The sequence below is a fragment of the Notolabrus celidotus genome, chromosome 6 (genome assembly GCF_009762535.1).
Source record: "Notolabrus celidotus isolate fNotCel1 chromosome 6, fNotCel1.pri, whole genome shotgun sequence".
In the NCBI taxonomy this organism is placed as follows: Eukaryota; Metazoa; Chordata; class Actinopteri; order Labriformes; family Labridae; genus Notolabrus; species Notolabrus celidotus.
The window spans coordinates 35,277,967-35,350,055 of NC_048277.1; the positions used below are offsets into that span (position 1 = coordinate 35,277,967).

Consider the following 72,089-nt stretch of genomic DNA (forward strand, 5'->3'; position numbering starts at 1 on the left):
TGTTCCATTTGATCATACACGGGCGATGTAACCTGGCAGAGCTCAGCCTGCTGAACTCTTTTCAGCAGGGGGCGGAGGACAAGGCAGAGACCACATTGTTCAGGCTTTAATGTGCTTGCCATTTTGAGTGCTGATGATCAAATCTAAATCGTACACTGTGAGAGGATTCTGAACAAAACCATGTGTCAGGCTAAGTGAACACATGCCAGTGAAGAGCCAGGAAATAAAAAAAAAAAGGAGTAGTTGCAAACGCAGAGTGAACCTGTGCTTTCTGCAGCGCTGCATTCGAATACACACAACATGACCTCTCGTTTCAATAGGAATCAAGGTGCAAGCCTGTTTACCGGGTTGACCTTGCACCCCCAAGCTGCATTTAAGCTCCTTAAACAAAACTGAAATGTGACATCTTTTAAAAAACCTGGAATGCGCCGCCATCACCGGTAGCACAAAACAAAGCTTGTAATCATGTTGTTGAAGAGGGATCCCAAAAGATGTGCCAAAACTGAATTTGAAAGGTTCCCCCGAAAGTTGAAGGATAGAAAGAGAGAAACAGAAACCGCATTGTGAGACAGTGAAGGACGCAAAGTTTTAGTGAAATGAAGCATTATTCCGGCGAATTAACAAACGAGAGGAAGAAGAAAAGGGTGTCGGGGATTCATCGCCGCACAGTTTTGAATGTGAGTGTTTATTTCTGAAGGAGACCTCACTTAACGAAGCATTCAGCTGCTTATTGATCACCTCGTCTCATTTTAACTCACTGAGGGGGGTGAGGAGGGGAAGAAAGAAAAAAAAAAGCAGAGGTACTTGTCAAGTCTTCATATGTGGGTTACATTAGGCTCCAAATGAACTGCGTTAACACAGCGCTGCATGAAAGACGTTTTTTGACAATGCTTCTTCAAGGACTGCAGTAATCATGAGCATTCACAAGGCCCAGAGAGAGAGAGAGAGAGATATTATTCATGCTAACAGAGTATGATTCAATCCCACTGGTTATGTTTATCTTGTTTGTTTTTTTCCCTCAGCTAAGTGTTTGCAGCGTGATCAATGCAACCAGTCCTCTGGGATAGCAGCTACGCTAATTAGTGGAGGTAGGAATCGATGCTAGGCTGGTTTCTTACTTTCCTTTTTGCTCCATTGGACATTAAAAGATCCTCTCCTTTAAAAACGACAAACTCAAACCCACAACACACACTAAGAACCCAGTGAAGTTTGAGAAATCTCATGGCGTTAATAACACCCTGGAAACTGAGATCGTCCGAAAGTCTGACAATAAGGAAGAGGAGGACTCACATCCTTATTGTGGAAGGCTTTCTGCTCTACACTTTTGAGCCTTTGATCGACATGTTGAACCAACTTAGAGTAGGCTTAAAACTTTCCTTTTTGACAAAGCTTATAGTTAGAGCTGGATCAGGCTTGGACCAGCTGCTATAGGCCTAGACTGCTGGGGGAACTGGCACACTGACACACTGGGATCCTAGCTCCCCCCCTTCCCCTCAACCCCTTCATCACTTACTTTAACTCTGCCTGTCCCATTAAAGTTACTAACCACCTTTCTGGAGTCCCTGAGCTCCCTTGTCTCGTAGATTCCTCTGAGCTGCCGTAGACGTCCTCCTGCTGCGGACGATCTGGACTCCAGCTGATACGGACGTATCTCATCGTCTCATCACTATCACCTCTCTCTCTTACTCCCCTCTATCTGTCTTTCCAGACCCAACTCGGTCGAGGCATGATGGCTGTCTAACATGAGTCTGGTCCTGCTGGAGATTTCTGCCTGTTAAAAGGAAGTTTGTCCTCGCTGCTGTAACTAGCTAAATACTGCGATGTGCAATGCTCATGATGGATTAAGGTGGGGTCAGACTGAGTCTTACCCTGTCTTGAAGTTGGGTCTCTGTTCATAATTTGACATTGAGTGGTCTAGACCTCCTATGTTTGTAAAAGCGTCTTGAGATAACGTTTGTTGTGATTTGGCGCTATACAAATAAAGATTGATTGATTGACCAACGCTACTTTATTTCCATCCCGTACGAAGAATGCAAAAAGAGGAGGTGCTCAAGGAACTACTCGGTGCCACCCCCCCCCCCCCCCCCCCCCCCCCCCCCCCCCCCCCGCCCTGTTTGATGGTCATGTCTGGCCCATGTATTTGCAGTATGAGGCCATTTCAACTAAAGTCTGATCCATGACGGAGGTTGCCCAGAGACCTGATGCCTTTTCACCTGAGGTCTGACACCTGACTCTGAGACCTCAGGGTGTCCCTATCATGTAGGCTACCTTATAGGAGTCTTAGGCTACATTACATGTTTATCCTTTGTAGAAATATCTCTTTATTATTTCAATCTCATCTTCCATTCCTTCAAACTCTTTAAAATTCATGCAGGGACTCAGCTGAGTAGTGGTAACAGAAACAGGAAATGACGTTGAGCTGTCGGCTTCTGTCCAATCAGAAACAAGAAGTGTGCTCCCCTACCTTTTCCGTTTTGTGAAATGTCGTCATGTTTTGTCCTTCAGGGACACCATAGCTTCCTCACAGGAGCTTTAGATATTTAGAAAGAATGTCCGTTGATGATATTTATGATGAAATTCACAAGAATGTAACTTTATGTCTTTATGTTTCTTAAAGCATTCAGAAAAAATGAAGCGGTAGAGTTACTTCTATATGCACTAAACTCTGCAGCAAGTTAAGAGTCTGATGCACATTTAAAAGATTTACTGTCTTTAGAAAATGACATGTTTATGCATTGAACTGCATTAAACTTCACAGTAAGATAAAATATTCCTGTTCCAGTAGGTGACCTGAGAATTAATTTACAAAACTAGAAAAACCTCAGAGAATAAAAAAAGGTTTCTTTCTTTAAAGCTGCACAGGAACAAGCTGCAGTTATCATCTTTAACATGCTTTGCTGTTATAAGACTGGAAATAGAAACAGGTTTTAAATACGTCGGGCTGAAGAGATGGGAGAGAAGAAACCAACACACGAGATGAAAAAAGAAGACACACTTGAAGTTGTCCCCCAGCATTTCTTTCCACTCTCGTCCCCTTTGATTTGACAGGAGGATGTCATAACACTTTTGAACACACACACACTCACACACACTCACACAAGTCTTTCCTTTCAATCCCGTTTCCGTACAGTAGATAAGAGGCAGAGCTTCCTATCTTTCAACTAGAGAGACACTGTGTGCTGTGTTTGGCCTCTGGCTGTCCCACTCTGGCCCACTTTACACTTTACTGTATCAATAACAAAGTAAATGAGAGAGATCAAGCGCTCCTCTGATATCATCATGATTACTATGTGCACATAACAGTTAAGAGGGGTGTTAGATGTTTCAGATCTGGCGTGCTGTGGGGTGGGAAGGGGCGAGCCGAGGCATGCTGGGAGACCTGAGCAACACTTTCCTGTGTTGGAGGTGCAGATCAGAGGAGAAAGGGAAACCTGTGTTTTCACTGATTGATATTGTGATCTAACGAGCGAGGGATCTGTCGGTTGTAATTTTAGATGTTCAAAGATCTCCCGGAGAGGAAGTGTTCAGAAAGGGAAAACAAAATAGAGGGATGCTGCTTTTTTTTAAGTGATTGTAAAGAGAACAGGAGCCGGAGCTGCAATCTGTCCATCACATGTGGAAGAATAATAAAAAGAAATCTACAACGTGACAAACTTTTTAAAAGTTATTATAAAGCAGAAATATGCTCTTTATTGGTTTTTATTACCCGGCTTCTTACTGATCTTCCGGTTGTGTAAGATGCTTGATGCTGATTGGACAAAAACAAACCTTGACAATGGTTATTAACTTTCACTAACATGAGTAACACCGAACTGATCACACATCATGTCAAATAAATCTGCAGAAATGAGTTCAGGTACATTTAGCTTCTGCTTGTTGACACCATAGACTGTAAGGTGAGGTGAAACCGTTACCTTCCGTTAGCATCAAAACAGTGTGGCTAAATTGCTAGTTGCAGTTAGCAGTATGCTAATGCGACAGGCTAAACAACACGGACATTTTCAAATTGGATTCTGTCCAGCAATCCTTCAAGGTTGACAAGACTATTTCTCATAACCACTTGCTAGCCATTTCACTTATAATTCATGCTAGGGCTTCAAAACATGAATATCAAGGGATCACTTTTCTCAGCCTTGGGATCCAGACCCCAACATGAGTCATGAGATCATTTCTGGTTGTATGGTGGACAGTCTTGGATTTAAAAAAAAAGGCATTTTAAGTATTACATTTTTGAAGTAGTGATGAAATTTATTTTCAATTCTTAGAACAATTAACTGGGTGTGACCACAGACTGTATGAGTAACGTAGTATCCGTGACGTCACCAATCTGTTCCTGAGCGCTGTTTTGAGGCCAATCGTCGGCGGGAGCCATATTGGGAATGCTGAACTCCACATAACTTAGTCTGGCACCCTTACACAGCAGCTTTGGACCTGTCCTAAACTTCACTCATTTTGGACTTCAGTGTTTGATTTTTATTCCAAAGCATTCAACAAGAAATGGCTGCCCGACCCTCTGGTGGCCATTCTGGGATGGGAGCTACTAGTGACACCACTCTGAACTCTGGCAGTGACAAGTGGGCTGTATATCTTGGTACTACTCTGGCTAAAAAACTTATTTTAAGATTGTGGAAGTCCGATGCTGTTCCTTCATTAGAGATGTGGCTGAGGGAGCTGGGCGAGACCCTGCATATGGAAAAGCTTAGATTCAAGAATGCAGGAAGGATGAGAGTATTTGATAGGGCATGGGGACCAGTGCTGAGACACTTGAGGGGTCTGGGGGAGAATGTGGGTGGTATGAGAGAGTAGGAATAACCTTGTGGCACTGATGGCTATGTGTTATACCTGTATTGATCTGTCATTTAATGACTTGAATTTTGTTTCTATTTGTTCTTGCCCCCTAACGTGAGTTTCGATTTTACAATTATTATTATTATTATTATTTTTTTCTCTTTTTCTCCTGCCCATCACTTTGTACAAAATCCGCTAAATAATATTCATCACTATTTACTATGACTGTATGTTCTTTGAGGCCGCTGTTGTGTTGTTATAAGAAAATGGAAGAATACGATTGCTTCTATTTGTCACCTATGAACTGCATACAATGATAATGCGCAATAAAAAAAAGTTAAAAAAAAAAAAAAAAAAACTTAGTCTGAGGAAAAGGGGCGGGGTTTGAGCCTCCTAGCCAACAGCTATGTGTTCCCGCCTGTCAGTCAAGTCAGTCATGTCCTTATTTGGGCAAAAACTCTGGTACTTCCGGCGCCAGCATCAAGTGGACACTCGATGAACTGCAGTTTTTAGCCGCTTGGTCGTGACTCAAGAAGGTTGAGAATCACTGCTCCGGCTTCTGGTTTTAATGTCTCGATAAGCAAAGGATGAAGAGTGCAAAAGTGCCAAGACTAAAACAAAAACAGGACCTTTATTCAGGTCCAGTTTGAAAACGATAGTCAGTGTTGTCACTTTAAAGCTCCCGTGAGGAACTTGTGGATTTTGGCGCCTCCTGTGGAAAGACTGGGACAATTCATATCTTTACTGATCTCGTTCGGTGAATGTGTGAGTTTGTTCTGCAACAAAAAACCTCATCCTTCTTTTTCTTGTATGTTTAATATGAAACTCAGAATGGACAGAACATAACAAGGCTGTTCTGGCAGTATCCTTGTCTGACGCCTGCCCCATGTCAGGAGTGACAGGCTTTAAAAATAACTATACAGAAATAATCAACGTGCTTTTGACGGTCTTGTTTGCTTTTGTAGGTCAAAGACAGGCATCAGGATTCATTTCATTATCAGCTAAAACTTCCCCACAGAAGCTTTAACTGTGAGTGAATTCATATCTGATCAGTGGCTTCAGTAGTTTGAAGATTTATTGATTCTTCTACTTTTCTGTTAGCACATAACAACCTGATGACAGGCACGCTGTTGACAGTCAGACGAGCCCTGTTCTCGTCGCTCTGCCGTCTTTGTTGTAGGTCCAACATCAGTTCAATAATGGATTTCAGCTGCACTCCAGACATTTTCAAACAGCTGCAGCAGTCATTTTAGCTGCAAACGAGGACAAAGAGCTCTCCAAGCAAACACTGAACAATCATCCTTTTAAAACCGATATGACAACTGCTCTCTTATGTTCCTGTTGCACAATAAGTTACACAACCACGATGTATAAAAATAACGTAGGTATTAATTTCAAAACTGTCTCCTGCTCCTTGAGGAGAATCCAAGCTGGTTTCTTTGAGCAGAAAATAAGCTCATGAAAAGCATCCTCTCAAAGCTCCACTAGATAAACCATTCACAACGACCAAGTCTGCCTCTCATGGATCTTGTAAAGCCAGGTTCTGGAGAGACCAGACACGCTTTAACCCAAGAGCAGTCACTCACCGTCTTGCTCCGTCTTGGTCAGCTCCACTAGTTTCTTCTGTTTCAGTGTGTCCACCACGTCCGCCAGGCTTCCTTTGCGGCGCTCCGGCGTCCCAAAGGTGAGGCCGATCATGGGCTCGCCGCGATCCCTGGAGCACTCCTCTGGCTTGGTTGGAGAGGTAGAGTTAGTCCGGTAGGAGTAGACCGAGCAGCCTTTACTGCTTTCGTTGTCCTGGGAGGAGAGACACAAAATAAGTCAAATTGATTCCAAAAGCATGCAACGTCCAAGGCAAAAAAAATGAAGGCAACCAGGAAGTGCCAAAAACTGCAATTCCCAGATTGGCCACAAGAGGCTGGCTCCATAAGAGAGTCAGTCTCCATTAAGCCCCATATTAAAATCACTTTTAGCCTTGTACAAAGAAATGAAATACATTTTGGGTCTCTATGACTCACTTCCTTTTTTCCTATGAGGGGTACATCTTTATAGGACATGAAATAAAGGTTTAGTGCAAAGATTAATTATGGGAGCAGCTGATTTGAGTGACAGGTGAACACTGTTTCTTGTCTGCTAGGGGTCCGTCCTTGTATCATTCAATCAATCAATCAATCAGACTTTATTTATAAAGCACTTTTCATACAATGACATTGTAACACAAAGTGTTGTACATAAAAAACAGCTTAGAATAGAATTTAAAAATATATATATATAAAAATAAAAAGACCCTCCCATCCTAATCCCAACCCCAACCCCAACCCTGACCCACAATCCTAAGGTTAATAACACAATATATGCAAAAATAATAATAATAAATAAAATAAATATATAAATAAATAAAAAATAAGTTGCTGAACTGAGAAAACGCTCTCATGATATCATCATGAGGAAACACTGGAGGTAAAATAAGATGTTAAAACTCAACACAGGAAACTAAACTCACCAAAATAAAATACATTACTAAGATAATAAAACTCTAAAATATTAAACCGATAAAAGAAAATAAGATGCTATACTTAAAAAATAATTAATTAATTAATTAATTTAATTTAATTTAATTTAATTTAATTAAAGCTGCTGTGAGGAACTTTTGTTTTGTATCAATTCTGGCGCCCCCCTTGTGGACAAAGTGATACCTCTTATCTCTTGTCCTATACATGCAAAAGTAGTGTTTTCAACAAAAGCCTCATCCTGTTGTGTTCAACAGTCAACTTTATCAGGCAATGTTATTATTTTCCATGAAAACAGTCAAATAAAGGCTGTTTCTGAAGCGAGATGTCCATCATCTGGTCTGGCACCTACCCACCCAGGGTGGTTTCAGGCATCAAAAATTACAACAGAGAAGGTGTCAGTGTTGCTGCTGATGGACTTGTTTGCTATTGAAGGTTATAAAGAGGCATCAGTATCATTTTCAGTCTGTTTCTCAGCCAGTTCAAAACTCCTCACAGGGCCTTTAAAGGCTTCTTGTAAGGTGAGGTCAAACCGTTACCTTCCATTAGCATCAAAGCAGTGTGGCTAAAACGCTAGTTACAGTTAGCAGTATGCTAATGCAACAGGCTAAACAACACGGACATTTTCAAATTGGATTCTGTCCAGAAATCCTTCAAGGTTGACAAGACTATTTCTCATAACCACTTGCTAGCCATACATTATCCCTATGGCTTACATGATTCACTGTTTTCCCTTTTCTGTTGCGCCATGTCATTTTTAATTCATGCTAGTGCTTCAAAACATGAATATCAAGGGATCACTTTTCTCAGCCTTGGGATGCAGACCCCAACATAAGTCTCAAGATAATTTCTGATGGTATGCTGGACAGTCTTGGATTAAAAAAAGACATTTTAAGTATTACATTTTTGAAGTTGCAATGAATTAATAAGTAATGGACGTAGTATCCGTGAATTCACCCATCTGTTCCTGAGCGCTGTTTTGAGGCCAATCGTCTAATTAATTTAATTTAATTTAATTTAATTAAAAGTGACAAAAATTTGAATTAGATACTAAATAAATAAATAAAGTAAGGTGAAATAAAACTGTTAAGAATCAAACTCAGTTTTTAAAGTGAGACTAAAAAGGTCGGTCTTGAGTTTGCTTTTAAAAATGTCTGTGCTCTGTTCAGCCCTCAGATCTTCAGGTAGGGTGTTCCACAGGCGTGGGCCGTGATAATAAAAGGCTGCCTCACCGTGAGTCTTTGTTCTAGCCTTTGGTACAATTTAAAGTCCACTCCCTGAAGACCTGAGGGCTCTGACTGGCTCATATGATGAAAGCAAATCTGCTAAATAAGAAGGAGCAAGACCATTAAGAGATTTAAAAACCAATAAAAGAATCTTAAAATCTATTCATCGATGCCTCGTGGAGAGTTTTCCGTGCAAATAGCGGATACAAACCTTGCTTAATAGCTCAATGTACTAAGAGGAAGTCCAAAAAGTTTTAAAAAAAAGGGAGAAAAAGTTGCAAAAGTCACAAAAAATGTCAAAAAACAATATGGTGGTGGCCGTAATGCTGAACTTGAGGCTAACTCAACAAACAAAAGGTGATGTCATGTTGTAAAAGTCTGTTATTTATACAGTTTTTAATGCAAAGCTGAAATTTTAATTCACTTTGAATTTGTTTTTTTGAACAAATACACCCGACAGCTCCCATGGATCAAAAACAGAAAACTCTGTAATCTCAGGAATTAAAAATCAAAGTTATGTGGGATTAGGAGAACTGGAAACATGTGCATTCAGCATGGACACCTGCTGTGACAAGACTTTAGAACAGGGGTGTCCAAAGTACGGCCCGGGGGCCAATCACGGCCCAAGGTCCATTTATTTATGGCCCCAAGCTTCCATCTTAAAATGTGTTATATATAGCATTAATTAATAGCATTAGTAATTAATCACATTCTGAATCATCTGCACATTTGCTGTTTCTTTCAAGCGCACTTACAAAACTAAAGTCAATCCAGAAACGTCTCAAAAATATATATTCATATGGACTACTTGTATAAAAGCCAAAGCTCTGGGAATTCTGGAAGACGGCAGTAAAGAAGAAACACAAGAACTCTTAAAGCTGACAGGTTTTCAAATTAATGTTTGTGTCATGATGTGAAAATGTTCTTGATGAACACTAAAAGTTCAGAAGACACAAAAGAGGACACAAGACAAAATCAAAACGATGAAATTGTGCAGAAAAGGCAAAATTTGGTGCATAAAAATTGTTCAGAATGCAGGAAAATAATTATTGTGTTTTTAAAATGTTGTCTGCTGGTCAGAAAAGTCTTAAAAACAACCTGAAAAAGAAGTGATGAAATCCAGATCGTGATCCTGCCATAGAAAAATAATGAGACAATATTTTTCCCACATTACCCAACCATTTTCCTCCAGAAGAAGATAAAGTTTGCTAATGTTTACATGGCTTGTGGAGAACTGAGGACTACCTAGTTACTGATTTATTGAGAGAATGTTTAAAATATTTTTTATTAAATAGAGATTTCATCCATAACTTTTATGATTCCTAAGTCTCGGTAGGAGTCACTGGCCCTGAGGTATTCTGACAACATCAAATGTGGCCCTCTTTGAAAAAAGTTTGGACACCACTGCTTTAGAACATGCAACACTTATTATTACTTCTGTCTTTTGTCTTATTGTCTCAGTAGAATTAAGAAATCAAAGGCAGGGGAGGAGAGTTTTCCAAAGTTTGAACTTGTACTAACTCCAACAAGCCAGGAGACAACCTTCATACATGTGCAGTTTAACCAGCTTACCTCCTGTGTGACATTTAGAGTCAGTTGTCCACTTAACTGGTCAGGAGTGCAAAGAGGATAACTGATGCAGAGGTCAGAAGTTATAAAGTTTCTTAGCATACAAAGATGTTCCCCTCACTTTAAATGGATGCATTTAATTCACAGTGCTCAGACGTGGTGACTTCAGACTCGTTCAAAGCTCATCAAAGAAATGAAACAGGCCTTTTAATGTCTCACTGTCCGACTGCGGTGCTTCTGTCCCCCTGCTGTTTGCTCTGCAGGGTTATAAGTTAAGCAAAAGGCACAAGGATCTATATTTACAGAGAAGATAAGCCCCTCAAGACGACCACATTGTCCCACACAACAGACACTTCAGCACAGGTGTTCATACACCGGGGCTATTTCTGGATGCTTTCTCCTCCCCTTACAGAGTGGGGGGATCTCCGAGAACTTTAGGAGGCTTATGTTTCAAAGACAAGGGGCTTTGGCTAACAGCGGGATCTTAAGACGCCCTTGAAATGGCTCCAGGAGGCCCTGTTGTGCACTTTGTCTCTAAGCGGAAGATGCCTCCGTAATGAGGATTAGGAGATAGTGTGTCACTTGGATTGTTAAGGTGTGTTGTTTTGGCTCTGTATAATGCCGCTCAGGAGTTATACAAGCAGTGTGATGCAGGCAGGAAGGCCTGATGTCCAGATCATATTATAAACCCAAAGGTCACACATTCATCATTCAGGAGACAATGAGCGTCCGTGACTTTCTCAGAGAGGACGTAAGCTGTCCTTGAGCAAGGCAGGGACACGGATCGGGTCACTCTGGATATAAAAGCATCACGCTTAGAGATCATAACAAAAACAATGACAGCTATTTTGACTCAGGGTTTTAAAAGTGAGAATGAATTTTACAGAAAGTCATTTTCAAAAAGCTTTCCTCAAACAATGATGATGATGGGACCAGGATTAAGACTTTCTGTGGGGAACTTTCAGCTTGTGAGAACTCTGGCGCCCCCTGTGGACAAAGGGATACCTCTTACATTTTATGCTTATTTTGTCCTGCACACGAAAAAACTGTGTTTTCTGACAATAAATATATTCTTTTTTTTTTTAAAGCATCACTCATCACAAATATTTGAGTCGCCTACCCCCCCCCCTTTTTTAATCCCATCTTATTTCCTTTAATCGCTTTACTCTCCTAATTCCTCATTTACCGCCTTTACTGCTTTTATTCCCTTTATTACTTTATTTATTTTACTGGTTTTATCTCTTTTTTATGTCTTTACCAAGCAGTTACCTCCAGTCTTAAAATATGAAGCCCATGCGGAAGTGCTTAAACAAACTGCAGTTCATTGAGCGTCCACTAGAGGCTGGCTGCAGAAACACTGTAAACCACATACACACCCTCTGAATAGTTCATTTATAACTCAGTATTTTTGAAGATATTAAACTTGTGAGTTTTGCCCAAATAAGGGCGTGCCTGACTTGATTTAAAGGCGGGCACCATAGACTGTAAAAAATATGGACGTAGTATCCGTGACGTCACCCATCTGTTTCTGAAGAGCTGTTTTGAGACCAATCGGCAGCGGCAGCCATATTGCTTCTGTCGAGCCAGTGTGACGTAAAGAGGCGGGCTTTGAGCCTCCTAGCCAACAGCTGCAGTGTTCCCACAGGCAGCTGAGCCTCTCATTGGAAGACTGGTAATCTCAATATCTTCGAAATTGCCGAATTAGAAAAGAATTCACCCCCCTCACAGTGAGAGGACATCGAGAAATTAGCTATTCAGACTACACTCATCTTTTGTACCAGGCTGTAAACATGTTTATTAATGCTGCAAAGATCGTCTTTTCCCCATTCATGTGTATGTGACTTCAGGTACTTCCGGAGCCAGCCTCAAGCGGATCCTCGATGAACTGCAGCTTTTAACACTTCCGCATTGACTCATAATTTTAGACTGGAGGTTGCCGCTTGGCGGGCACCCTGTAGCTGTTAGGCTAAAGGCTAAAGGCCCTTTGTCTCACACTAGCTTGACAGAAGTTAGGTTGAGTTCAGCATTTCCAATATGGCACCCGCCAACGATGGGCTTCAAAACAGTGCTTCAGGAAGAGATGGGTGACGTCACGGATACTACGTCTGTATTATTTTGTTTTAATTTCTTTTATGGCTTTTATCTTTAAAAGCTTTATCTATATTGAAAATGATATCTCTCAAACCTCTCTTCCAGTGCTTTATTCCCTTTTTACTGCTTGTATTGTTTCTTTTCTTTTAATTCTCTTGGTCCCTTTGGTCTCAGTTCATATCGTTGGCTTCTTGCTATAACGGGTTAAACTTTTCAGAATCAGAATCAGAATCAGAATCAGCTTTATTCGCCAAGTATGCTTGAACACACAAGGAATTTGACTTCAGTAAACTGTGCTCTCTTTGTACAAGGCATAAGAATAGGAATAAGAATAAGAACTACAATAAAAATAAAAATAAAAATATAATAACAATAACCTTAGCTATAAATACAAAGAAACAACAAATAGGCATGACTAATATGTACAGGCTAAAATAATATGATAAAGTGCAGTGGTGAGTAGCAGAGGTAGTTTTTACATTATAAAATAGTAGTTAAATAGTACAAAAAATAGAAATATGGAATTCTGCTTTGAGAATTGTTGCATTGTATATTTACAGAGAGTATTGATCCAACAGGTATGACACTGTTATGGTTTAGTGTTCATCAGAGTGACAGCCTGGGGGAAGAAACTGTTCTTATGGCGGGTTGTTTTGGCGCACAGTGATCTGTAGCGCCTGCCGGAGGGGAGGAGTTTGAAGATTTTGTGTCCAGGGTGTGAGGGGTCAGCGGTGATGCTACCTGCCCGTTTCCTGGCCCGGGACCGGTACAATGCGTTCATGATGCGTTCTTGATGTTTGAGTTAAACTACTGTTTGGTTCTCATGCATGCCCTGCTGTCCATCAAGTACTTTGTAAACCATTGTTTTTAAAAGGGGCTATATAAATGAAGTTATTATTATTATTGAGAGACTCACTGTTGATTTAAGTCTGTTTCATGACCATAGATGTAGTATCTGTGACGTCACCCATCTGTTCCTGGGTGCTGTTTTGAAGCCAAATCAACGGCGGCAGCCATATTGGAAATGCTGAACTCAACCAGTCAGAGTGTGATGTAAAGGGGTGGGGTTTGAGCCTCCTAGCCAACAGCTATGTGTTCCTGCCTGTCAGTCAAGTGAGTCATGTCCTTATTTGGGCAAGAACTACAAACTCCTCACAGGAGCTTTAATAATACCTTACAGTCTATTTCTACATTAAAGCTCAGTTACTTGTCTTTAAACACCTTTTGTTCTTCATAATGAGATTTAAAGAGTTAAAAAATGATTCCTGCTGCTCTTTTAACTCCTGTATTTCAGAGCCTTTTATTTTGTTTTCTTTCTCTTTGGCGCCCTTTGAATTGGCTCTGTGTACAACATGTGCTACATAAATAAAGCTGCCTCGCCGAAAGCTTCTCCAGACGTGCTCTCTGATGAAGATGACAGGTATACAAGAGCAATTCTTTGCATCGGGGACGTTTTATACGAGACAAATTATGGAGGAATTACTGTTCACAGAACTCAGTGAGAGGAAGCCAACACTTCACTTGTATGTGAAGTGTTGTCCTTATTTTACCTCCTGCTGACTTTCTGGGCCCAACTTTCCAACTTTTCCTCCTGCTCATATTTTCTAATTCAGACAACAAATGAAGAATCGGTGTTTTAAAGGTTCTCTCCAGTGGACACCCACAGGGGGAGAAACACATGCAGGAGTGTGTAGAGAGTGCGACAGCTTAACAAAAAGAAGAAAACAAACAGAAACAGTGAGTCAGCTTCATGTTTGCAGGAACATTCTGGCCTGGAGGACACTTTGCACCCTGACACAGACACTAACCGGAGCAAAAGTTTTCAAGCCGTTTTTAAAACTTGATCATCTTTAAAGTTTCACAGAGAACGCTTCGACGTGATTGGCTCTTCATGTCCAATTTGTGTAATCAGATAATCCTGAATTTCAACCCCGTCGCAGGATTCTGGATCGGAAATGTCAAATGTGTCTGAGCAGCACATTGATACCCGAGGAAACTTTACTCTCAGAACTTTCCCCTTTCCTCTGAGGCTGAAGTCAAACACGCCTCTTTCATTAGGGACCAACAGAACCTGAAGCCAAGTAACTAACACCCACACACACCTACACACACACCTACACACACACCATAGGCTGTGGAGATGAGAAGAACCAAGGGCTGTAAGTCTCTAGAGGAGGACCCTCGTTGGGCTGCCTACAGCACTGCCTGCAGCACACAGACCAGAGGAGACCACTGGTGTGTGTTACTCTGCGTATGAGTGTGTGTGTGCATGCTCTCACATTCAATTGTGCACAATCATCATTATGCATGAGAATTTGCACAGCCCTGTGTACTCCAGCATGTATTTCATGAGTGTTTTATGAGCGCTGTGCCCTGAGTGTGTACACAGTGTACACACACGCATCACGTTTGTTTTATAGGTCTGACTTATAGCAACATATCTCAAGATAAGATATGGTCGCGGCGTAATTCACGTCTCACCATCGCAGCAGGCACCACGCTCTCCCACTCAGCATCCGTCAGCTTCTCTCTGATTGGCTGCAGCTCGTCAGGTTGGGGTTGGTCGTGCAGAGGCGGGGACAGGCTCTCCTTCGGGCCCTCTCGCTTGTCGCTGGCCCAGGCCGCCATGTCCTGACCCATCGCCTCCTCTTCCTCAGATGGTGGGTGGAAGGGAGGCGTAGCTCGCATGGAAGACATCATTCTGGAAAGGACGAGAAGACGTGTGGTCAAACACACAGTATTCAAGTCATGTTCATCGCCAGTCGGTAACTTAAACTTTCAGGATCCATCACCAAAGATATCCCGGTCGTCTCATCTGACACCTACCCCCTCACAGAAGTTTCATGAACAATAAAAAGCACAATATAGAAATTCTGAATCTGTCAAACTTGATCCTGGAAGTTTTGTTTGATTTTGTGGCTTATAAAGAGGCATCACTGTTAGTTTCAGCCTGTTTCATAACCATGTAAATACTCCTCACAGGAGCTTTAAGGCTTTCCTTAAATGTCTTCATCCCTACTCCTTTGCACTTCCACATTTCACCCCTGAAACAGTGTTTGTTGTTAATGTCCTGGGTCCTTTACAGTTGTGCTCATAAGTTTACATACCCTGCCAGAATTTGTGATTTTTTTGGGCCATTTTTCAGAGAATATGAATGATGAGAGAAAAACTTTTGGGGAAAAGATCTTAGCCGACTATAGAGGCTACAGTCCTCGTCGCAGGGGGTCGCTGGTTCAATTCCCGGCCGGTTGACCATTTCCTGCTTGCCCCCACCCCCCCGCTCTCCACTCCCCACATTTCCTGTCTCTCTTCAGCTGTCCTATAAAATAAAGGCAAAAAGGCCAAAAATATAACTTTTAAAAAATATATATATTTACACTGTTAGAGTATGAGCCAGATTGATTCAGTCGTTAGAGCTGGGGGTGTTATTTGTAATTATGTGTTTGTATTTTCAGTCACTTTACAGAAACCATTCATCCGTCCATTCAAAAATAAGTAGTCACGGTGTAAAATGATACTGACATTTAAAAGGAAACACTTCAATTAGTTATTAAAAGATCTTTAAGGAAGATAAATAAACATAGAGGTGGCTTAAAGATGCCAAAATGAGCACAGAAGTTATGAAAATATGCAAATTAAACATAAAAGTTGCTTAAAGATGCTGAAATGAATTTTAAAATAGGCTTAAAGATGCTTTAATGAACGGAGAAGTGATTAAAAAATGATAAATAAATCAGAAAAGTGAGGAAAAGATGCTTAAAATTATTTTTAAAAAGGTTAAATGATCCTAAATGAAAACAGAAAGTATTAAAAGATGCTAAATTGAACATGAAAAGTGATGCTAAAATAAACAGAAATGGGGAAAGGACGCTAAAGTGAATAAAAACAGAGGCTTAAAGATGGTTACATGAACAGAAAGGAGATTAAAAGCAGCTAAATTAAACAGCCAAGTGGCTTAAAGATGCTAAAATATACAGAAAATGGGTTAAGATGCTAATATTAATAGAAAATAGGCTTAGAGATGATGAAATGCACAGGAAAATGACCAAAAGATGCCAAAATAAACAGTCACAGTGTAAGAAAATACTGAAATTTAATAAGTGCCACTTAACAATAAGTGGTTAAAAGATGCTAAAGGATTAAAAAAAGTGACTAAAATGATGCAAAAAAAAGAGAAACGGCTCAAAGATGCAAAAATGAAAAGAAAACTGGGGAAAAGATGCTTAAGTGGATACCAAAAGAAGCTAGAATATGCATAATCAATAGAAATAGAAGCCTTAAGATGCTTAAATCAACAAAGAAGTGATTAAAAGATACTAAATTGAACAAAGAAGTGATTAAAAGATGCAAAAAATAGCAGAAATGGGGAAAAGATCTTAGCCGACTACAGAGGCTAGTAGGCTACAGTCCTCGTCGCAGGGGTCGCTGGTTCAATTCCCGGCCGGTTGACCATTTCCTGCTTCAATAGTGATATTAGTGTCTCAGTGTGTGATTTCACACAAGAGGCAAAGCTCAGAGCATCCCACACTCACACACAGCACTGTTCCACCCTGCCAGCTCTGACCCTACATATTGCTACTGTCTTCCCTGGACTTTGCCTCACTATTACACCTACGTGTGTTGCACATTGCAGACGAGGCGTAAATATCCCTCCTTGAAATGGCAGTGTGTAAGAGCAATGAGTGTGTGTGTGCTTCTTCAGCTGCAGGACGTGTTCATGTAATCCATCTTAAATGCCAAATGCATGTTTAAATTAACATGTACCTCAGGGAAGTCGTTAAGCCCCTTCTTATCTGCAACTGGACCAACAGGTGAGCTTTACAGTCAACTTATTTATGTTTTTATTTAGGGGCGGGGCTTTTTAGCTTTTTTTAGATAGGACAGCTTAAAGGAGGGAGGCTGGGAACTTTGGGAGAGAGTAGAGGATGATCCAAACCAAATCCTGTCCAGAATCAACCCCTTACACTTGTGCAGTCCTCAGTCCTGTGCATGTGGCGCCTGCTCTATCAGCTGCTTCTTCTACCTTTGAATAGTTTCAATCAAATTATATTTAGAAGTGTCCGCCCCCATATTGTGCATGTCTTAGAAGGTATTTCTAAAGTCCTTCTGCAGCTCCAGCTGGTTTCCTGAACAGCGCTCACAATAATAGAACTACAAAATGTAAGTTGCTCTTCTTCAGGGGGGGGAATGTTAAGTGATCTAAAAACTTCGTCCACCGCCGACTGCGCTCCGAAACCACCAAAGAAACCGTTTCAGGTTTCAGAAGCATGAATTTGAATAGCTAATCCAGAACCACAGCCTTATTCAAAATGCAGACACATGAATGCTGAAGATGGGAATACAGCTCACCCACCCACAAGCTCAGAGCGCAGATCATAGTCCTGGTATGTTTCGGGACACACACTGCTTCACACACACACTGCTTCACACACACACTGCTTCACACACACATGCACATTAAGCACATACAGCCTCAGGGAGAATCTATTAATCTATTAAGCAGCATCAAGGCCTCTCATCACCTCTGAGCTGTTAAAAAAGCAGAATCTGTGCTGCTGAGGTTCACTGGAAAAACCTCTTTTTTCTTTCTAATGTAAGCCTCGGGCCGGGAGAGTCATTAGGCTAATACATCATTTACTGTAATTACTTCCTTTTGTTGCACTATCTCTACGAGGACTGCATTCACTTCCTTAACCGTGCTCTCCTGTGGCACAATCTCAGCTCTAAACTCTCATTTTACAGCCCAACACACGTGCACTTTAGAGGATTTTCTACATCCCTGTGTCTTTATATTGCGAGTTAATCTCTGCAACGCACACTCAAAAAATTACACGGTGCACTGACGGAGCAGAAATCATGTCTTAAAGTCTCAGGAAACGTAAATGGAATATTTAAATTCACATAGAATATCAAAATGTAATGTGTAATCAAGCTTCAACATAAAAATAATCATCCATAACTCTGAAAAAACTCTGTTCAAAAACATCTTATTTTACAGGTCAGAGCATTTCTCAGGACTGTGTGGGCGTGGCCTAAGTCTTTGATTGACAGGTCAAGAGAGAGTTCACAGCCTGCATATTTGAGCCGTCTGACTCTGAATCTAAAGACATCAAAACTCCAGAATCTGAAAATGATTCATTTCAAATGGTCTCTGAGTAGTCTCCGGGGCAACAGGACCATGGGACGCCAGGAGCAGAGGAGGCTGAAGTGTAGTATGTGCACGCAGAGGAGCTCGGCTCAGGGTGTCAGACGGAACTGTTTGGGGAAAGTTAGTGAACCAGTCCTGGGGAAAGTTAGTGAACCGGTCTTTGGGAAAGTTAGGGAACCGGTCCTGGGGAAAGTTAGTGAACCTGTCCTGGGGAAAGTTAGTGAACCTGTCCTGAGGAAAGTTAGTGAACCGGTCCTGGGGAAAGTTAGTGAACCGGTCCTGGGGAAAGTTAGGGAACCGGTCCTGAGGAAAGTTAGTGAACCGGTCCTGGGGAAAGTTAGTGAACCGGTCCTGGGGAAAGTTAGGGAACCGGTCCTGAGGAAAGTTTGGGAACCGGTCCTGAGGAAAGTTAGTGAACCGGTCCTGGGGAAAGTTAGTGAACCGGTCCTGGGGAAAGTTAGTGAACCGGTCCTGGGGAAAGTTCGAGAAACCGGTCCTGGGGAAAGTTCGAGAAACCAGTCCTGGGGAAAGTTAGTGAACCGGTCCTGGACAAAGTTAGTAAACAGGTCCTGGGGAAAGTTAGTGAACCGGTCCAGAGGAAAGTTAGTGAACCGGTCCTGGACAAAGTTAGTGAACCGGTCCTGGGGAAAGTTAGTGAACCGGTCCATAGGAAAGTTAGTGAACCGGTCCAGAGGAAAGTTAGTGAACCGGTCCAGAGGAAAGTTAGTGAACCAGTCCAGAGGAAAGTTAGTGAACCAGTCCAGAGGAAAGTTAGTGAACCGGTCCTGGGGAAAGTTCAAGAAACCGGTCCTGGGGAAAATTAGTGGACTGGTCCTGGGGAAAGTTACTGAACCGGTCCTGGGGAAAGCTAGAGAACCGGTCCAGAGGAAAGTTAGTGAACCAGTCCTGGGGAAAGTTAGTGAACCGGTCCTAGGGAAAGTTAGAGAACCGGTCCTGGGGAAAGTTCAAGAAACCGGTCCTGGGGAAAGTTAGTGAACCGGTCCTGGGGAAAGTTAATGAACCGGTCCTGGGGAGAGTTAGTGAACTGGTCCTGAGGAAAGTTAGTGAACCGGTCCTGGGGAAAGTTAATGAACTGGTCCTGGGGAAAGTTAATGAACTGGTCCTGGGGAGAGTTAATGAACTGGTCCTGGGGAAAGTTAATGAACTGGTCCTGGGGAGAGTTAGTGGACGGGTCCTGGGGAAAGTTAGTGAACCAGTCCTGAGGATGGTTAATGAACCGGTCCTGGTGAAATGAGCGGATCATATCAACTCAGCTCAAACTTTATTGTCATTCATCTGGATAGCTTGAATACAGCTGATTGAAATGTCGTTTCTCACATGGCAGGTGCAAAGCAACAAGATGAGGACACACTAGAAAGGGCTGACTATATGAAGCAGGAGGAGTTCTGTTGAACATGTGTGAACTTGACTCAGTGTTTCATTTCTGATTGGTTGGATATTTATTACGTAATAAATATCAGGTTAAACCAGCCCCCTTAAAACCCAGTGTGAAAACGTGTTAAAAAATGTAATTGAACAAATTTTAAAAAGTTGAGTTCTAATATTTTTTCACAGGTTTTAGTATTTACATATGGTCTGGAATATCACAGGTAGAATGTTTTAGCTTGATTTGGGTTCCCAGAGGCCTTTAAATTGTTTTTGCGCTGATACCTGAAAACAGCGGCGTGCACACACACGACTCCTGTGAGGTAAAACAGATTGCTGCTTCGGTGTTGGCGCTCGGTAAATCACTGCAGGCTGTCCATCTTTGAAATACGCAGCCTCGCGGGTGCCCTTAAACATAAATCTGACCCTCAGTCAAACGTCTGCAGAGGAAGAGGCGAGGCTGCAGAGTTCACATGTGAGGAGGCAGAAAAAGGTCAAAATGCATGATTTACAGAGAGAGTGGATTGAGAGGAAGATAACCGGGTCTAAGTTTGTGATAAGAGGGGTGATGAAGATGACAAGATGGAGAGGAAGTCTATGAAAGCATGGCAGGAGAAAGCTCTTTTTTTCCCCCTGCGTGTGGAGTATATCTGCGTCGTGAAAGAGCTCATCTCCATGTGGGTTTGAATGCTGTAAAGTGACTCTGAGGGTCATAATGTTCTGTGCATGCCGTCTTTTACTATCTGTGTCAGAATGCAGCTCCCAGGCGCTCTGTTATGCAGGTTAAATCAGAAGAGGGCTGGCTAGTGTCATGGCATGAAAGCTGACACGCACTCCACTCTGACCTGAAGATATTAATATAAAGCATTGTAACTAAATCGCTTTAGAGAAGCCTCTGCAGCACTCCGCTCTTTTATCACATTCATGCTGAGTTCTTCTGTGTCTCCTCATTAAAGGATCACTCAGTGACTCTGCGTACACGTATGAATCAAATATACTCTGCTCTAATCTCGACAGCAGTGTGTCATAAAGTAAATCAATCCACAGGTTATCATCACATGACCCCGGAGTGCTTCCTCCAGTGTTTAAACATCATGAGACTTCCTGTCTATTTTTCTTTTGTTAGAGGTTTCACTGTTAAACAAGTTCGTTAGCACTTCTCCTTTTAACGTCTTCAGGCAACTTCAGCATTCATTTGAACATCAGGAAACTTCTTTAATATTCTAGAATCTGTTTTACAGAATTACCCTTGATTTCAGCATATTATCCTCACGTTTCTGTTCATTTTAGCATCTTTTCATTAATTCTCTGTTCATTTTATCAGCTTTTAGCCTCTTTTAGCATCTTTTAATCACTTCTCTATCTAAGCATCTTTATGCTTCTATTTTTATTCATTTGAGCATCTTTTAGTCTCTTTTTGTATTCACTTAAGCATCTTTTCCCCAGTTTTCTTTTCATTTTGGCATCTTTGCATCATTTTAGTCATTTTTTTAATCATTTAGCATCTTTTAAAAACTTCTTGAAGTGTTGCCTTTAAATATCTGGGGGTTTTTTTACACTGTGACTTTTTATTTTAGCATCTTTTGGTCATTTTCCTGTGCATTGTAGCATCTATTAATAACTTCTGTGGCAACTTTAAACCATCTTTCTGTTCATTTTATCATCTTTTATCCCCTTTTTTATTTCATTTTTGCATCTTTTAATCACTTCTCTATCATTAAAGCATCTTTAGGCTTCTATTCCTAGTCATTTGAGCATCTTTTAGCCTCTTACATATTCACTTAAGCATCTTTTCCCAATTTTTCTTTTCATTTTGGCATTTTTTGGCCTTTTTTGCATCATTTTAGTTATTTTTTTTAATCGTTTAGCACCTTTTGAAAACTTCTTGAAGTGTTGCCTTTAAATTTCAGTACTGTTTTTACACTGTGACTGTTTATTTTGGGATATTTTGGTCATTTTCCTGTGCATTTGATCAACTTTTATCCACTCTGATTTAATTTTAGCATCTTTTCCTGGTTTTCTGTTTAATTTAGCATTTATTAATAGCTGCTGTGTTCATTTTGGCAACTTTAAGCCATCTTTCTGTTCCTTTTATCATCTTTAAACCTCATTTTTATTTCATTTTAAGATATTTTCCCCTTTTCCATTACTTTTTGCATCTTTTCCTCACTTCTCTGTTATTTAAGCATCTTTAGACTTCTATTTTTATTAATTTGAGCATCTTTTAGCCTCTTTTTGTATTCACTAAAGCATCTTTTCCCCAGTTTTCTTTTCATTTTGGCATCTTTGCATCATTTTAGTCATTTTTTTAATCATTTAGCATCTTTTAAAAACTTCTTGAAGTGTTGCCTTTAAATATCTGGGGGTTTTTTTACACTGTGACTTTTTATTTTAGCATCTTTTGGTCATTTTCCTGTGCATTGTAGCATCTATTAATAACTTCTGTGGCAACTTTAAACCATCTTTCTGTTCATTTTATCATCTTTTATCCCCTTTTTTATTTCATTTTTGCATCTTTTAATCACTTCTCTATCATTAAAGCATCTTTAGGCTTCTATTCCTAGTCATTTGAGCATCTTTTAGCCTCTTACATATTCACTTAAGCATCTTTCCCCAATTTTTCTTGTCATTTTGGCATCTTTTGGCCTTTTTTGCATCATTTTAGTTATTTTTTTTAATCGTTTAGCATCTTTTAAAAACTTCTTGAAGTGTTGTCTTTAAATTTCAGTACTGTTTTTACCCTGTGACTGTCTATTTTGGTATCTTTTGGTCATTTTCCTGTGCATTTTATCAACTTTTATCCACTCTTATTTAATTTTAGCATCTTTTCCCGGTTTTCTGTTTAATTTAGCATTTATTAATAGCTGCTGTGTTCATTTTGGCAACGTTAAGCCATCTTTCTGTTCCTTTTATTGTCTTTTTTTATTTCATTTTAAGATCTTTTCCCCATTTCTATTATTTTATGCATCTTTTCCTCACTTATCTGTCCAATTTAACATCTTTTAATCACTTCTTTGTTATTTTAAGCATCTTAAGGCTTGTATTTCTATTGATTAAGCATATTTTAGCTTCTTTTAGTAACCACTTAAGCATCTTTTCCCCAGTTTTCTTTTCATTTTGGCATCTTTGTGCCATTATTTTTTATTTTTGCATCATTTTAGTCACTTTTTTAATCATTTAGCATCTTTTAAAAACTTCTTGAAGTGTTGCCTTTAAATTTCAGTACTGTTTTTACACTGTGACTGTTTATTTTGGCATCTTTTCGTCATTTTCCTGTGCAACTTTTATCCACTCTTATTTAATTTTAGCATCTTTTCCTGGTTTTCTGTTTAATTTAGCATTTATTAATAGCTGCTGTGTTCATTTTGGCAATGTTAAGCCATCTTTCTGTTCCTTTTATTGACTGTTTTTATTTCATCTTAAGATATTTTCCCCATTTCTGCTACTTTTTGCATCTTTTAATCACTTCTCTTTCATTTAAGCATCTTTAGGCTTCTATTATTATTCTTATTCACTTAACTATCTTTTCCCAAGTTTTCTTTTCATTTTGGCATCTTTAGACAATTTTTTTAAAAGTATTTGAATCATTTTCTTATTGTTTAGCATCTTTTAAAAACTTATTGAAGTGTTGCCTTTATATTTCAGTATTTTCTTACACTGTGACTGTTTATTTTGGCATCTTTTGGTCATTTTCCTGTGCATTTTATCAACTCTAAGCCTATTTTCTATTAATATTAGCATCTTAACCCATTTTCTGTCTATTTTAGCATCTTTAAGCCACTTTGCTGTTTAATTTAGCTGCTTTTAATCTCCTTTCTGTTCATGTAACCATCTTTAAGCCTCTGTTTTTATTCACTTTAGCGTCCTTTCCCCATTTCTGTTTATTTTAGCATCACTTTTCATGTTCAATTTAGCATCTTTTAATACTTTCTGCTTTCATTTAGGATCATTTAGCCTTTTTAAAAATAATTTTAAGCATCTTTTCCTCACTTTTCTGATTAATTTATCATTTTTTAATCACTTCTCCGTTCATTAAAGCATCTTTAAGCCTATTTTAAAATTCATTTCAGCATCTTTAAGCAACTTTTATGTTTAATTTGCATCTTTTCATAACTTCTGTGCTCATTTTGGCATCTTTAAGCCACCTCTATGTTTATTTATCTTTCTTAAATATCTTTTAATTACTAATTGAAGTGTTTCCTTTTAAATGTCAGTATCATTTTACACCATGACTACTTATTTTTGCATCTTTTAGCCTCTTTTTTTTTTAGCATAATTAAGCCTTATTATTATTTTTAAGCAAAAAAAATCATATTAGCTAATTTTAGCCACTTGTTTGTGTTTTTGTCTTCTCTAAGCCTCTTCTATTTTCTTTCTTGCACCTTTTATCAACATTGTTGTGCTTTTTCTTAATCCAGAAAAGCTTATTTATCTAGCACATGTTTTGCACGGCAGCATTGGAGCATGCGATAATAAAACCCTCAGACAACAGCTAATAACTAATCAACTCAGTCTGCAGCCTACAGTACAGTGGAGCAATGAAGGAGTGATGTGAAGGCAGAGAGTCTATATTTAGCTGACAATATTGCTGGTGTTGTGTTTATGTGGGGGGCTTAAGACGTAGTTTCTTGGAACCGGGGTCTCATATGGCCCGGAATGCCCAGCCTCATAACTCGCTGCCACTGATACGGTTTCATCATGCAACGGTATGAGGGGTTTGTCGGAGAGGATGCCACTGGACCTTTTGTAATTGGTTGGAACTGGATTGGGATGACCGTCAGGGATTTGCTTTCATTTATAGACCGTCTATGAGAAGTGGACGGAGGGATCAGAGCTCATTCACAGGTTTGTGCTTCACCACTTCTAAGCCTCAAGTTAGGCGACCAATTTTTTTGTGCATTCTATCGTCTTTTAGCCTTTTTTAATATTCATTTTAGCAGCTTTTTTACAGTTCGGTTTAATTTAGCATCTTTCAATCACTTCTCCATTTACTTCAGCATCTTTCAGCAGCTTTTCAGCTCATTTTAACATATTTTCCTTACTTTTTGGTGTAATAAAGCATTTTCTAATCACTTCCCTGTTTATTTAAGCATCCTTTAGCCTCTTTTTTTATTGACTTTTGCATGTTTTCCTCATTTTTCTGTTCATTTTAACCCCTTTATTTGTTTAATCTTGCATCTTTAGGCCATCTTTCTTTTCATTTGTGCATTTTTTAGTCACTTTTCTAATTGTTGAGCATCTTTTAACAGCTTAATGAAGTGCTGCCTCTAAATTGCAGTATCTTTTAACATTGCGACTGTTTATTTTGGCATCTTTTGCAATGTTTCTGTTAATTTACGCACATTTTAGCCTCTATTTTTATTATTTTTTGCTGATGACTCCATAATTTAAAGCTAGGGTTGGTAGTCTCGGTAAACCAGCATGAATTTGAATGTAGCTTTTCCTCATGACTCCGTCTAACCCCTCCCCTCCTCCCTCGGAGCTCCTCCAAAACGACGCCCCCCCGCTCACATGCACGAGCGCCGCTGATTCTCGACCATATGATGGTGACTGATTCAAAACCGGTCCTCACCAAAACATTATCATAGTGAAAGTTAAAAACACAAACAAACATGGCTGCTGTTAGCACTCACAACAATCATGCTAGCATTATACAGTTGTACCGGTGACAGGAGATCAGGAGAAAAGTTATAACACATATATAATACTGTAACAACTCTACTGTTTGTTAAACCTGTTCAGTGTAGATGCTCTTAATTCCTACAGTGTTGACGGTCAGTGAAGGCATCAGGAGAGGTGTAGAGTGTGTGAGCGGGAGAGAGGAGAGACAAGAGGAGAAGTTCTTCATTCATTCAAACATTGATTGTTGTTTTGTTGGTTGGCGTGATCACGGCCGACAGTGACCGGTTATTAAAGCTCAACGTGTTCACGAATCGGCTCGTCATCACTACAGCGTCCGGACGGACGCTACAATAAATATATATTTTCTGTAGGACTTACTGAATGTCATTAATTATTCTGCTTGTTGGTGAGAGCTTTTTAGACTCTGATCCAGACTACAGTCCTGAGCAAAGCACCTCATCAGGTCAGAGGGGACAGGCCCGAGGACGAGCGAGAGGGGCAGTGAGTAGAGTCAGGGGAAGCAGAGGCAGGAGACGGGCACTCGGAGGAGTGCACGCCGGGGAAATGTACGCGCAGGAGGAGGGCAGAACGGCTGGACGGGATTTGATTGGTTTAAAATTTGGGGAGCCAAAAAACGGTGATTGGTTGGTGTTTTCCCAGGTTTACTCCGGCTGTAGATAGCAGCTTTTTTCACTCTTTTTTAGGAACACATCATGTATTGATTACCATCAGGACATAAAGATCATTTTAACCAGTATGACAAAAAGTGGATCTAAATCTGATTACCAACCCCAGCTTTAAATATGAAAGTGATTCTCTTATTGATAAAACAGCATCAGAATAAAATAGTCTAATATTATAATGGTTGTAACGGAGAAGGAGCTTCCCTCCACTGGGACAACTGTAATGTTATGAAAAACAGACAGAGCTGTTCTTTGGGATGTCAGCCATTTAAACCAGACATCACTACGTCTGCAGAAAAACATCATCACTCTGAGTTCTTTACCTCAGATGCTGAATCTAAACTCTAAAAAACATGAGCATTGTGAGAATGTAAGTAAAGTTGTCTTCATTTCCAGAAAACATTTTTAAATCCGTGTTCATTTTGTGCTCATGTCTGGTGATATCAGGATCCTGCTCTCTGAGACACGTGCAGGAGCTGAGTATAATAATATCCGAAGGAGCATCCCTCTCTCACGAGACCCAAAAAATGATTCTGCCCAAACAGAGTCACTCCCAGAAAAACTCTTATATGACGACAATGTCACACTGATAGCTGAGAAGCGAATTAATTTCTACACACATTGCCTTGAGGCGCTCAGAGAGTCTTGCATACTGTTCAGCATTTAGAAAAACATCGGCCCTTTCCCCTTAAAGACGCTCCCCTGTTCTCTGACATTTCTTGGAAAAATGACACTGGTGAGATTCCCTGCTTGCCTTAACCAAACAAAGCACGCACTGTGAAGTGGGGAGTTTGAATTTGTCATGCTTTTATAGTTTTTATGAGCATGAAGTCAGGTTGGGAGGATCATCCCACAAGTAAAGTTAACATCCCTGTCAAATGAGACCAGTACATGCTGCAGCCTAATGGCATTAATACGAACACAGGCGCTCTGCTCTGCACTGTTACTCACTGTTCTCTCTGAGCATTTTGGTTTAAGTTCCCTCTCTTCCTTTGTTGCCTCCCTACATTCCCTACAGCCTTTAGCTCAGAGACACATTTCACAAACAAACCGTTGCTGCCGGACAGCTAGCTAAGTCTTCTTCTTAATCGTGGACAGTAACTTAGAATCCCTTTGTGAGAGGAAGAAAAACAAAAAAGCGGGGTCGGAATTTGGCAGGAAAGCGTTGTTCAGATCTGGCCTGGAACCTGGCGACTTGGCAGAAACAATCAGGCATTGTGGAGCGGTGGACGGAGAGGGACCTGTGACAGATGAGAGCGGGAGAGAGAGGGCCCCCTCTTAGAAAAACAGTACACAAAGCGCCATTCACAGCCCCAGGTCCCTTCTGCCACTTGTGGAGCGAGAGAGAAGGGCTCCGACAAAGGCCTTCGACTCGACCAATTGGGTGTAAAATCTCCAGCCGTCCCAGCTGGATAGAACTGAGGAAGTGGGAAATACCAATGAGAGAGAGAGAAACAGAGAATGAGAGGAGAGAGAGAAAAAAAACAAGGGCAGAAAGAAGATGGAGGACTTTCCTTGGAATTGTTTGTCTGTTTGAGTGTCCAAACTTAAAAAAAAAACATGTGAAAGAGCTGTCTGAACGGTCTGGTTCAACACACACAGCGGTATTAGAGGTGTCCGTGTGATAGCATCCAACAACACCCGCTATAATGTGCCCCAGATCAAGGCCCTGAAAGAGGATCTCTGGTTCCAAACAACCCTTTGTAGAGATGTCATCTCTGTCTGCTCTCCTGTGCAGGTCGAGTGAGCTGAAATGCTAATCTCACACTTAAAGCCGTCACTTAGTATAGCTTTAAAATCTGGAGGTACAATGGGAATCAAACACACCCACAATGTCGACTTTAAACCATCATTGCTCAAACAGTCTTGGTTTTAATTTCATCTAAAGCCCTGATGTCCTTTCATGACAATTTCTGTGTTCCCAGAAATTGACCAAAGGAACTTTAGACTGGAACTACGTGCGCTTCGACTGGTGGACCCAGGGTCTAAATCTAGTTCAGGGGTAGAGAAACCCCCCCTAAAAAGGTAGTGCTTTTCAAATGTCCCAGGACTTTTGGGGGGCAGAGCCTGCAATGCTGAACGTGTCTGATTGGTAGATTACCCGCAGTGTTTTTATTCCGCCCGCCGTCCACAATAACATCACACACATCTGTGATTCACTTGATTTCTCTTTCTTTCATTAGTTTTTATTTATTCTATCTTTTTTGTATGTGTGTGTACTTTTCAAAAGAAGAAGCTGTGATTCTCTTGATTTAGCAGCTTGTAACAGTAGTCTTCTCTCAGCCCACCGTGAATGAAAAGTCTTTGCTTCTCACGCTTATCTCCTCTCATGTGTTGATTCATTCATTGCTTTTTCCATGTTTTTAACAGCAGGCGCAAAATTTTCACTTTTTATCATGTTTTTCTAATTTTGGAGCACAATGTCAAATTTCAGGAAAAAAATTTTTTTGACAGGCTCCTGGTCAACTTTTTTGTCAAATTTTTTTTGTCCATTTTTCTTTTAAAATTTTTGTTTTTTTCAAGAATCTTTTTCAATTTTTTTTTTTTCAATTTTTTTTTTCCAAATTTATGTTTTTTTTTCAAAAAAAATTCAAAGAAGAAAAAAATTCAGATTTTTTTTTTTCAATTTCTTTTGCTTTTGGAGCTCAATTTCAAATTTGAGGAAAATTTGTTATTTCGACAGGAACCGGGTCAATTGTTTTTTTCAAAAAAAAAATTTCAAATTTTTTTTCTTTCAAATTTTTTTTTTTCAAATTTTTATTTTTCAATTCTTTTTTTCAAAATTTTTCTTGTCAAAATTTTTTTTTCAAATTTTATTTTTCAAACTTTTTTTTTCAAAAAATTTTTTTTCAAATTTTTTTTTCAGAATTTTTTTTCAAATTTTTTTTTCAAAAGTGACCCTGTAAAAGTGACCCTGTAAACTGGAGACCTTCAGCTGAACGTGTCAGTGTTTGTGGAGTTTACACAGCTGTTGAAACACAGAGGGAGTTCCTGGGAATGCAAACTAGTTTAGTTTTTATTAAGATTTCAAAATATCCTCATCAGATATTTAATGATCGTTTAAAGACGTTTATGAGGGATGCATCCGGCTGAGAGTCTCCAGTTAACAGGGTCGCAGTTTAAACCAAAACACCGTCCGATCTCTGCCACGGCTTTTAGAGTTCAAAAGGATTTTAAAGCCGTGTTGAAACGTCTTTGCTACTCGCGCTTATCTCCTCTCACGTGTTGATTCAGTGAATCCATCTGTGATGAAATATAGCACCATCTAAAACAGCGCCAGCTGAGTCTCTTCATGGTAACAGGCTAATTGTTGTGTTGCTCATAATGATACCAGCCTGTCCGTCTGCTTCTATGGTGTCATCTGTGATGAATGGCATTCCTCTTTGTTTTACTGCCCTCTACTGGTCTGGTGGTGTAGTGCATTTTTACTTTTTTTTTCCTCCATACGTCACTGGCCTGATTTGCATAATCTACCTGGGACTTCAGCCCGGGGCACAGGAACCTTTTAGTTCAGGGTAAAGTAGTTCTGGGGGCTAAAAGACCCAGGAACTCTTGGTCTAAATGCACCTTATGAGGCTTAAGAAAAAGTAAAATGTTGTGATGCACTTCCATAAAGTTCTGCAACTCTCAAGAGATTGATTTAAAATACTGAATAAATGACACAACGTGAGCACCAGAGGCCGAGGTATGCAGACTTTCATTCTCTTGAAAAGTAGAGCCTTAAATAAAGACTCTTCCCTTAATGCTCATACTCAGTAGTGACTATCATTAGACTCCCTGCCTCTCAAATGCCTACTTTGTTCACAGCTAACTGCTCCAGGGGAGTTGTTCAGTAGCCATCAGTGAGAGTTTGTGGTTGTATCAGGCAACTCCCAGGTGTAGGGCGTTGCTAAATGGAGCGTGTGTGTTCAGATTGTTCCCCTGGATAAATAAATGAAAAAGAAAAAAAGAGAACTGGTCTCGTCTGAGAACGGCTCGACCAGCTCCTAAATCTTGCGTCTGTCTGGACTCTCATTAGATCATCGCAGAGCGCTGCAAACAGAGGGCACTGTCATAGGTCAGACATGTGGAATGTGAACGCACACACACGCTGCCCTGTTTTCTCCCAGAGATTCCCTCATCCCGGCTCTTTGGCCCAAAATAGAAACATTAAATAGCAATGCCGGTTACCCCCCAAACCAGCGCATGCCGTCACTGCGTGCACAGCAAGAAAAGCAGTTTTGTTTTCTGAAATTCCAGATCATTAACATGGATTTCACTGTAAAGAGGCAGCTCTGTTGCTCTGAAGCCAACAAGTAGCTGCTCTATTTCAAAGCTGGTCGGCCTCATTGCATGCGACTGCAGGTTTTTCTGACCTTTTCTTGACTTAAGTGGAACAATGAAGGGAGGTAAGCAGAAGGCGGATGCTGCGAGCGATGGTCGGGTCAGAACCAAGCGTTCATCAATCAGCTGTCACGGACAAATCCTTCCACGATTCCCAGGTAAACAGGAGTCATTGTGTGACCTTCAGTATGTTACACTGAGGAGCTCTATTGTATTTACCTCCTTGGAAAGTATTTACAACCACAAGGCACGCAGAGGTAGGTGACGGGCCGAGGCAGCTTTCAGACGGAGGACAGAAGACACTGAATGAACTCTTGTTAAAACGAGTGAACTCATTCTGCTGTTTTCAAACCATCAACAAAAGGAAAATTAACTTTTCAACAGAGTTATTCAAAAATGTTTACAACTGGTGAAAAACGACTTCTCAAAACTTGGCCTGCCAAAAAACTTTCACCAGACAGAAACAACATATTTCACATTTTATGAGAGGCTCACTGTGATGCAGTTAAGACTTCTGTGTCCCGCATCAACACTTCCAGTAAGGATCTATTCATGCATTTGTATGAGCACTGTAGTGAGTGTATACCTTCATATCTTCAAGAGCTCTTAGTGCCCTATTACCCCTCTAGAACACTACGCTCCCAACATGCAGGCCTGCTCGTCATACTTTAAGTCTCTAAAAGTAGTATGGGAGGTAGAACCTTCAGTTATCAGGCATCTCACCTTTGGAATCATCTACCAGTCAGAGCCCAGGAGGTAGACACCCTCTTTACTTTTAAGAGTAGGCTTCAAACTTTCCTTTTTGATAAAGCTTATAGTTAGAGCTGGATCAGGCTTGGACCAGCTCTTAGTTATGCTGCTATAGGCTTGGACTACCGGGGGAACTGACACACTGACACACCCATCACTCACTTAAAATCTTCCTGTCCCATTAAAGTTACTAACCATAGACCTTTCTGGAGTCCCTGAGCTCCCTTGTCCCGTAGGTTTGCTGTGGACGTGTCAGACTCACGTGTCAGCTGCTACAACTTCTACTATTCGTCTCTCCACTCTCATCTCTCTCTCTCTCTTCATCTCCCTCTATCCCTCTCTCCAACACGGTCTCAGCAGATGTGTGTCTAACATGAGTCTGGTCCTACTGGAGGTCTCTGCCTGTTAAAGGAAGTTTGTCCTTGCTGGGGGACCCACACACTAGGATCCTGTCTTTCCCTCTCTCTCCTCTCTCTGCCTGTCTCTTACTTTAACTCTTCCTGTCCCATTAAAGTCACTAACCACAAACCTTTCTGGAGTCCCTGAGCTCCCTTGTCCCGTAGGTTTGCTGTGGACGTGTCAGACTCCAGCTGCTACAACTACTACTATCCATCTCACCACTATCATCTCTCTCTCTCTCTTCATCTCCCTCTATCCCTCTCTCCAACACGGTAGGTCTCAGCAGATGTGTGTCTAACATGAGTCTGGTCCTGCTGGAGGTTTCTGCCTGTTAAAGGAAGTTTGTCCTTGCCACTGGATCTTATCCTGTCTTGATGTTGGGTCTTTGGTAATAATAGTCAGTGAATAATTAAGATGCAATCAAAGTCCCTTCAAGCATATATAATATGTCTTCCAGTCTCTGCCACGGAGTCAAATACCTGACAGTGCCACCTCAACAGTTTGGATGACGAATGACGCCTGGAGGTGCAGCGCAGACACGCCGCACCTCAACACAAATGTCAGTTAGTAGGTCAGTGGTGCAGCCAGTTAGCATGAGATCCAACTGAAGAAGAGGATATACTTTATGACTGCCTGAGGGGGAATTCTGTTTTTTCACCCTGGTGTTAAATCAGGCTGAACACACAAGGGCTGGAATACGTGCACGAACAAGACCCCTGAGTGTGGGGAGAGCATGCAAGTTAACGGGCACCATGATGGCACCTTGGGCCTGGGAGGGGACCTCTCCAGCTATACCAGCCCAATCTCCATACTTTGGACTATAATGGGACCCACCAGTTCCCAAGTCATGTCACTACAGGCTATTATTAACACCCCTGTGATTGGCTGGTCCATCAGATGATGTTGGACATCATACCTGCATGTACAAGGCTAATTTAGTCTCATCTGGAGCTGTGTCACTGCTTTATGTGTGGGTTTTTTGGATCTTGCTGTGTCCAGGTGAGTAACAATTTTAATATTTTATTCTCAAAAGCTCATCTAGTGACAGGTGTTGCAAAATAACATCCGGTATGAACACTATGATTGTCACGATGGGATAAAAGGAGGGAGGATGAATGTGCAGATTTCAAATCAGAGGTTTTAATAAACGGAAGAATGAAAGGTACAGTTTCATGTTATTCTGCAATAATTTCCAGAATACCCAAAAGTCCTTTCCCCAATTTTTGAGCTTTTGGGACAGAGTATAAAAAAGTCCTTTCCAGCACTCTTCTGTGTGATAAAAACACATATATTGTGGCAGCAGACCAAGAACAGCCTTAAATATGAATATACACCAACCTCCTGAAATATTAAATTATCAAAACACAACCCCGCTTCTTGTTTCCCTTCATGGATAAAGGAACTGACTCTCAGAAACCCTCCAGCTGAGAGATCTCTGTCCGTCATCAGAGGGACACCTGGAGCAAACACAGCTCTGATGTCTCCATTAGCTCCACCGATGGAAACTCTCAATCAAAGCCAATGATGGTACGCTCACAAAACCATGAATGCACGGCTTGTACAGTGGACATAAACACGCAGCACTATGCAGGGTCTCTGTGTTCAGGGACCAGGACCCAAAAAAACCGCAGACCCCAAGAAATCCAGAAGTGGCCTTATTGACCAACACCCTCCCTTGTGCTTGTTATTTTTCCTGGCACGCGAACACACCCTGCGCTAACACAAATACAGTACACATATACATTTATCTGCTCCATGGCAGCCGTACAGAGTCAACCATTGAAGAAACCATTGAAGACCAAAGTCAACACACGGCGGCTCAAAAGGACTGTTTGTCTGCTGCCTCTCGCACCGGCCCGTGTTGGTGTGAAGACTTTGTATCCTAATCCCTAAAGTAGACCACATTGTTCGGGTCGCTGTGCTTCCAAATAAACAGAGTAATTCCTCTGGTTAAATGACAGACTTGTTCCAGACTGAATGGAACAAGGGATAAAAATGAAACCAGGTATTTTTATACGTCTGCTTTTTAAAAAAAGGAACATGAGTCAGAGCTGCTGAACTTGTTGGTGGTTTACATTCTTGTTTTTGGAATTGACTGATGGGACATGGACTCCACAAGACCTCTGAAGGAGCTTAACTTTACCTACCTACCTACCTACATACCTACCTACCTACTTACATACCTACCTACATACCTACTTACATACCTCCCTACCTACCTACATACCTCCCTACCTACCTCCCTCCCTACCTACATACTTACCTACATACCTACCTACCTACCTACATACCTACCTACATACCTACCTACATACTTACCTACATACATACATACCTACACACCTACATACATACCTACCTACCTACATACATACCTACCTACCTACATACCTCCCTACCTACCTCCCTCCCTACCTACATACTTACCTACATACCTACCTACATACATACATACCTACACACCTACATACCTACCTACCTACCTACATACCTACCTACCTACATACCTCCCTACCTCCCTACCTACCTACCTAGCTACCTACCTACCTACCTACCTCCCTACATACCACCCTACCTCCCTTCCTACCTACCTACATACTTACCTACATACCTCCCTACCTACCTCCCTACATACCTACTTACATACCTACCTACATACCTACCTACCTACCTCCCTACCTACCTACCTACCTACCTACCTACCTACCTACCTACCTACCTACCTACCTACCTACCTACCTACCTCCCTCCCTCCCTACCTCCCTACCTACCTACTCTAAAATAGAGATTCTCCAAAAGCCTATATCATCGTTGTTTTATGTCACTGTATTTTAGGTACAAGTGTTCCAAACAAAATGTACCTGGAGGGGTCAATAAAGTATTTTGAACTGAACTGAATAGATAGAAAAAATTGACCCCCGAAAAAAAATAGAAGAGGACCCAGACGAGAGCCTTGAGGAACCCCAAAAGTTGTTTTGCTTGTGGTAGACATCTAACTTAACCAACCATGAGTTTTTGCAAATACTAAACCACTATGATTAAAGCAATGGTATCAAAGACGGTGTAATGTCCTATATCAATAAAGTACTTAACAAGACCAAGCCGCAACCTCCGGTTTATTATATGAAGCCCATGTGGAAGTGTTAAAAACTGCAGTTCACAGAGCTTCCACTAGAGGCTGGCTGCAGAAACACCAGAAACCACATACACACCCATTCAAAGAAGACGATCTTTACAGCAGAAATAAACATGTTTACAGCCTGGTTCAAAAAACAGTTCAGGTCTGAATAGCTCATTTCTTGATCGGCACACACTGTACGGGATGTGAATATTTTCATAACGCTGCAATTTCAAAGATATTGAGATTACAAGTCTTCCATTGAGAGGCACAGTTGACTTTGACTGACACTAGCTGTTGGCTAGGAGGCTCAAAGCCCGCCTCTTTACGTCACACTAAGTTAGGATGAGTTCAGCATTTCTGATATGTCACTGATACTCCGTCCATTTTTGTAAACAGTCTATGGTTCAGACAAATCTAACTGGGGATGTCACTTGTTTTCTGCACGACGTCAAAGCTACGGCCAAACCTCAGCGAGAGGTGTTTAAATGACGGTCCTAACAAGTGCTAAAAGTGTTGTACAGGTCACATCTTTAGTTGTATGTCAACGTTTGTGCATGCTCTCCCTTCCTGCAGACCTCCCTCACAGCACTCACTCAGCTCTCCTCTATCGTCTCTCTTTCTCCTTACCTCATTTCACCTGTGATCTATATCAGCTTAAAGCGCATACAGCCTGCCACTTGATAAACACCTTCCAGGAGGTAACACGCTTTTTATCAGCAGGAGCTAATGCAGCACCGCACCACCACATGTCCTCTCACTTCAAGCCATTATCCTTATTATCCTACTCGTTACCTTTGACCTCGCTGGGGACGAGCATAATTCCACTGTGATGTGCAAAGAAGCTTGTTACACAAGTTTTAAGCCTGTTGTGCTTTAACCTCTTCGTTATGGGTGACAGAAGCTGCAAACAAGGAGGAATCCTATCATCCTAAGAATGAAGATGAACTAATAGTGCCCTTTGGTCATGGAGGAAGACATTAACTGTTCAGATCTATATATAAAAAAGAGACTTTATCTGTCCTGAAAGATTATGCAACTGGATATTTTTATAGAGCGCCCCGAAGGTATGTCCGAATGTTTACAGCGCTTTACGTCAAATAACGAAGGGTTACAAAAGGGTTAAGTTACAAAAGTATCACTGGCGGTTGAGTCTATTTCAGGGTGACATCAACAACATCATGATGGAGGCCTCTTGCGATACGACAGCTGCCCTCACACATTTTTCAGAGTGACTGCATTAGCCCTGAGGCTAGCAGCAGACAAAAGTGAGCTTCAATAAGTCATAACACGCCTCAGGGGTCCGAGTGCACTGAAGAACAATCACCACACGTCCATGTTTTTTCTTTTCCTGTTGTTCAATCACTGCGTTTGTCCTCTTTAAACGTCAATAATGCAGGAAATGTTGATCTGAGAGGACGTGATGGCACAGTGGGACAAAAAAGGGGGAGAAAGGGGGGAGAACAATTATGTTACATGGTAATTAGTTTCAGTTGTTGATTTGGCGACACAGGCAATAAAATAAAAACACATCATAGAGCGCGCACATGTTCTTCATTACAATTCAAATTCTGCAATCTTTCGAAAACAGATTCCTGGTGGCTTCTTGGAGACTCACTCTTGAGAGGCGCTCAGATATGCTGGACTAAGACTCCCAAAATACACACCTTTACACGCGACATTTCTGAGTATATTCCAGAGTCAGAAAGCAGCCTCACTTTGGAATAACAAGCTGTGATGTAAACAAAAGAATTAGAGGCACACAAGGAGCTCCAGAGTGTAACATCATCTGCAGGAGCGTCCAAACAGGTGGCTTTTAGAGCGCCCAGGAGGCGCGAAAGCCCGCTAATCCCAGATTAAGACTGACAAGTCGTTTCGCTGGATGGCCCCATTGTAATCCTGGTTGCCTCTCTATACCCTGACAATGAGCTTTGTTCCGTATCTGAGAAAGGGCTCGGAGGATTTCCTCAGCTTTGTTAGCATGAAATGGCTGCATTATTCAGAGGCATGCGACTCTCAGCCGCTCGGAAAACAACATATTTTTATTCAATTATTGACCGGCCTGAATGTGTAATGCGTGCAGATGGTTCCAACAAGTCTGTGTTCGGAGCAGAGGGCGTCATGTCGGCTCATTACGGCTGTGTGTAACACCGTCACCTTCACAATGTGGAGGAATCTAATCACATTTTGTAACACATGTAAAACTCTTATGTGAGCGCAACACTCCAAATAGGATTAAATTCTTAGAGTTTAAAAGTATAAACTGAGATTTGCATAAGTTTACAATCTTAGATTTGTTTATGTTGATTACAGTAATAAAGATCAGGGTGGATTTATTTAGCGGGTCGTTTCACGTCAAATCCCTCGAGTACAAGCAGATCTGGAAAAATTTTCTTTATTTTTATTTAAAGCTCCTGTTTTGATATTTTGGATGCTAATAAAACAAGACTAAAATTTATATTAATGCTGGGGCGCTGATGGACTATCGGTCCAAGCGCCCCATGTCTACAGTCCTTGTTGCAGAGGTCGCCAGTTCGACCATTCGCTGCATGTCTTCCCCCACTCTCTACTCCCCACATTTCCTGCCTCTCTTCAGCTTTCCTATCAATAAAGGCGAAAACAGCCAAAAAATATAACTTTAAAATGTATATTAATGCTTCTTCATGGCCTGCAAATGCAAACCAGAACACTGTAAACACAACAACAAATATTCACATAATACAACTTCTTGTTTTGGCTTTACTTTTCAGATGTAGTGTTGTTTCCACTGAACGAAGCTACAGATTTGACGCCCCAAAACTCCACAGGACCTACTACAACAAAAAAAGGTACAGAAAGGTGTCCATTTTCCAAGTTTACATCCAAAGAGAGACTAACAAACAAATTTCCCAGCACCAGATCTGATAGGTTTCTACTCTAGTCAATGTGTTAACTTCCACTGGATCCGCTCCGTTGCGTTCCAGCTGCGTCTCTGATCCGGCAGGTCGGAGCCCTCCGGATCAGATACGCAAGACTTTTATTTGTGCCGGATGCAGGAGCACGACGCATCAATCTCAACAGAGCAGATGGAGCGGGACAGGAAGTCAGGTTTCACCAAAACAAAATGAAACCATCCGGTTAATTTTCAGAATAAAACACTCTGTGTTATCACCAGATCGTATTTCACTTAACTACAACAACAAACCAAAGTCATGATGAGCGGAGCCAGACCTTGAGTCAACAGGTCAGAGGTTTTCAGAGGACCAGAAAGACAACATGGATGAGGAGAGGAGGAGGAGAATCCTTGATTCAGTGATTACAGAGGGAAAACCTCAGTCACATGACTCCAGCTGTCCGTCGGTCCTGCATCCGGTGGTTGTTGACGAATGAGAGAGCACAAAGCCGAACCGCAGCAGATCGGAATCACTTAACATATTGACTTATGAACTTAACTTTTACCTGTGAATATTTCACAGACTCTTTATAAAATGAATTAAATATGTAAATAATAGTTTTGCACACATGAACTTAAATTCTTACAACATCATGACTTGCATTTAGGCTCCAACCTGCAGCTTTGTTTGCTCTTAATAGATAGGACAGCTGAAGAAAGACAGGTAATAGGTAGAGAGTGGAGGATGACATGCAATGAGGACTTTGGCCTCTGGATTCAGGGTGCCAAACTAATGTCTCCGTTTTGGCAATTTGGGGCTATTTAAGTGTTCTGGGGTTTTTTAAGTTGTATTTTTTGGCCTTTTGCCTTTCTTTTTATAGGACAGCTGATGAGAGACAGGAAATGTGGGGAGCAGAGAGTGGGGGAAGACATTCAGGACCGGCCGGGAATCGAACCAGCGACCCCTGCGACGAGGACTGCAGCCTCTGTATGTGGGGCGCTTAGACCACTAGGCCACAAGCGCCCCTATTTAAGTGTTTTTAAGAAGTCAATTAAGGTTTTAATTGTTCACTTAAGAATGTACAGAGGAGGTTTTAATAATAAGTGTAAATTCAGATCAGAGAGAGCATGAGGTTGTTTTCATTTTGCAGAGCAAAGATTGAATTCGATGAAACGTCTGCAGATTCTGTGCTCGTCTATGAAGTCAACACATTTTTAAATCTAATTCTAAGGGTTACTCTTCTTCTATCCTGACTTCACTGATCAGTTTGTTCACATTTAGATGGATTATTCACATCGAGTCATGTCAGATTGACCGCCGTAGTCGGTAGGTTTCAGGTTAGAGGTTGGAGGAGAAGTGATGGAGGTAAAACTGAAGCAGCATCAGTTAAACTTCTCCTCCCTGCAGGAGCAGTCGTCTTGTTTGGCAGTCGGAGGCATGTCAGTGTCCCCCGGCATGTCGAGCTGTCACAATCCACACTAATCCTTTCCACGGTGTGCCCCCCTTGCTCCGGCTGCAGCCACTCATTACACAGTGTACGCGAGTGTGTGTGGAGCTGTGTGTGTGTGTATTATGGGAAACGGGGGCCGGCTGATTAGAAACAGTTATGTGCGAGTGGATAAGGTATATCTGATACCGCAGACGAGTGGCCTATATTCAATAAACACTGGCTGAAATGTTGAAGAGGCACTTCTGTGGCCGGTTCGTACTAGCCTGGGGCGAGGAAAGCGAATAAGTCACGCTCTACCTTTCTGTGGAGTATGAACACAAGCAGCAGGATGTAAAAACACATGTACACATGCTGGCAGTCACATTCTTGAGCGTGGAGAGGTGTGAGTGTGCGCTTCAGGGTCAGAGCCTCTCTAACGCTGCACAAGGTTTCCATTGTCCTTCACCGGTCCACAGCGAATATACATTGTTCGCCACGCACAAGGCCTCTCTTCAAACCATGAAGGGTGTTAATCTAGCCAATCACAGCAGCCGCTTTTCACATGGACTTAAGCCCTTGAATCAGGGCAAATATTTAAGACTCAGGTGGGGTTGTTCAGTCCAACATGAGTGACGTCAAATGTGGAAAGTCTGGCGTTTGTGCATCGAGCAATAAAACCTTTCATATTAGTACACTTGTATTTTTCTGCACAGCGATAGAAGGAGCTTTTCTGCGTACAGAGATGAAGCTGTTATATTTCTTATACTTCAGGACTGATGTTGCAGGGAGGACGCAAGCAAGCTGTCATAGATAAGAACGGGCGACATTTGTACCTCAAGGAAACCAACATATCTGCACTCACAGCTCACAAACACCAATAATACACACTTTTATAAGACCAGACGCGCCTTTATGTGATGATGCATGTTACCTTTACCGACACTCAGTGCTTAACAGAAGGAGAAATCAACCAAAATCACTTATAGCAGGAGTTTTAAAGTGAAAGTAAGAGCTGTAGTTATTTAAAATAATAATAATATATCATGCATGTGGATTATGTTTGCAGGGATTAACTAAATGCGCATAAACCAACCAATTTGGCACACTACTGTTTAAGAATTAAAGGTACAGTAAGGAGTTTTCATGTGTTGGAAATTGGAAGTGCAGCTAACTGTCCAAATTGTTTTCTGGGATAAAAACTACATTTCCCATGAGCACCATCACCCAGTCAACAAGTGCATCCATAGCTTTGCTCTAAATCAAGCAGCAACCTGCAATTGAAGCCAATGCAGAAGTGTTAAAAACTGCAGTTCATTGAGTGTCCACTTGAGGCTGGCTGCAGAAACACATATTAAGACAGCGCCATGTTTGGGGAACCTAGTAATATGTTCATAAAAGTAATTAAAATATACATTTTCGATATTTTTGTGGGTGAAGCCCAAACGGCAACCTCCAGTCTAAAGAAATGAGTCCAATGCGAAGTGCCAGAACTGCAGTTCATCGAGGATCCACTTGAGGCTGGCTCCGGAAACACAGGAAACCACATACACACTAATTCAAAAGCTGATCTTTACAGCAGAAATAAACATGTTTACAATCTGGTTCAAAAAACGAGTGTAGTCTGGATAGCTCATTTCTTGATCGGCACACACTGTACGGGGGGGTTAATTTTTCCATAACACAGCAACTTTGAAGATATTAGGATTACGAGTTTTCCATTACGAGAGGCAGAGCTGACTTGATTGACAGGCGGGAACACTGTAGCTTTTGGCTAGGAGGCTCAAAGGCCCGCCTCTTTACCTCACACTAGCTCAACAGCAGTTAGGTTGAGTTCAACATTTCCAATATGGCTGCCACCGCCGATTGGCTTCAGAAACAGATGGGTGATGTCACGGATACTACGTCATTTTTTATACAGTCTATGTGCCTGTCTAGTGTTAGTCCGTAAATCGGTGCATGGAGAGAAAAAGTCCTTCCTGTTTGGATCTCAGGGACTCTCAGAAGACCGGTTCTTGGTAGAGCAGACACAGTTGGGCTAACCATGATGATGCACGTCCATTTACTGTTTTATAAGTTAGCAGCAACACCTTCAACCTGCTCTACATACACAGGCAGCCAATGACGAGAGGCCAGCTCTGGAGTATTACGCTCATGTTTAGAATATGAGCTTCTGGATTGTGAATGGATGATAATCCAGCTTCCATGACACAAAGGTACAGGCTACCCATAGGAAAATAATTTTAGAGAGGATATCTCAAAAGTGTTTCATTTATGTCTCCTAGACAACAATGAGATCTGTTTGAAAGCAAAATGAGACTATAGCTTATGTCTCCTGTTTCTCATTCTTGCCTCCAGAAAAAAAGTTGCAAAAAGTCTCAGCTTAGTCTCCCTTTCAGTTCAAAAGGAGATCTGGTCAGAATCTGAAATGATTCTCAGGTATTTCTCAAGTGTTGTGACTCCTTTTGAGCTCAGGTGGAGAAATCAGGGAGCTCTCTCAATTGTCTCAATGTTTTTGTCGGACTCAGTTTTTGTGTCTCAAGTTGAGCTCAGATGGAGCAAAGAAAGAGCCTGAGCTCATCTTTTCATGAACATTTATAGTGCCCTGCAAAATTAAGATTTCAATGTAATTGTCTACAACCTTAAAATTCTCATTAAAACATTTGAACCACTTGCAAGATCAGCTATTTATGATCTCTTCTTTGACTTCACAATATGGTCCTTCCTTTACAAGTCTGTTTGGAACAAAACAACTTCACAAAGATTTAGTGGATTTGAGAGAAATTGCAAAAGATAGAGATTTCATATCCCCAGGTATGACAGACTATTTATTTAAAATATGGGCCGCTAAAGGGCTGACCAGATTTAACCAGATTACTACAATTAAAGGAGCGGATTCTGTTGGGCGCTGGTGGCCTAGCGGTCTAAGCGCCCCACATACAGAGGCCACAGTCCTCATCGCAGGGGTCGCTGGTTTGATTCCCAGCCGGTCGACCATTTCCTGCATGTCTTCCCCCGCTCACTACTCCCCACACATCCTGTCTCTCTTCAGCTGTCCTGTCAAATAAAGGCCAAAATTATATTTTAAAAAAGAGAAGAAAATTAGCCATTAATGAGATCTCTCATTTAAGTCTCAAATAAGACTCATGTCATGGTCTCAACTATTTCTCCTAGTGAATTTTAGGAGAAACTAATGAGAAACTAATGAGAACAATTTGAAACTTGAGTGAGGCTGAAGTGAGAATCTCAATTTTGTCTCCTGAGACAAAGAAGAAAAAGCCTTGAGCAGTAAAATTTTCCTCTGGGTAGAATCAGCATCCTTAAGCGACAGGATTGATGTCATCATTGTTTTTCAATGGTTTTTTTTGCAGGAATCAGAATTAAAATAATTTGAACCAACATGAAAACTCCTTACCATACCTTTAATCATTCAGCAGTAGCATGCCATATTGATTGGTTTATGCTTATTTATTTAATCCCTGCAAACATAATCCACATGCATGATATATTATTACTATTTCCAAATAATTATAGCTCTTACTTTCATTTTTAAGACTCATGCTACAACTGATTATGGTTAAATGCAGCTTTTCTTCTTCTGTTATGCACTGAGTGTTGGTAAAGGTGACATGCATCATTACATAAAAGCAAGCTTGGTCTTCTAAAAGTGTGCATTATTGGTGTTTGTGAGCTGTGAGTGCAGATATGTTGGTTTCTTTGAGGTGCAAAGGTCGTCCGTTCTTATCCCTGTCAGTTTGCATGCGTCCTCCCTGAAGCATCAGTCCTTCAGTATAAGAAATATAATAGTTGAGTCTGAGTTACATGTTTGCAGGAATTGTGCACCACAAAGAGAATCAACAACAACATAAAGCAACCCTTTAAAAGGCCAAATCACAGCCAGGAGTAAATGATGCATTTGGATTTTTTAAAAAGTGTATCCCTCCTTTAAGAGAACGTATACATTCCAGCTCTTTTCCTCTGCTCTTGTTTGGACCGTGAGTGCGACTCGTTCCCCGTCCAGCTGTTCGGATTTTTATCGTATCAAACCTCTCATGAGACTCACGCAAGAATTTCACAGTTGCTGGAAGGAGCTGCGTTTTTCTTCTGACTAAATCTGCATTTCTTTTCCTGCCCGCTGCTCCGCTGGACGAGGAAACACTCGTCCTTTGACTCTCTCCTCTTCCTCTTCCACCCGTCTCCTCGCTGGGCTCGCAGGCTGTAAATCACAATTAGGGGCTTCATTAGATATGGCTGATTTATTGAGTCCCAGTGCTTGTCTCTGGGCCCTTTGAGCCATATATTAGCTGCCTACAAGATCTCATACATAGTTATGAGACATGCTGTTTACTGTATGGCATATAGGGTCATATGCCAATAGACATTAATTATTGAGTAAGACTCCATAGGTTAAATTAACGGCATCCAGATGATAAATCATTGCTGTGTTTTTCCTCCAGCGATGCCTGCGCGCAGCACTTTTGACTCCATATCTAAATGCTTGTCTCTCAATGACGACAAATTGGCAACGGCATCAAAAATCTGTCTCTATTATCAGCGAGTGATCTGCCGTTTGAAAGGGTGCCAAGCATTTGGGAGCCTCATCCAAAAGGCTTTAACAAACACACTCCGGCACCGCTTGAGCTCTTGAACATGCACACATAAATCTGGCCTGTGTTCACATCCCAGTTACTGCAGTCTTTAAGTGTCCCTGGCTCACACAATACAGCTTTGTTCCCTCTGTAAATCAAAGTGCATTTATCACAGAGTGTATCAGCTACTGTCAACCGCCGCCTGGAAACACAGCACAGAGATACGGCTGTTTATCATGTAGGTTTGATGGTAAAGCATGCTTTTTTTTTTCTGACCTCTGCACAAGATACAAGCTCAAGTTCAAGAGTTTGGATCAGAAAAGCAGAGAAGAAAAACTTCCTCAGAGCTGCAGTCAACTTCTTTTCACTGGAAAAAACCTTCACAAACTGGGCCGGCGTCCAAAGAGCACTTGTTTCTTTCTGCCTCTTTATGTCTTTCTCTCACACACACCAGCACTGCCTGCTCATCCCCTGGCACCTCATGGGCAGGATCATTGTACCTCAAGGGTATATACAAATAGTTCTGGATTAGTTACAGCTTGAACAGGTGAGCTGTGACTTGTTCAGGCCTATTTATAGAGAGTGTGAAATCCTATTGTTAAGAATAGAGGAGGGTTTACAGACGCAAGAGACGAAGGAAGGGAGAAGGAGGAAGAGAGAAAGAGACTCTTTGATAACCTTTCCTGTTCTTAATCTGGACACTGATCTGGTCGGAGGAAAGATCAATTAGAGCCAGTCTGATAACTTATGCATGCTGGTAAAGTGATGTAAGATGAGCAACACTTACAAAATCTGCCTGGGATGTTTGTAAAGGTGTCGCCTTTTCCGCGTGTAGTACGATCTGAATCTGTCGTGCTTTATCCCACAACATACCGTACGCCAGCAAAGTATTAAGGCCAGTTTCTGAGAATGAAGTTATAATTCCAGACTAAAGTCACTCTTAATTTTATTTTGAAATCATAAATAACAGTCTTTAAAAAGCCTTTCAATTTATAACAATCTGGCTCTGAAGTGTTAAAAGGTTCAGTGTTTTATTATCTGTGAAACTCAAAGGGAAGTATAACAGGCACTCCAGTTTTGTCCTTTTGCTGCAGGCATTAAGCTGCTCTTCTGATTTTACCCTTCAAAATAAAATATAGGCTAACCACAGATTAAAGTTCATAATCATAAAATTACAACTTCAGTTTTTTTGTAAAATTTTACAACTTTATTATCTTAGAGTTATGACTTGTAATTTTACGGCTTAGTAAATTTCTGACAATTTTATTTAATTATTTCAATTTTGTTCTGGTAATTTTATGAATTTATTCCTGTGAATTTAAATCTTAATTCTCATTATTTTCCCTTTTAAAAAAATGTTCATCTATATTTTCTTATTACTGTAGTCTTGTAATATTCTTATTTTATTCTTGTAGATTTCAGACTTTATTCCTATAATATATATATGTTTCTTTTACCAAAGTCTTCCTGTAATTTTATGACTTTGTTTTGGTAAATTTACAACTTTATTATCTTAAAGTTACGATTTTGTCGCTGTAATTTTACGGCTTAATTCTAATAAATTTCTGACAATTTTATTTAATTATCTCAATTTAGTTCTGGTAATTTTATGAATTTATTCTTGTGAATTTAAATCTTAATTCTCATTATTTTCCCTTTTAAAAAATGTCAACTTTATTCTCATAAACATCATTTTTTTTGTTTTCATAAATTTACAACTTTATATTTGTATGAATAAAACTTTAACTCATCCATTTACATCCATATTTTCTTATTACTGTAGTCTTGTAATATTTGTATTTATTCTTGTAGATTTCAGACTTTATTCCTTTAATATTTATGTGTTTCTTTTCCCAAACTCTTCCTGTAATTTTATGACTTTGCTCTGGTTAATTTACAACTTTATTCCCTAAAGTTACGACTTTGTTGCTGTAATTTTACGTCTTAATTCTAATAAATGAATGACTAATTTATTTAATTATTTTAATTTAGTTCTGTTAATTTTATGAATTTATTCCCGTGAATTTAAATCTTAATTCTCATTATTTTTTCCCTTTTAAAAAAATGTCAACTTAATTCTTATCAACATATGATTTGTTTTCTTTTCATAAATGTACAACTTTGTATTTGTATGAATAAAAATATTACTCATAAATACCTATATTTTCTAATTACTGTAGTCTTGTAATATTCTTATTTTATTCTTTTAGATTTAGGATTTTATTCCTATAATATTTATATTTTCTTTTACCAATCTCTTCTTGTAGTTTTCTAACTTTGTTCTAGTAAATTTATGTCTTTATTCTACTAAATATTTTTGTTTTTCCACCCTTACATTTCTAGTTTCTTTGAATTACACCTTCATTCTTATTTATTCCAGTTTCTTTATCCATGATGTGTCCCTAATCCTAAAACAAACACGCTTTGGCTTTTAAATCTGCCAACAGAGTTTAAAAAGTAAAAGACGAATACACAAAACATTTTAAAAATACAGTTTGAGATTACTACCTTAAGCAATGGCTGCATTTAACATTTATTTTCATTAGTAATTAAATTTTCAAGCATTGCAAAGTTTGATTAAATCCCTTTTCTTGATAGAAAGAACCTCTGACTCCCAAGAGTTAAGAATCAACATGAATATTCACATTAAAGTGTTTTTGTCAGTTGGTCTTTCAAAATGACTGAAATGATTAATTAAGCATTAAATAGTTAAATGAAGTCTGCCCGGCTTCCTTTCATACGCCCACTCCATACAATAACCTCCCGAGTTCACAGTTAGTGTAATTAAAGTGTTCAAGCACAGGCATGTATCCTCACACACACTTTCCTCTGGCTGACTCCCGGTACATGACTAATTGATGGTGACACAGAACAAAGGAGAAGATTAGGGGATTGAGTGTGGGACACACAGCCACAGGTCAGAAGGAGGTTTAGTCTCCAACTGATTATGGCAAGTGTCACCGGAGGACACAGCCAACGCCGACACCTCTACGCCCGACCGGGGCCCGCTCCACGAACCGTCCCTGTGGGTCAGGTTCTGCAGCGTGCAATGAAGTCCAGGCGGCTGTGAACATGACATGAACACGCCTGGAGTACGTTTATGAGCGGTGATACAGGAGTTCTCTCGCAGTGAGGGAGTAGTAGAGGTTTGGCAGAGATCTGATCGGCCCATGCTTGATTAACCTGACGAAAGAAACATTAAAATCCAATTTAAACCTGGCAGAGAGCGTCGCCGCCTGTACTCAGTGTGGAAAGAACTGAATCATGCCTTCAATTCAACACCTCTTCTTCTGTAAATGATTTTAACAAAGTGTGACAGCTTCAAACATAAATCCATAAACACACAATCCTCATTTTTCAGCCGATCCCTGAAAAGTTTGCACCTTTTTATGAAGCCTCAAATGACCGCTCAATTGTCCGGCTTTGTGGAGCACCGTGTCATTAGTTTCAGTCGTCCAGCCTCTTTATCGGCTTGGCCTCTAATTGCTCGACGGCTCGGTTGATTTTGAAGCTAACCAGGAGCGATGTCATCCCTCTGCTCTCCCCACAATGGGGCTCATTGGATTAGGTTCGAGCAGGCTTTGTTAAAAGCTGGTGCAAATCTAATCAAGGAAGAGACCTTAATTATGCTAGCATGTACTTAAACTATCAGATCAGTGAAAACGGAGGAGGGGGCCGGGCAGTGTGGGAATGCAGTCAGCAGCCATTAAGGCCGGTTGATTTTTAGCTGATGGCAGCTTTAAAGCGGGATGCAGGATTTTAACTTTAATGGGAGTACTGTAATTATGAGGAGGAGATGTTTGGTGCTGAGATGCGTTCAGGGTCAGTCAAACAGGGTTCAGAAACAGGTGGCAGCGTTGAAGCAGAAACATTGCCACAGAGGAGTCCGCCCGCCCTTCAAACACGGTCATTTTAAAGCCCTCTGTTTTTTTTTTTATGAGGTGTTGAACGCAGCCTGTTAGAAAGCGGAGAACAGCCGCTCTCCAGCAGTGTGTTGAAGAATGCAAAAAAAGGTGAGGAAGCACATTGTTTGGAGAGAATAGGATCGCCCGTGATCTGAAGACCAGGTGGCGTCTCCTGTAGCCCCGAGCACAACAGCTGAGATTGACCCTGACCTCTGACCTCAGCGACCCATGACAGTTAAAACAGGAAGCAATTATCCTGACTGTCAGCGAGTTTGGTGGCATCCCTCAACAGGAGTCGCTGCAGATAACAGTTGTCACCAGAGCACACATGCAGATACATGCATGCTGGGTTTCTATCCCACACTATGCCACCAGTTTTGAGAGCTTAGTGTAAACCTACAGCCATAAGGAGCCTTTCAGACTTGGTTTTTGTCCTTAAAAGACATTCTTAAATGCACCAAAGGACCCTTGATTCATTTCTAAAATTCCTCAGAGCATGGCAGCCTGGTGTCCCGTTTCAGGCCTTATGCTAAGCTAGGCTAATTAGGTCCTAAATCAGCTCCATACTTTAAGATTTGGTATATCTGTGTATGTTAAATACCATGAAATAATAGTTAATTTCATTGTAATTTGACACTTTAAATAAAACATGAATTGACTGATTCATTGAAAATTAAAGGAGCATCTTTGTGGCTAATTTAAAGCTCCTGTGAGGAGTTTTTAGTTGATCATGTGACAGACTAAAAACAATCCTGAAGCCTCTGTATGAAGTACAAAGCAAACAAAACCATCAGCACAAAAACTGTTCCTATATAGTCACCTGACTGGTCTTGCAATTTGAGATTTTTGGTTCATAATCGAATGCATGTGCAGGATAAAATCAACAGAGAGAAGAGATACTGCTTTGGCCACAGGGGGCGCCAAAATCAACACAAACCAACCTTTATTATTATTAAGGATGTGGACGTTTAGTCGAACAAAAAAATGAAACATCGTCACACTTGCTAGTCGACACTATAATAACTAGCTGGTTGAAGAAAGTATAATTTTTATGATTGTTGGCCCCACCATATGTGTGTCTACATCCTTGTTTTGACATAAATGGCCTCATCAAATATTTGAAAAGTCTTTCCTTTGAAGTAAAACTTTTTTTGCATCCATCTGACATCACTGTGAGAATGATGCAGGTGCACAGGGATCTACAAAATCAACTAAAAAAGCTGGAGTATGCATGCCAGGCCACTAGTTGTCAGTAAAACGTAATGAAACCAGCCTGTTCCTGTCCACATACTGCCAACATAGACTGTGTAAATAATTGTAGTATCCGTGATGTCACCCATCTGTTTCTGATACGCTCTTTTGAAGCCGACTGGCGGCGGCAGCCATATTGGAAATGTTGAACTCAACATAACTGATGTTAAGGAAGTGTGAGGTTAAGAGGCGGGCTTTGAGCCTCCTAGCCAACAGCTACAGTGTTCCCGCCTGACAATCAAGTCAGCTGTGCCTCTCATAATGGAAAACTCGTAATATCTTAGAAACTGCCACGTTATGAAAAAATTCACACCCCCGTACAGTGTGTGCCGATCGAGAAATGAGCTATCCAGACTACACTCGTTTTTTGAACCAGGCTGTAAACATGTTTATTTCTGCTGTAAAGATCGGCTTTTTTGAATTTGTGTGTATGTGGTTTCTGGTACTTCCAGAGCCAGCCTCTAGTGGACACTCGAGGAACTGCAGCAGAGGTTGCTGCTTAGGGTTCACAAAGAGCCACAAAATCAACTGAGAAAGCTGGAGTATGCATGTCAGGCCACTAGTTGGCGGTATAACGTAATGAAACCGGCCTGTTCCTGTCCGCAAGTTGCCAATTTACACTGCAACAGACAGGGTTCCGGAATTCTAAAACATTCCATTCCGGAACCCTGCTTCAAAAGTTCTCAAGGTTTATTCTGAGCGCTTTCTTACGTTCAAATACAGCTTTTTAAATTACCTTCTTTAACATCTTGTTTTGTTTCTTCATAAAGTGCAGAGTAAAATTGTCATCTATACTTCATCAGTATATCAAACACCGAAGATTCATCACGACTCAAAAATCCCAGAGTTTAAAGGTCGCCGTTCTCTTACCTCACTGCAACATTTTCCCCACTCTACTCCAATTTTTTGATCCTGCCAGTTCTCCGTGTACTACACCTCCCTCCACTGCCAAGTCCTTCACTTGGCCTCTCCTGTGCATGAGCGTGTGTGTGTGTGTGTGTGTCGTGCTTTCACTGAAGCTACGTCACCACGGTTAATACTTCTGAACAAAATGGTCGTGTGAGAGGCGGGAGCAATGAGGACGATACTGAAGACAAAACGGAGAGCAACCTTAAATCTCCTTTATTCCCTCCTCATGGATATCTAAATGAATAAACATGCGTCAAGTTATGCAACACATTTAAGGGTTTAGTATTTAAGCATGCCCCTTTTTATTACTCTGCTTCATCAGATCCACATTTTAAGTCTTAATTCCTCAAAGTAAATTGTTTAGGGATCCATAACCAGCTGGGAAAATCTCACAACAATGATTGTCGGCCCTCAGCTGTTCATGCAACTCCCACAGGTGCTGCAGTGGAGAAGACCCCGAGGCAACAGTTGACAACCAGTTGCAATGGCCACCCTAAGTGTGTGCGTCTGTGCAGTGGCCTCCATGTGAAGCAGGGTGTTCCTGAAAAGGAGCATGCACCCCACTGGAGCACCCTTCCCTTCCATAAATCAAAAGGTTAAAAATATAGATCCTTCCTCACTCTGCCTCCTCATCGAGCCCGTGCATTACCTCATGAGAGGAGGATCTGCCTAAAGCCGCAGCGGTCGCGCAACAGACAAAAGCGCTCATCTCCAGGAAGCCGCTGCCGCTGCCTGTGGTTTCAGAGAGAGGAGAAGAGAAGGGAAAATGTGACTCAGCCCCACGGCTCCTTTCTTCTCCCTGCCGACTTAGGGATAAACGGAGGGATAAAGCACAGGGGGAGATAATATTTAGAGCAGGCCCCATTTCAAGGGCAATAGAAGAGAGAAAGTGGGGTATGAGCTTGGGTGGTTTGGGAGGTAGCCACGAGGGCCGCTCTATACTGCTGCTGGCAGAGGGCCTTGCACCGGGGATTAATGTGTAAGTGGGGAGGAACCGCTGCTGGCCCGGCCCTGCCTTTAACTCCCGGACCACTGCAGCTCCACGAGCCTCTTCAAAGCAAACCAGATGGGCCTCAGACGGGGATGTTGATGAGGCATGAGTGTGCAAAACACAAACATGCATGCAAGCACAAACACAAATAAATTGACACAGACACAAACTGGGAAAACACATAACACACAAACATATGTACTCGCTGCAGATGTGCCGGGCGAGTTAGCACGCATGAGCGGGTGTGCTGAGTTGGAGCGCGGCCACGACAGACCGCTGAAGTTCACTTCTTTTCCCCCCCCGCTACTAAATGGAGCTCCTAACCACAAACCTGCATTCTGTCCACTCCAGACCAAAGTGGACTTTTCATACGTGTGGATAAATCAGATCAATTAACTAAACGTCGGATGCTCAGGGGGACATAACAGCATAGCAGCCTCATGCACCGTTTCTGGCCTTATGCTAAGCTAGGCTAACAAAGTCCTTAATCAGCTCCATCTTTTAAGGTTTGGTATAACTGTGTATGTATGATTTTTGGCCTTTTTGCCTTTATTTGATAGGACAGCTGAAGAGAGACAGGAAATGTGGGGAGTGGAGAGCGGCGGAAGACATGCAGGAAATGGTCTACACCAGTGACTCCAGGACTATAGCCTCTGTACGTGGGGCGCTTAGACCGTTAGGCCACCGGCGCCCCATTACAGTTATTTTCAATGTGATTTGACACTCTTTAAAGGTGCTGTGAGGAACTCTTGTTTTGTATTGATTCTGACACCCCTTGTAGACAAAGCGATACCTCTTATCTCTTGTCCTATAAATGCAAAAGTAGTGTTTTCAACAAAAGCCTCATCCTGTTGTGTTCAAAAGTCAACTTTATCAGGCAATGTGATTATTTTCCATGAAAACAGTCACAGAAAGGCTGTTTCTGAAGCAAGATATCTATCATCTGGTCTGGCACCTACCCCCCCAGGGCGGTTTCAGGCATTAAAAATTACAACAGAGAAGGTGTCAGTGTTGCTGCTGATGGACTTGTTTGCTATTGAAGGTTATAAAGAGGCATCAGTATCATTTTCAGTCTGTTTCTCAACCAGTTCAAAACTCCTCACAGGGCCTTTAAATAAAACATGAATTGACTGATTGATTGAAAATTAACAGAGTATCTTGGATGCTAATTTAAAGCTCCTATGAGGAGTTTTTAGTGGATACTAAAATCAATCCTGAAGCCTCCTTATGAAGTGCAAAGCAAACGAAACCATTAGCACAAAAAACATTCCTATAGTCACCTGACTGGTCTTGCAATTTGAGATTTTCAAGTCATAATCGGATACATGTGCAGGATAAAATCAATAGAGAGAAGAAATACTGCTTTGGCCACAGGGGGCGCCAAAATCAACACAAACCAACCATTATTTCAATACAGGATGTGGACGTTTAGTCGAATAAAAAATGAAACATTGTCACATTTGCTAGCCATCACTATAATTACTAGCGGGTTGAAGAAAGTATAATTTGTTATGGTTGTTAGCCCCATCATATTTGTGTCTACGGCCTTCTTTTGACATGAATGGCCCCGTCAAATATTTGAAAGGTCTTTCCTTTGAATTTAAATAAAATGTTTGCATCTATCCAACTTTATTAGACCTTTATTTTACCAGGTAAAAATGTTTGAGAACCAGTTCTCATTTACAAACATGACCTGACCAAGAGGCGCCAACTGGAACACATACACACACACACATATAAACATAAATAGAACAAAAGTGGACAAGTGACAAGCAATGTGCGCAAGGTGCAAAAAAGCATGTGTGTACAAAAGTATGCATGTAAGTAAAGTCTGAAGTGATCAGCAGGAGCAACAGTCGACTAAAATCTGTTGAAGTTTTAGCTTGAAGGTTGTTAACCTACAAAGCCCTTAAAAATCAGGCACCCTTGTATCTTAAAGAGCTCATAGTGCCCTGTTACCCCTCTAGAACAATACGCTCCCAACATGCAGGCTTGCTAGTTGTACCTAAAATCTCTTAAAGTAGTATGGGAGGTAGAACCTTCAGTTATCAGGCCCCTCTCCTTTGGAATCATCTACCAGTCAGGGTCTGGGAGGCAGACACCCTCTCTACTTTTAAGAGTAGGCTTCAAACTTTCCTTTTTGATAAAGCTTATAGTTCGAGCTGGATCAGGCTTGGACCAGCTTTTGTTATGCTGCTATAGGCCTAGACTGCCGGGGGAACTGGCGCACTAACACACTGGGATCCTATCTCACCCCCTTCCCCCCAACCCCCATCACTTACTTTAACTCTGCCTGTCCCATTAAAGTTACTAACCATAGACCTTTCTGGAGTCCCTGAGCTCCCTTGTCTCGTAGGTTCCTTTGAGCTGCCGCAGACGTCCTCCTGATACGGACGATCTGGACTCCAGGGGCAACAGCTTCTACGACTCGTCTCATCACTATCACCTCTCTCTCTTACTCCCCTCTATCTGTCTTTCCAGACCCAACTCAGTCAAGGCATGATGTCTGTCTAACATGAGTCTGGTCCTGCTGGAGGTTTCTGCCTGTTAAAGGAAGTTTTTCCTCACCACTGTAACTAGCTAAATACTGCGATGTGCAATGCTCATGATGGATTAAGGTGGGGTCAGACTGAGTCTTACCCTGTCTTGAAGTTGGGTCTCTGTTCATAATTTGACATAGAGTGGTCTAGACCTGCTCTGTTTGTGAAAGTGTCTTGAGATAACGTTTGTTGTGATTTGGCGCTATACAAATAAAGATTGATTGATTGATAGTGGAGTCAAGGTTGAGAGTTTGAGGGTGTTTTGTAAGTTGTTCCAGTCGTTAGTTGCTGCAAAACGAAAGGAATTACGTCCGAAAAGAGTAGAAGTACCGGGGATGATGAACTTGATGTATTCACTGGATCTATGAGGCTTGGGTGACGTGAAGAAGAGAGGACAGGTAGGGAGGTGTCTTGCCCAGGATTGACTTGTATACGAAACAACCAACTGAACAATGCAGGTTCACGACAGACCGCTGAAGTTCACTTCTTGTCCCCCCCGCCACTAAATGGAGCTCCTAACCACAAACCTGCATTCTGTCCACTCCAGACCAAAGTGGACATTTCATAAGTGTGGATAAATCAGATCAATTAACTAAACGTTGGATGCTCAGGGGGACATAATAGCTCACTGTTAAGTTAAGTACTGAGAAACGACACCAAACTTAGTTAGACGCTCCCATTAGCTGCACCGATCCGTCCTCCGCTGTGCCGCAGTGAAGTTCACATTCAAAGCCGGAGTGAACGCAGAGAGGGACATTGTTTTTTAGGGAAAGCCAAACAGGTAACCTCAGTGAGTTCATTAGCTCATTAGCTCATTAGCCGACCACAAATCAGCCCCAGAGGCTGCTTGTTGTCTGGTCACTGTTCTAACTCTTTGCAAATGACTACCATTACAGCGAGCATGTGTAATAACAGAGCTCTGCAAACAGGCCCGTGGAGATGCATGAAGCGGCTGAAACAGCTGCAGTCTCTCCTCAAAGTCTTTCCCACCGCTGATTAAAGCTGGTTAAGACTTTGGAGGATTAGTACGTAGAATATCTCAGATGCAAATTCCTCTATCTACAAAAAGTCATGCTAGAGTAACATATTGTGTTACTTTATGGATCAAGGATCTTAATCTGCTAATCTGGCAACAAAAAGATTTTAGTAGAACAAATAAAAATCTGGATCTACTTCTCCAAACGCTGCAGGTAAACACTCCGCCACCAAAAAGATCCTGTTTTATTGATGTCAGATTATAAAGAACATTAGTCATAGACACACCCAGCTCTCCTGATCAAAGCCATTAAGAACAGCGAGTACCGTTTAAGTCGAGGCCTTGAGTCTGAAAATCCAGCGTCTTTAAACGGCCTTTAAAAACAAAGATACCACAAATTGTCGCTGTCACGACAGGATAGGTATCCTATGAAGACTGTAATTTTGTTAGGAGGGTCCACTTGTCATCTCACCGCCATGTAATTAGATTTGAAAAGCAACTGCATGTTAAAAGAGACAATAATGTGATTTCAAGTTTCCAGATGAAGTGATGAAATTAAGGGAGTTTGATGGAATTAAGTACGGGCCTGAGAGGTCCGGTTTTCCCCCAAACATTGATTTCATTGAACGCAGCACATCTCGACAGAAGAAAGAAATTTACGAGGTTTGTATTAATAACTGTTGTTTGCTTATTTTACAGCTCTCCAGTTATAACGTGTAATCTTTGAAAGCATCAGAAGTGATCTATGACGGGATGTTGTCCTGATCTGGGACAGTGGTTTACAGTCTTTGTGAAGCCTGGAAGTGAAGCTGTGGCTGTTTGCAACATGTTGGCACAGGACGGAGCTGTAATTTGGGGAGGCCAGATTATTTTTAGCAGCTGCTGATACTTTTTATCACAAAAACAGTAAAAAAACAAACTAACAAAAGTATAAAATTCAAATGCATGTTACCAAATGTACAACACAACAACAATAAATTATATGCAGATACATCATATAAAGTAAATACCTACAGAAAGCATCTGCAACTATCACAATCCAACTAAAAGTCAACATAAAAAGCAGATGCACACACAGAATGAATAACAATGCTACTCACTCACTCCTGCTAGCTAGCAGCTGCCCGCTAGTCACAGCTATTGTACACTCGATGCACAAAGCACATAAGAGAAGAAATATGCGTTCAGCTCACAATGGAAACTCACAGCATCTTCTTCTTCTTCCCACTCTTTATTCTCTATCTTTGGCACAATGGCTACGTTTACATGAGACTTTTAATTCCTCTTTAATTCCGAATTAAGATTAAATCCTCTTTTCTTTTTTTAAGTTATATTTTTGGGGCTTTTTGCCTTTATTTGATAGGATAGTGAAGAGAGACAGGAAATGTGGGGAGCAGAGAGCGGGGGAAGACATGAGGGAAATGGTTGACCAGCCGGGAATCGAACCGGCAACCCCTGCGACGAAGACTATAGCCTCTATATGTGGGCCGCTTAGACCGCTAGTCCACCAGCGCCCCAATCCTCTTTAAAAAGATTAAAAATTACCATGTAAACACTTAATTACGAATGAAAATGATAATTCCGAATTAAACTTAAAGGGGACATATCACGCTTTTTTCATCAACATATATTGGTCTAAGAGGTCCCCAAAACATGTCTTTAAAGTTTATGCTCAAAAAAACACTTTGAAATCAGATTTTGGTCTGCCTGAAAAGCCCTCTTCTTCAGTCCTCCTCAGAACGGTCTGTTTTCTCTCTGACCACGCCCCCTCAGGAAGTGGATGTGCCTCGGATCTCCAGCACGTTGATCTAATGTTTACATGTTGGCTGAATATACACGGCTGCTCAGAGATCGCGTTACTTCAACCCTCTGAATCTGATCCTGACGGAGAGGCGCCTGTAGCAGGACCTTTCTGAACCATTGGTCACAGATTTAGTGTTTCTTGTTGTTTTATTTATCAGTATGTCGACGTGTGTCTTGGTACACAGCTACGAACGTGTAGCTATGTGGCTATGCTAACTAGCGCTAGCACTTATCCATGATAAGAAAAAATCATCCACTAGATCTTCAAATCTGCAGACGTGGGGAGTAAAACCGACCTCTGCCAGAAAGGCAGCAGGACCTTTTATGAAGGATTGGTCACAGATTTAGTGTTTCTTGTTGTTTTATTTGTCAGTATGTAGACGTGTGTCTTGGTACACAGCTACAGCTACAGCTACAGCTATGAACATATAGCTATGTGGCTATGCTAATTAGCGCTAGCACTTATCCATGACAAATAAAAATCATCCACTAGATCTTCAAATCTGCAGACGTGGGGAGTAAAACCGACCTTTGTGTTTATTAAGACAGCCTACAACTAGCATGCCTCCATCCTAAGCTCCTTGTTAGCACACATGTGTGCAGGTAATGAAAAACAGAGGAGGGATTCAGTATTATTTTATACAGTCTATGGGCTGAACAAGCTCCGAGCTCTGACTCCGTGACAGACCGGATATTGTTGTTACGTAACAAAAACACGGAAGTCTGAAACGGCTGGTTTCACACACATTTACAGAAAGGTGGAGAAATCAGAACAGGGGCAGAATGGATTCTTTTCATTCTCGGGGGGTTTGTAGACAGGGACACATATTTCAGGTAGAGAACCATTAAAAAGTCAATTTTGCATGATATGTCACCTTTAAATTCGATGTAAGTGGCTGGTTTATTCTGATTTTAAATCCGAATTGAATAATTCCTCTATCATGTATACGTTCATTCCGCTTTAAATTAATTCCGATCGTTCTGCGCATGCTCGTTCCCTTGTCCTGTCGTGATGACGCACATACTCCGCGGCTTTGAATCGCCAAAGTACGGTCATCCGCCTCCCTTCTCCGGTCCTCTATCTCTCTTCTCCTCCTCAGCTGATGAAAGTGAAGCAGTACGTTTGTGTCGAGCTGCTTTTTAAAAACTATAATCAAAATCAAAGCGAAATTCGAACTTATTGTGTGGTCTTCCATGTTGTAACCGAAAATGAAAGAAGCAGGAACTGGAGTCTGTTTTCTTCCGGTAAACGTAAATACGTCACGCCCGCCCCTGTCCAATCAGAACCCTTCCCAACCCCCAGACCTTAAGAGGAATTAAATAAAAACAATTAAACGTGTTTTCCATGTAAACCTCAATTCGGAATTACTATTTCCATGTAAACACGAAGGAGAAAACTTTAATTCCGAATTAAAAAACATCATGTAACCGTACCCACTTTGGATTTAAGTTTAATTCGGAATTATCATTTTCATTCGGAATTAAGTGTTTACATGGTCATTTTTAATCTTTTTAAAGTGGATTTAATCTTAATTCGGAATTAAAGAGGAATTAAAAGTCTCATGTAAACGTAGCCACTAAGAGCATTTTAATATGGGTGTTAATGGGGATTCATTTGCTTTTGGAGCCAGCCTCTAGTGGACACTTGAGGAACTGCAGTTTTTTTTAATTTAGGATATTTGAAATTATAAGAATCCATCACAATTTTGACAAAAACAACATTTGCATTCACTTAAATTAGCGTAAAGTCACTCCAAAAATGTTAGATATAATTATTGTTCACTTTTTTGTTTTGCTTTTATTTAAAGCTCCTGTGAGGAACTTTTAGCTTGTATCGATTCTGGCGCCCCCTTGTGGACAAAGTGATACCTCTTATCTCTTGTCCTGTACATGCAAAATGAATGTCTTTAGACAATAACCTCATCCTGTTGTCTTTTAACATTTAGACTTATCTTACAATGTGATCATTTTCCATGAAAACAGCCAAAAAAGGGTGTTTCTAAAGCAAGATGTCAATCGTCTGTTCTGACACCTACCCCCCTCAGAACAGTTTCAGGCATTAAAATGACAACAGAGAAGGTATCGGTGTTGTTGTGGATGGTCTTGTTTGCTTTTGAGGGTCATAAAGAGGCATCAGTATCAGTTTCAGTCTGTTTCTCAGCCAGTTAAAAACTCCTCATAGTGCCTTTAAATATTTTATTTTGCTTTTCAGATTTAAACATATAAACTTTAAACAGACATTAAGGACAGAAAAGAAGGAAACCTACTGTATGAAAGAAGTTACTATTACAGAATTAATACAGACAGTAGGTAGTTCCAAAATAAAGAAAATATAAAATATAAAAAAGAGACAAAAATTAATCTTCACCTCAAAGGTGATTACTGTAAGGTTTTTAATTTAAAGATACGAATAAGATCCTGATCTCTTTATGGATTATTCATCATGTTTTTTATTCCAGGAAGATTTTTATTTCAAAGTTATTACATGTTTTAAAATGTAAGGAGTGGAAAACACGGGTATTTGTACTCGGTTATTTCACCCCTTTTGGGATGAAAAAGGTAAAAAGTGAAAACCTGAAATACAATATTATTAATATAGCTTGTGTTTTACCCGCTGTGACCTCTCAGCTTTACGTTGTGACCCTTAACGGGAACTAAAACCAGAGTCTGTGACACACCACGCCTGCAGGACAGAGACTGAGCAGCAGGACAGAGATTATAACACTCAACCTAACACACCCAGACTGTCCACTCTGCCAGCAAGAATCAAACAGGCCACTTGTTGACCTGGCTGTGGCCTGGCTCAAGGGCCACTAGAGAGGGCTTTCATAAGTATTCTTAAACAGGGGGATTAGCCAGATGGTCAGATCACTGTTTTCTTTAACCTCTTCCATCTGTACATTTCATGTGTCTCTGCTCAAATCATCAAGATCGCTCGCTGCAGCCTCGCCAGCTTAATTTGGGCTAGTGTTACCTACAGCACTATTTGACTCCAGATATAATCTTTATTGCTCACAGAGAGAAAGTCCATTAAAAGGCATACTGTAGGTCCCGGTGCTGAAAGGCTCCTGGAGTGATGCCTGGGAGTCTTTAAAAGACCCCTTTCTTCACCCAAGTGAAAGCAGCTATTGAGGGTGCACAGGGCAGAATACTAACCCGAGTGGAGGTCTGCGTTCGCTGCGAGACAAATCAAAAGCGTTCTGTATGTACCCATGGGGGGAGAGAGAGAGAGGCACAGGACATGCACAGGTTTCCTCGCATGGACTGGAACACACTCACACACGCGCACAAACACACACTAGTTCAGTTGCTGCTCTGCAAACAGAACTTCTTCAAACACCAACAAGTCTCGCTCTGTTGGACTTCAAGGAAACAAAGTGTTTCTATGAAATCTCATGATCCGCCATTTATCACAGAACACCATCCAAAGGGCCAAACATGGCATGGAAGCATTCACAAACTAAGTGTATAACAGTGTAAGCAAAAACATACTGGTATCAATGAATAAGGAGGACTTACAGGAACAAGAGACTTCAACTCCGACACCCTCTTCTCACTTGTGGATGACTTTAAAATTCATGAACGTCACCTGAAAAAGAAGAAGACAGAAGAAAGTGAGCAGAGTTTCATCTATGACATCTTTTGTTTTGCATGTTTGGTTTCTTTGCCATCAATTAAGAAAACATCCAAGTTTTTGAAATTAAGTGGAGAGATTTGAAGCGTAGACTGTATAATAAATAGACGTAGTAGCTGTGAAGTCAAGCCATGTTTTTCTGAAGCCCTATTTTGGTGGGCGCCATATTGAAATGCTGAACTTCTGTCGAGCTAGTGTGAGGTAAAGAGGCGGGTCTTTAGCCTCTTCGCTAACAGCTACGGGGTACCAGCCTGTCAATCAAGTCAGCCATGCCCTTATTTGGGCAAAACTCATACATTTAATATCTTAAAAATAACGAGTTCTAAAGAAAATTCACCCTCAGAGAAATTAGCCACTCAGACCTGAACTGTTTTTTGTACCAGGCTGTAAACGTGTTCATTTCTGCTTTAAAGATCGTCTTCTTTGAATGGGTGTGTATGTGGTTTGCTGTGTTTCTGCAGCCAGCCTCTAGTGGACACTCGGGGAACTGCAGTTTTAAGCACTTCTGCATGGGCTTCATATTTTGAGATCAGAGGTTGCTGCTTGATATGGCGACCAAATCACAAATTGGTCTTATTCTTCCAAAATTTAGAATTGAATATCGGCGAGAACCAACCACTGCTCTGATCTGGTGGCATAGTTTATTATCAATCATTACCATTGTAATAATTTAGGGCCAAAATGATCATAAAATGTTGGATCCAAGCTTTAGCAAGGCCACCTATCATAGGCCGGGCTGCAGCTCTGGTTAATGGCTACTGCTGTGATGCTCTACTACCCGGATGCAAACAAGTACAGATGACAGATGGCATCTTGTAGCACAGAGTGGTTTGTCAGCTTGATGCAGAAAATAGAGAAAGAGTTGTATGTCGGCTGTGGTCTGGTTAAACTGGCTTATAAAGACATGACTGGCTGGTGGACGTTAACGTGCAAGCAGTACTGAAGGCTGGTGGTGCTAGCTCTGCAAGTGTTAGCCATATTCAGCACCATCACCATAGATTAGTCTGTTAGTCTGTATTTAAATTTCCATTTAAAAGTCGAGGAACTCAATTGTTTCTGGAGGTCCCTCAGAAACATTATTCAAAGTCTATGATAAAGGATCATCTGATCAGCTTGTGCACGTTTTAGAGCTTAACACTGCTCATTTATAAATCGATGTAATAGTTACTTGTCACTATATCTTTTGTCCTGTTCTATTTGTGAAACTTTTTATGCTGCTGTCTTGGCCAGGACTCTCTTTTAAAAGAGACTTTGTATCTCAATGGGACTATTCCTGGTAAAATAAAGGTGAAATACATTTTTTCTTAAAGTTTTGATTGCTGTGGGAACAAAGGATTTTATAAGCAGCTCAGTTTGCATTAAGAGACTCTGTGTCGTCTTGTACTCAGAGAAATGAACAACACTCTGTGTGTTGTCTGACTCACATAGGGGAGCCATATATTGGTCGTACACAGGGGTGCAGAAATGTTGAAAGATATTTAGATGGAGTTAATAAAATGTTTATTAGTCATTTTGCTGCCCTGACCTTAACAGGAAGACCGTGTTGCTGTTGGAATCAGGACACACTAAAACCAACGCTTTCCAAATTCTCCCCACGCCGCCAACAAACTGAGGTTGACAAAGTATGAAAATTAGAATCGGAAAGTATTTTTGGACCGCGTGGACCCTGGACCCACCTGAGGTCCCTCTACAGCGGACGTTCAGGGTAGAACAGAGCTCCTCTGTGAGCCGAGCCAACGGGAGCTAACAGCGTGATTCTCCAACGAGGCTTTGAAGGGGGAAAAAATGTGCCGCAATCAGTCGTAATACAGTCAGTGATGCCTGATATTTGTTTTCAGAAATTGATCTGAGTGAGAGTAGGAGTTCAACCTCACACGCACACAGACACACATTACAAATATCATCTAAACAAGGGGGTCACAGAGAACAAATAATAACATCAAAGTGGTCAAACTGCAGATGGAGCGCTTTGAAGACACCGGGATCAGGACGGAGGGTGGTGGGGTTCCAAATTGAAAGAGGGTGGAAGCTAAGTCTTAATTGAGAGTGGGACGCTGCTAATTAAAGAAACAGCTGCACTGGATTGGTGAAGGGTAAAAGAGAGAGAGAGAGAGGGGCTGCACAAAACCCAGCACAGCAGCACTTCTTTGACGTATGCATCTGGACGGCGCCTTAACACAACATGTAAGTCGTACAAAGGGCAAAACAAACAGGCCTTTGATTCCACCATTTGAGGCTAATTGAGAACAATGAAGAAAAAAGCAAACACTGGGCATGTGTGATCTTTTATTCATGTCCTTAATCAAGCAAATGATTCTCTCTCGGATGCATTTTTCCTCTCAGGGCACAATTAAGGGCAATTCGGACCAGAACTCAAAGGCTTGCGCGCTAAGAAGTTCTCATGATAATAATGATAATAACAAAAAGTCTGCAAAAACACACTCGTGTTGAGACATCCCTGAACATTTCTTGAAGTTGCAACTTTCTTTAATTTTAAAAAAAGCAGAAGAAGAGATAAAAAAAAAAGACTGTGAGAGCCACCGTCTTAATCGCAGCAGGAATCCCCTGAGCGCCGTTCACACTCTGCGGCTCTCGATGACCCGTCTGAACACGTTCCAGATGTCTGCAGAACCAGTTATTCTGTTTCCTCTCCGTTTTCTTTTTCTTTTTTTTTTTTTCTTTTTACCCCCTCTCTTCCCTCCATTCCTCCGCTCCACACGCCCTGCCACTCATCTGCAGATGGCAGATCTGACACCTGGAGGATGCTGGGTAATCAGTGGGACAGCTGGCCGCCCAGTAGAGGAGAGTTGTCGCTAAATGGTGCACATGCTCACACTCACACACGTACACACACTCTGAGGCATTGCAGCGAAAATTCACAACCACGCGAACATGAATGAACTCTGCAAGAAAACGAGCTCATGCGTTTTAATAAAGACTGATATGACTATTTATGTACATCATCTTTATTATAGGAGGGGAATTAGACTGTGACAGTGTATACACTACCATTCAAAAGTTTGGACACCTTCTCATTCAATGTTTTTTATTTATTTTAACTATTTCCAACATTGTAGATTAATACTGAAGACATCAAAACTATGAAATAATCTGGTTTTGCCATAATCTGGATTACAACAGTAGTTAAATAGGGCTATCCATTGTGTACTAACCCTACCTCTGAACAACACAACTGATGGTCTCAAACACATTAAGAAGGCAAGTCATTCTACAAATGAACTCTTGACAAGGCTCATGTTAATTAGAAACCATTCCAGGAGACCACTTCATGAAGCAGACTGCGAGAATACCAAGAGTGTGCAAAGCTGTCATGAAGGAAAAAGGGGGCTACTTTACAGAATCTAAAATATAAAACATATTCTGGTTAATTAAATAATTCCATATATGTTCTTTCATAGTTGTGATGTCTTTGGTATTAATCTGCAGTGTTGAAAATAATTAAAATAAATACAAACCCTTGACTGAGAAGGTGTTTCCAAACTTGACTGGTATTGTATATGGTACTGTAACACAGAGCCTCTTAAGAATATAGTTTAAAATAATTGTATTCCTTTAGTGTTCTTTTATGGGAATTTTATGTCTTTTAAAATATGTTTTATTTCCTTATCTTGACTTCTGTGTTTTTATGATCTGCCTGTTTTATTTTGCTGCCCATGTAAAGCACTTTGTAACCTGGTTTTGAAAAGTGCTCTACAAATAAAATTATTATAATTATTATTATACTCGCCTATTTGTTTGCAAGACATGAACGGTGCACAAGTACGCTTCCTCATCCTGCAAATGGATTAAGGCTTATACCCCTGATAATGGAAGTCAGATTGTCTCTGTAGCTACTTGTCAATCAGGGATTGTGTGACGATACAAGAAGACGGTAGATACAAGAAGTGCTTTTCTGGAAGCTATACCATTTAGAGTTTTGAAGCAGTTTGGATGCCAGATTGGCTCAGTGGTTAAATTGCACGCCCTATGTACAGAGGATGTAGTCCTCAAGGCGGGTGGCTTGCATTCAAATCTGACCTGCAGAACCTTTTATGCATGTTAATCCCCACTTTCTCTTCCATGTCTCCTACTCTATCCAGTCAGGACCAAGCTGCAACCTCCAGTCCAATGCAGAAGTGCTATAAACTGCAGTTCATCGAGGATCCGCTTGAGGCTGGCTGCAGAAACACAGGAAACCACATACACACCCATTCAAAGAAGCCGATCTTTACAGCAGAAATAAGCATGTTTACAGCCTGGTACAAAAGACGATAGCTCATTTCTGGATACGAGTCTTCCAATGAGAAGCACAGCTGACTTGATTGACAGGCGGGAACACTGTAGCTGTTGGCGAGGAGGCTCAAAGCCCGCCTCTTTACGTCACAATCGCTCAATAGCAGCAATACAACTCGACGATTGGCCTCAGAACAGCGCTCAGGAACAGATGGGTGACGTCACGGATGCTACGTCCATTATTCATACAGTCTATGGTCAGGACTCAAGCAGCCCCACATAGACCAGCATCTCCTCTGACACAGGCCCACATTTGTTCCTCATATTGTGTTCTGTTCCCATATTTTCCGCCTCACTTAGCTCCTATCACTGCTCTGCTCCTGAACCTCTGTGCTGGTGAAGCAGGGGATGACACAAAGCAGCCATCCTCCTGACAACTGCAGGAAGTAACAGCTACCTTTTTGGCCCTCTGTCCAACAGCTGTAAAACGGCACATGTCATGTCACCCTACAGTTGAGCCAGCTGCAGAAAACGCACTCTGAGTGGCTAAACGAAAACACCAGAGACGCACTTTAGGCGGAAGCAAAGCCGTGACATCAGAGCGTTACAGAGAGCCACAAAATCTGTAAGAGATACGTCGAATAAAAAGAAGATACACGGTTTTATATGAAGAGTGTTTTGCTGCACCTGCACGATGAATGCACACATTCATGCAACAGAATATGCACGGTGCCCAAATGTTGTCTTGTTGCAGCTGTCAATGCCACTTGTGCAGACGCGGACACACTGGAGTAAGAACAATGAAACTCTATGAGACGGGAGCGCTCTGAATGAGCCCTGCTCCACATGAGGCTCCGTGCTGCCACTTCCATGTCTGCACCATAGGAAGCGGAGTATGCTTCCAACTAATCATATGGGCAATTAAACCGGAATGAGGCTCACTTGACCCATAAATGATGAGCTGATAGCACACGCTGGCTAATATTGCACAGGCCTCGTAATGTTTCTGTTGTTATCTGGAAGTTTTTACTCGTGTGGGCTTCAAGCGGCCGAATCACCGCCCAGCGTCCAATCTGTCACACTGGATCTAGTGTTTCTACGTTGGCAGAAACAACTCTATTAAGCAGAACAATAATGCACAGCAGAGTGCACTTTTAACTGTGATACCCTGCAGGTAAAAATCAAACAATATTGAAGCATGTCTTGACACGACTATGACAAAAAAAGAACTTCTGGGCCCCACGACTGGTACATTTTGTTATCTTTGATTCCCAGCCTGCATGAAGTGCAAGTATAGAAAGGATCAGTGAACACACACCAACATTTGGCACACTGTCAATAGTCATGACGGGCATTTGACGTTACTATTTCCTCCCCTTAATGATCCAGGAGAGGTGTGTGTCTGCAGAGAGTGCTCTCTTTTCTAATTCTTGTTTCACTTGTTTTAAAGACGTCACTTTCTCTGCTCTATCTGTTTGCAACAGACATAAATGTACCATGTGCAATCTTTCTGAGATGCTGGAAGGACTGAAGAAGCGTCAGTATTCTCCAACCTGTTAGCAAGATAAGTGAGCAGTGGAGCGAGCTGTGAGGGTGGCGCAGCAGAGGCACACAGCAGGAAGGAAAGAGTTCGACTTTCGGCACCTTTCTGCTCAATTTTGCAGAGAAGTGTTTGCAAGAAGCAATCAGACAACTATGTCTTATTTCACTTAACCTTTTAGCTTCATTAGCCATGCACGCTCTCTTTAAGGTCTCTCTCTAGCCTCCTACACATTGCAACCCCACACAGCGCCATCCCTACGCTTCTGTACTTGCACACTGCACCCTGAAACAGCGTAAAATAAAGGCGCTTTTCAACCGGAGGAACTTTACCCAGGAACTACGTGTGTTTCGACCGGTGGACCCAGGGTCTAAATTTAGGTCAGGGGTAGGTAATTTCTCCCCTAAAAAGCCTGTTACGGGGGTAGTAATTTTCGAAGGTCCCAGGGCCATGGTGAGGGGGGGGCAGGGCCTGCAAGCTGCACGTTTCTGATTGGTCCGGCATTTATAGCGTTTTCATTAGACCTGCCATGTTTAATACACTGCAACTGCACGCTGCAGTGTTTGCAGGGGGCGGCAGTAGCTCAGTCCATAGGGGCTTGGCTTGGGAACCGAAGGGTCGCCGGTTTGAGTCCCGGTATGGACGAAGTTTGGCAAGTGAACTGGTGGCTGGAGAGGTGCTGGTTCACTTGCCTGGGCACTGCCGAGGTGCCTTTGAGCAAGGCACCGAACCCCCAACTGCTCGGGGTGCGCTGGTTGATGGCAGCATCCTCACTCTGACATCTCTCCCTTAAGCATGTTCACTGCATGTGTGTGCATTGTATATATATACCAAAAAAAACTGTATGTGTAGCATGTCCAAAAATAGCATGAGTGAAAAAATTGAATTTCCCCCCTGGGGATTAATAAAGTACCTTTCTTCTTCTTCTTTTTCATTAAGCTACAACTGCAGGTATTTCAAATTCAACATGAGTGAGAAGATCTACAACCGGTGGAGCGACGAGGCGGTGCAGGCCTTGCCTTGCTAGGTCTACCACTGTGTGAGATCACATTGCATTACAGTGTTGCAGCAGTACAAGAGTCAAGGCTTGTTAACACATAGCAGGGCACCACATACACACACTCAGACATGCACGAACACACCTGCTCTGACGCTAATGCATGGTACAGAAAAGCATCAAAGGTTTGCATAGTACTAATTTGGCTGGCTGAAAAATCTTGATTTAAGAAACTGCAAAGGATTTTCAGTCCCTAATGGGATCCCAAAGGTCAAAAGTTAGGGATGCTGCTTACTTTTTAAAATGGGTTTGTTTTAAGCAAAGACGTTCCTACAATAAGTCGTCTAATGGCAAAATTCCACCAGATCCGTGTCCGGTCCGTCTCTGATCTGTCACAGCACCGGATCTGATAGGTTTCTATTCTCGCCAATCTGTTAACTTCCACTGGATCCACTCCGCTGCATTCCTGCTGCGTCTCTGATCCGGCAGGTCTGAGCCCTTCAGATCAGATATGCAGACTTCTATTTTTGCTGAATGCCGGAGCACGACGCATCAATCTCAACAGAGCAGATGGAGCAGGACAGGAAGTCAGGTTTCACCAAAACAAAATAAAAACATCCAGTTGATTTTCAGAATAAAACACTCTGTGTTATCACCAGATCGCATTTCACTTAACTACAACAACAAACCAAAGTCATGATGAGCGGAGCCAGGCCTGGAGTCAACAGGTCAGAGGTTTTCAGAGGACCAGAAAGACAACATGGATGAGGAGAGGAGGAGGAGGAGAATCCTTGATTCAGTGATTACAGGGGGGAAACCTCGGTCAATGACTCCGGCTGCCCGGCGGTCCTGATCCATGCTGCTTTCTAAAAATGCAACCAGTGGGTGTTGACAGACGAGAGAGCATGGAGCAGGACCACAGCGGACCGGACACGGATCTGGTCGAAGTCCTGTGTAACCGTGTCTTTTAGAACTGCCACATTTGAAGGTAGACAGGACTGAAGGACCCTTTCAGACATGGCGTTTCTGTATGCATTCATTGAGTTTCCAGATGAAAATGGACAGAAATAGTTGCTTGAAGAATGAAAAAAGTGACAAAGCTCAAAAGAGATGAAACCCTGATGTCTTTCTCACCTCAGCACACCTGGTGATTCGGCTTATTCGCTGTGTATGGTGGTTTTACTCCTGGAATGTGAGGGGGAATCTGCGTTTTGGACCTTCTACAATCCAACCAGCATTTTATCAGGTTGATTCAGGATCGACGTCCAAGACTGGTTGGTTTGCTGGGTCGATGTGCGAGTGGGTTTAAGTTGAGGAGAGATTATGTTCCGTTGTAAATGTTTTATGGTTATGTTGAAAGAAAAGACATTGTAGCAGATCTGCATGTGGGTGGGCGGACTGCGGCTCAAAACACCTTAAAGGAGAGAGACCAGGGAAGGGGATGTTTGCATGAGTGAAAAGCCTTTGTGTTCCTTGCACAAAAGAGCTAGGTGAACATTACAGAGGCTTAAGTGACAACATGTATTCTCTCCTAAGACGCTGTTAACATGAAATATTGCTAAAGTGAAGGGAGGGGAGGGAGGGGGAGGGTTGGTAGGGGCAAGCGCCAGCACATACATCTAAACCTCGCCCCTCTGCTCGCCTCTACCCTGAGGAGATTACATTATTGCACTCGCCATTGTCTCGCTCCTTCAAGACAAAGCCTGTTCCACTGTGCAAACAGCGCGCCTTGGAAAGATTGTAAAAACAAGAGGTGAATGTCAAAGGCAGAAGTGAATAGGATCTCTCCCTTCTTTTGTGCAGCTGGTAAGGTATGCACAAACACATCGCTGCGTGACAGAGAAGAAAGAAGGGCCTTGTGAGGGACGGAGCCGGAAAAAAGTTGAAGCGTCTTCACATGAAAAGGCCAATACCGTGAGAAGTCTCCTGGCTGACTCCTGGGTCTATAGAAAAACCCCCCTCCACAAGTATTTGGATGAAAGACCCCCAAAACACACAGAAGGCATTAGGGGAAACAAAAGGCCTGGAATGATGACCAACTGCAGAGAGTCAAGTCAAAGTTGAAGACTTTTTTTTGTTGTTTGGAATCCAAAAATAAAAAAGGGCGCAAAATAACGTATTCATTAAGCAAATTAGATTTTATTTATTTGCTGCATAAGTGGTATCAGATGTATGAAGAGCAGCCAACCACTGCTGAGCTCCCACTGTCCCCAGCCTGAAGTCAACCCTGTCACGACCCAAACAAGGCTTTAACTGTCAGGGGCAATAATGAGGGCGACCTCGGCTCCCTCTAATTTACAAGGCCAGCGCCAGCCTGTAATTAATTGCTGCGTGCATAAATGTAAATGAGTCCACTGGGGAAGCAGAGGGAGGGAAAAAAAACGGCTGTCAGGCCAATATTCCAGCAGGGAGCAATCTGCGAGAGAGGGAAATGATTTAGAGGACAGCGCACAAATCTGCTGCTCTGTGGAGCAGGGAGACGGAGCTGAATGTGAGGGGCGGCGTGTCGGGATGGAGGAGGTGGTCGTGGAGACTTGTTTAAGGGAAAAAAAAAAACGTGGCAGCAATAAATATGACATGTTTTATTCTCATCTTCTCCTCCCTCATGTGTGTGTGTCTACAATATGTATTCATTAAAGAGTACCGGGACTCCTCCCCCTCGACTTGTTGCTCTGACATCTTTTAAAGAATTAATTTAAAGCTAGGGTTGGTAGTCTCGGTAAACCAGCATGAATTTGAATGTAGCTTTTCCTCATGACTCCGTCTAACCCCTCCCCTCCTCCCTCGGAGCTCCTCCAAAACGACGCCCCCCCCCCCCGCTCACATGTACGAGCGCCGCTGATTCTCGACCATATGATGGTGACTGATTCAAAACCGGTCCTCACCAAAACATTATCATAGTGAAAGTTAAAAACACAAACAAACATGGCTGCTGTTAGTACTTACAACTAGCATGCTAGCATTATCCAGTTGTACTGGTGACACGATATCAGGAGAAAAGTTATAACACACATATAACACTGTAACAGCTCTACTGTTTGTTAAACATGTTCAGTGTAGATGTTCTTAATTCCTACAGTGTTGACGGTCAGTGAAGGCATCAGGAGAGGTGTAGAGCAGGGGTGTCAAACTCATTTCAGTTCAGGGGCCACATACAGCCCAAGTTAATCTGAATTGGGCCGGACCAGCAAAATCATAACATAATAACCTATAAATAACAACAACTCTACATTTTTACCTTTGTTTTAGTGCAAAATAGTACAAGTACATTCTGTAAATGTTTATCATTTAATGAACAACCTTTCTACAAAAACAGCTGTTTTATTTTTCGCCATGATGAGTCTCATAGTGGGGCCGAATATTTAACTCTTTAAGCGCTGAAACCTGCTGCGAACACACAAAACACACAGGTTTCCCATTCATCTGACACAGAGTGTAATGTTTACTGCAAAAATAATATATATATATTATAGTAATGAAGACGGTAAAGTTGACTATTCTGGACCCCTCAGCTCCAACAGGAACAGTTTGCTTGCTGGACAGTGTTGTATGCAGGGGTGTAAGGCTAGTGTTAGTAGTTAGTGGGTCATCTTATAGTGCTCTAAAAAGACTTTATGAACCTCAACCGGATTATACAAACAGCAAGCAATCTATTTTCTCACTTTGAGAAGAAAAGTCCTGGAAAAAAAGAGCCGCTCAGGTGTGCTCCATCAGCACTATGATTTTATGCGACCCCTAGAGGACAAATTTGAAATAGTAGTTACTTTTATTGAAAAGTTGCAGTAAATGTCTTCTCTGTAATTTTTTCACTTTGCAAAGTAATTCCACGGGCCAAATTTGAACCTCTGGTGGGCCGGTTTTGGCCCGCGGGCCGCATGTTTGACAGTCCTGGTGTAGAGTGTGTGAGCGGGAGAGAGGAGAGACAAGAGGAGAAGTTGTTCATTCATTCAAACATTGATTGTTGTTTTGTTGGTTGGCGTGATCACGACCGACAGTGACCGGTTATTAAAACTCAACGTGTTCACGAATCGGCTCGCCATCCCTACAGCGTCCGGACAGACGCTACAATAAATATATATTTTCTGTAGGACTTACTGAACGTCATTAATTATTCTGCTTGTTGGTGAGAGCTTTTTAGACTCTGATCCGGACTACAGTCCTGAGCAAAGCACCTCATCAGGTCAGAGGGGACAGGCCCGAGGACGAGCGAGAGGGGCAGTAAATAGAGTCAGGGGAAGTAGAGGCAGGAGACGGGGACTCGGAGGAGTGAACGCCGGGGAAATGTACGCGCAGGAGGAGGGCAGAACGGATGGACGGGATTTGATTGGTTTAAAATTTGGGGAGCCAAAAAACGGTGATTGGTTGGTGTTTTCCCAGGTTTACTCCGGCTGTAGATAGCAGCTTTTCTTCGCTCTTTTTTAGGAACACATCATGTAATGATTGCCATCAGGACATAAAGATCATTTAAACCAGTATGACAAAAAGTGGATCTAAATCTGATTACCAACCCCAGCTTTAATTTCACAAGAGAGACTTTTTCCCTTTTCCCTCATTCTCCACAGTTTTAATTTAAACACATGAAAAACCCTCGTGAGACATCATGGAGATTCATTCTGAGAGAGTGATTACACGCCTAACAGTCATTGATCTGATATCCACAGAGCCACACTTTTCAGTCTTTGGGATTTTTATGATGCCACTCCACATTTTGTGTCCCGGCTCAATTTGAAGCCGTTTATCACAAAGGTCATTATTTCTAAGCTTAGTTAATGAGAATTGACGGAGTGAGGGTCGTAATTTAAGCGACACTGACACGTGTACGCATGTTTGCAGCTGGAAATGTTCCAGGAAGAGAAACAACTGAAAGGATTTGTAAAAGGAATGTTTTTTATCAGAGAATTACTGTAAAATCCAGAGTTTAAATCCCTCAGGTACATAAGGGTGATACATTTAGAGCTTTGTTCTTCCTACATTCAAAATTCAAGATTCAAGATTAAAGATTCAAGATTCAAGGTCCAAGAAAGCTTTGTTTCCAAGTGAGCTAGCACACACAAGGAATTTGACGTGCTGATTGGAATACAGGAAGACAGTAAATTACTATGTGCACAAAGAAGTATAAAAGTATTATTAAAAGACATAAATAGGGGCGCTGGTGGCCTAGCGGTCTAAGCGCCCCACGTATAGAGGCTGTGAATTTTTTTCTAACGCAGCAAAGATATTGAGATTACGAGTCTTCAAATGAGAGGCACAGCTGGCTGCGGGAACACTGTAGCTGTTGGCTAGGAGGCTCAAACTCCGCCTCTTTACATCACACTGGCTCGACAGAAGCAATATGGCTGCCGCCGCCGATTGGCTTCCAAACAGCGCTTCAGAATCAGATGGGTGACGTCACAGATACTACGTCCATTATTTATACAGTCTGTGGTCAGATCCCCAAAAAATCCCAATATGTGTGTGTGTGTGTGTGTGTGTGTGTGTGTGTGTGTGTGTGTGTGTGTGTGTGATTGTGGTGAAATATGTCACACAGTTGCAAAGAAACATTTAGTATTTGACACTTTTGACCCCTTTACTGCCGGGTCAAATTGACCCACGAACAGTATCTATGTAATATAAACATGCAGTGGGGTTTGCAAATATTTGAAATTAACAATTTTGATTTTATATGTTGATGATGCTAATTAACCTCAGCAAGGAAGTTTCATACTGAAAAAAACGCTTTTAACTTTTTTGGGGGGATTTTTTAACTTTAAAATGGGTCAATTTGACCCACAACATAACAGGAGGGTTAAGAACTTGCAAAGGCACATAT

The 72,089-nt window shown here is 41.5% G+C and overlaps 1 protein-coding gene across 1 annotated transcript; it reads right to left on the reverse strand.

The window, feature by feature from the left end:
- Window positions 1-5,728: 5,728 nt before the first annotated feature.
- On the reverse strand, window positions 5,729-49,593 carry LOC117813763 (transcription factor SOX-6-like). Its single transcript, XM_034684792.1, has 4 exons — window positions 49,528-49,593; window positions 14,666-14,885; window positions 6,375-6,585; window positions 5,729-6,041 (listed from the first exon to the last, which is right to left on the reverse strand). The coding sequence occupies exons 2-4, from the start codon at window positions 14,882-14,884 to the stop codon at window positions 6,016-6,018; spliced, it is 456 nt and encodes a 151-aa protein (XP_034540683.1). The 5' UTR covers window position 14,885; window positions 49,528-49,593; the 3' UTR covers window positions 5,729-6,015.
- Between the last annotated feature and the right edge of the window lie 22,496 nt (window positions 49,594-72,089).

Bases quoted from the DNA above. Each gene is read 5' to 3' on its own strand.
- LOC117813763 (XM_034684792.1), bottom strand. From the start codon at position 14,884: ATGATGTCTTCCATGCGAGCTACGCCTCCCTTCCACCCACCATCTGAG. The intron at 6,586-14,665 runs GTGAGACGTGAA...CTCTCCTCCCAG, and splicing joins GCGTGGTGCCTGCTGCGATG to GACAACGAAAGCAGTAAAGG. The intron at 6,042-6,374 runs GTGAGTGACTGC...CCTCGTTTGCAG, and splicing joins GACCAAGACGGAGCAAGACG to CTAAAATGACTGCTGCAGCT.